At 42.3% G+C, this 72,089-nt stretch overlaps 1 protein-coding gene across 1 annotated transcript; it reads left to right on the top strand.

The window, feature by feature from the left end:
• The first annotated feature begins 42,762 nt into the window (after positions 1 to 42,762).
• LOC147885622 (uncharacterized) lies at positions 42,763 to 51,873 on the top strand. The gene is made up of 8 exons (XM_087396164.1): positions 42,763 to 42,883; positions 43,142 to 44,998; positions 45,184 to 45,298; positions 45,426 to 45,514; positions 45,683 to 45,924; positions 49,631 to 49,717; positions 51,080 to 51,179; positions 51,384 to 51,873. Exons 1-8 carry the CDS (start codon positions 42,839 to 42,841, stop codon positions 51,798 to 51,800), a joined length of 2,952 nt encoding a protein of 983 aa, XP_087252290.1. The 5' UTR covers positions 42,763 to 42,838; the 3' UTR covers positions 51,801 to 51,873.
• The last annotated feature ends 20,216 nt before the right edge of the window (positions 51,874 to 72,089 follow it).

Raw genomic sequence — 72,089 nt, 5'->3', positions numbered from 1 at the left:
GGAATTTGTTGATTTTTTAGCTAAACTATAACTAAGTTGCCAAAAATTTTGCAAAAATCAAAAAAATGTTTTATACATGTAAAAATGAAAATCCAGCAAATCCATTATATATAGCTTGCAAGTTTTCGGTGAGCACCAATGCAATCATGGGTTTTTTTTTGGATAATCTCATCTCATTTGTATTTGGCCAAGTTTGCCATGTTAGCAAGTGGACTTAGTGCTAATTAGCTTTTTTATTGTTAGTGTTGTTAATGGGCGTTAAAGGCTCCCTTTCTTTACTATTACCTCAAAAACTCTTCCTTTCATTAGGTAGGGCCATTAGCCGTATTAAGGATAATATTGAAGAATTTCTCCATCTTAGGAGAGACGCTAGGCTCTCAGGATAGCTTCATCCAATTGTTCTCCCTGTGGGGAGTTCTCTACCTAAGGTCTCATCCTTGCCTATTGCCTACAACAAACTTTTTGTAAATAATTGATTGCCACTTTCTTGCCAATTTTCTTGCCTTCCACTCTAGTCCAAACCCCCCTCTAAGGGCACCCATGGTGTTTGTGATTGAGGGGGTTGTGGCGATAGTAGGGGGTGGATGGGTTGTATCGTGCCTCCCATCTTGTTGGTGGTTGATATGGGCCAAGGGACAAGGACATGGGCACAAGGATAGAAACCTCACAAAGCAACATGGGCAGGTGGACCATATGGCTACAAGATACGAAATACCTTGGTAGGCTTGAAACCTTGACCCTCTACCTGAAGGCTCTAGCATCCAAGGTCTCTACTAATGCCTTCTCAAGGAGGTGTCCAAATAGCCCATGATCAACTACACCTTCAAGGTTCTATGATCAGAGAGTACTAAGGTTGCTAAAGTTGGGGTCTCTAGAAGAGAGACAAAATATGCCCTAATGGAGGGGGAAAGGGTTTTGTACTCCTTAGGAAGGCCTAGGAGGTAGAGCATAATGGGATACTTGGTATATGATGTAGCATTTCCATGTTATCCACCATGAAAACATGGTACCAACGGATGAAAAATACCCAATGAGGACTAAGGTAAATTAGGCCTCTACTCCATGAGTGCCTAAGTGTTGATCAAGGAGTTAACTTGGAGTAGGAAAAGCTCCTCCCATAAGATGGAGACATCATAAATGTGGCTACCTTATAGGGTTAATTTTTCAAGGCTCCAATCTGGAACTTGTCAATGCATGGGGGTAAGACCAATAATGCACCTCACTTGTCATCATGTGGGGTAAACGCCAACTATGGGTCCCACCAACGCTCTATCTTGAAGGCACTGTATAGCTTTTTGCAGTTATTATCTATCCTCTAGGGAAAGGGAAGTTCATATGTCTGAGCATGTTGATGGCAATACCACCTGTTGACTAGACCAAAGTGTCACCTTTTAAATCTCTAGCCCCTCTATCAAACAAAAACACCACTACTATTAGGAAGAAAGGGGGAGGAATAAAGAGAAAAGGGGCAAGAAGAAGGGAAATAGGAAAAAAAGGGAGAGCTTGAAGGGAGGAAGAAGCCCACAAGATACCCCTAATGGATTTGGAAAAACCACAAGGGGGTAGGGAACTATTTTTTTGGGTATCACAATGGACTTTTTGGGGTACCATAAGGGACCTTTCGTGATACCATAAGGTACTTCAAAGTTGTTTAGAAGGTGACCTAATTGAAAACAAACCTAACCATGAGATATTATCTCTTGATATCTCATATGTAATTAAACAATATCGGCCTTTCCAAAGTTTGGGAATGATTGATTATCACATGTAAATATAATTTGTGTTATATTATCATATGATGTGAGAAGGATATAAACAATGTTATATTGTGACATGGCTTTGTAAACTTAGTTTTTTATGTTTATTGTGCCTTTGGTTTCAAATTTCATTAGTATTAATAATAAAGCATTGTGTGTGTGTGCATGCGCCTATGTGTGTATTTTCACCGCACAAAAAAAATGTGTGTGTGTGTGTGTGTGTGTGTGTGCACATGCATGCGTGAGAGAGAGAGAGAGAGAGAGAGAGAGAGAGAGAGAGAGAGAGAGAGAGAGAGAGAGAGAGAGAGAGAGTATCAATGTCTAATAATCTTCTTGAAATTACATCTCTTTTGCTTTCATGGATTTACACATTGCAATGAATCATACATAAATACCATTATAATTTAGGTAACACACATTCTCCTCATGGAACATGACAAAGTATAATCAACCATAAAACATATTTCTACATCACATGACATAGATTTTACTCTATGATGGCTAGTAAATTGCATTGTAAAGTAAGGAATCTTGTCATATAGAATTTGTATAATCTTAATTTAAATTTCTTTAAATATCAAGGGGAGATGTCCTCCATTCTCACACCATCCACAAATTGAAGTATGAAATTATGATCTACAGGATTACACATACCCTATCATCATATTCCAAAAGCTCAAACTTCACCATATTGACCGCTCTATCCCCTTGAACGGGTAATGCCGAAAAAACCTTTAATTCTTGGCTCTTCTTAGGCACTATGGTAATAGACTTACAAAAGAACCTTTCATTCTCTACTCTTCTTATGCACTATGGTAACAGACTTTCAAGATCCAACATAGCTTCTATCTTCCCATTCTTTTTGCCCACTCTTAACACATGATAGCCTTTCATGGCACAAGGTGATAAAACCAAGCCTTAACATTGTCTAGAGACATGTGCTTACACCTTTATCTCTCAAACTTGGAAAACCTAGGCATTGCCTTATACGACCCTTCCTTAATTTCCCCTTAATTTTCAAAGAGCTTCCTAAACTCCCTAGGAGTTCCATCTATAAAGCTAACCATACCAGCCTCCATACAAGGAAAATCTCTAAGGAGATCCCTCTCAATTGTTCCCAAGATCTAAAATGACCAATCCTATGGCATGTGCCAATGCATAGCCCCCTATCCAAGGTAGTGGGACAAATTCCCAACTTTGGCATGAATTACTACTTCAAAACACATCAAATTCAAACTAGCATTCTCCCCTTCGCTCACTTGGAACTTATCATAAACCAACCTATGACTACAACAATAGCTTTACTATGGTACATATCTATGCAAGAAGCTTGATATAGAAACGGCAAACTGTGTCGCTCTCAGGATTTCATCAAGTCAGTGGACTTCGAGGAAGCCAATAGCAGTGGTCTCATAGTTGACGAGCATTTTGATGATTCTCATGTTTTCATGCAACCCCATCAGGTTGTATCCCTATTGTGCCTCTGTACTCTCTGCCTATTATATTTCACTAGTTACCCATTTGTGTTGATGCTCGTCGCCCAAAAAGTGCCAATGTGCACGTGATGTTGTTTGAAAGTGTGTGGTACCAATGTTCCAGTGGTGCAGCAAACGGCCATGAAAATGGCAGTGTTCCTAGCTTTGCTTCATAGAAGAGCTATGATTTGGGTTGCATAGTATGCCATCACCCCATTCCCAGACTTTGATGTGCGTCCTTTTGCGTATAAAAAAGACTACGATCAACATCCTCATGAAGCTTGGATGCATGGACCAAAGAGATCTCACATTGGACGATAATGTTGCCAAGTTTTGCACCCTCGCCAGTCGCTTGCCACAAGCACAATGCCTACCCCATAAGTATTGAATTCATACTTCGTGCATGGGCTAAACCAAAAACTAAAATAAGTGGTTTCCTCTTCAAATATGGAAACATTGAACTTCGACCCTCTTATCAACGGTGCTCGTCGTGTTGAATGCATGCTGATCTGCACAAAGCATGAACCATCAACCCTGATAGCTGACCACAGCACCGGTACATACTCTAATGATAGTAATGCAGAAGAGAGAGCCTGCAAATGTCGTGAGCACAAAAGATGATCGCTCAAGAAAATTGAGATATCATCCATAGAATGTGTTCTTGCTAACTCTTGCTTACTCGAAGATGGCATCGAAGCCTCGCTACCATTGCATCATGGTGTTTGGTGTCCCAAATGTCGTAACAATAACCACAGACAAAAAAAATGCGGCCTCAATCAGCCATGGTGTGCCATATGCCAAATGGCAACTCACACCATTGATGCCTGTAGGTAGAATGCTCGTTGCATGCCACTCCTGCCCTAGGTGATTCTTGTCCAAACCATGGTTGTAGCCCTAGTTCAACCAGCGGCGACAATGGCCGTAGAACCTGCCCCACTGATACCATAACTAATCACCCTCACCAAAGACTGCCTCGTGGTCCTCTATGTCATATCATTTCTTATTATTGTGATGTGCTTGGCCATCGAAAGAGCGAGTGCGAGCTACTCAAGAAACACCAGGTAGAAAGAGCCACGTTGCAAGCCCACATTCTTGTAGTTGTGCCTGTGACACCCTAGATTCACAATGTACAGATCATAGAGTACGATGACCCAGAAGCTCCAACTATTAGCATTGGTGCCGCCACCACTAATGTGGTGACAAGGGCGATGAAGATTCCACCAGGTCCTACGCTGTCATCTAACCAACCAGACAAGAAGATCAAGGAGCCAATAAATTGGCAATCCATTTTTTCAATCCTTTCTAGTTTGTAATAAGAAAAAATTGTGGAGTGTGTCTGCAAATGGGTCTACATAATTTTAGCACAACATTAGAGGGCCTTAAACCATACTAAATATTCTTAATCAAGTGTGTCCTTTGGTTGAGGACAAGCTCATGTAGTGCTTTAGATGACTACTTGGTTGCATGTATGTGCAAGACAATTTTTTGATGTTTTTGGATGAATTGTTATATCCTATAATATTCAAGATGCGTGCTTCACATGCCACAACACTTGTAATGATTTAAAGATCTTATTTAAAATTTTTATTCCATGTTTTTTTTGTCTCATACTCAAATTTGCAATATATACTACTACTTGAAGTTTTTTTGGGTCTCATACTCAAGTTTGCAATGTATACTAATTCTTGAAGACCAAGTTTTCCAAATTCCATTGAGAAATTCATAAGTTATGGGTCAAGCTAGATACCTACATACAAAAAATGCTCTAAACCTCACAAAATTTGGCTACACCCAATCATGCATCGACCCCCTTTCTACTACAGAGACTAACCACTAAAAATGCGCTTTTCTTCTTTTGGTCCTAGCTTGGTTCTCTTATCATATGGAATGTGCACATACACAATGCATGCAAAGACTTTTAAATGTGAAATATTAGGCTTCCTACCTGTGCACTTTTCTCCAAGTGGCATCATTCCATGCACCGCTACAATGGGACATCTGTTCATGATATAGACTATAGTCGTTACTACTTCAACCCAATAATAATTGGCGTTTTCATCTCATTCAACATAGCATGAGAAATTTCTAAAATGTGTCTATTCTTCCTTTATGGAACCCCATTTCGCTGAGGGATAGACATGCATGAGTATTTTCTCTATATACCCTACTCTAGTGGTTGAACACTTCATTTTTCTCTTTCATAAAATAAACCCACACCTTTCTTGTGTGGTCATTAATCATACTGACATAATAGTTACAACCTCCAATAGATGTTATCTTGGTAGTCCATACATCAGAATGAATAACACCCAAGAGTCTCTTACTTATATCTGCATTGTATGAGAATGCTTGCCTCACCTATTTGCCCATTTGGCAAGCTTCAAAAACTTTATGCATCTTTGAACTTTGGCAATTCATGGATTTGCATTGTTTTCAGTTGTTGTATATTGACATGGCCAATACGTTTGTGCCATATGTTAATGTCTAGTACAACACCTATACCATGTGCGAACATTGCAACACTCATTTCAAGCATTTCCGCATCCAAGGTAAACATTCTTCCATTCTATTACTTCTTCCAACCAAGCGGTGGTTTTCCTTAATATCCTCCACATAGCAACCATGAGGATTAAAGCGCACTTGCAAGCCTTGCTCAACCATATGTCCAATAGAGACCAAATCCTTGGTTATGTTAGGGGCATAAAGTACATCAATAAGGTACTTTGTCTTGGCATCCTGCATAGATAATGGCACTTTCCCAATATGTGCAATAGGATGTGCAGTATCACCTCCTATTTCTACATAACCAGGTCTCTCTAAATTATTCCTCTCTAAACCACTCACCATGGTTGGTTGTGTGGTTAGAGGCACTAGAATCAACATGCCACACATGACGAATTACCATCATCTTCTATCATTACAGAACTTAGCAAGTGTTGTATCACAAACATATGCTCATTTCTATCATTATAGAACTTAGTAAGTGTTGTATCACAAACATATGCTCATTTCTATCATCATTCTAACTATTGGATGGTTGCCTTGCTGAAGCTTCCCACTTTTTATATCATTCTGTCTTTTGTAACAATCCTTAAGCATGTGACTTTGCTTCCTACAATAATAGCATTTTATGCTACTATTTGTTCGCTGGTTCCTTTGACTTCTACCTCAACCTCTTTGGCTCCCCATGCCTCTAGGGTAGCCTCGTCCACCTCGTTCTAATTTTCTTTGACTATTGATGGCCCTGATATCCATATCTTCCTCTTGTCTACCTGCATTTAAGTAGAAGGCATTCTCTCTTAAACTTCTTGAAGATGAGCTACCAAGTACATTTCTTTGTTCTTCACTCAATAAAAGAGTGATCAACTCCTGGAATTCAAGAAAATTATCACAGATTCTAATGGATGTCTAAAACTAAGCAGAATCCTTCCTAAGACCATTCAAGGTCACGAAACCAAGTCATCATCTTCCACTAGTTCTACAATAGAGACTAGAAATCTGCAAGTTTCTTCACTTTGTTGTGGTAGTCACATTGATATTTAGATTTCCCCTTTGCACATTATGCAACTCTTTCTTGACCTTCATATTTCGCGTGTGCGTATTAGTGCTATACATCTTGTCCAACGTCAGCATATCCCATGCCTCCTTTGATGTTTTGGAATCTTCTGTATGCACAATCATAGAGTCTAATATACTACCAATACATGAATTTTTAGGCTCTCTCACGCTAGTTCTTAAAAGCGTGCTATTGCTATAGAGTGGCGGCTTCAAGAAGATCAGGTTCTTTTTCATCTCCAGAGACGAACCCCAATAGCCTTTTCCCATGAGGAAAATTGTCATCCTAAACTTCCATGCTTGGAAGTTGTCCTGTGCATATTCTCATTCACAATCTAAGAAAGAGTGTCATATGTAATTTCAAATTTGTGCAACCAATGACTGGCAATTACAAAAACACAGTTCTGCCTCATAAGGGCAAAATACGCAATTTCTACAAACTCAGACTTTTGCTACACAGAAGGGCAAAGTTTTGTAATTGATAATCGTGGCCAGCAATCACAAAGTTACATGAAGTGATGTTTATGCATAACTAGGTGACCAATATAGGTAATGCACTTTCCAATATCTTTGTGTTAAGACATAGACCACATTATCTACTACTGTGTCACACAATACAGCGAAATCTTGCATACACAATCATGAATGGCAACTTCTGCTACTAAGTTCCTCTTGCAACTTTGCAAAGCCACTTCTACACCAGTACTTTGCACCAAAAGGGTGTCTCATTCCCGAGACCATGCACCTTGTACTCAGACTATGTACTTGAAGAGATATGCTCTCTAGATTCCAAATGAAAGGAGGCAGAGATCCTCTTACTGGTGTGTCACGAACTCTACCTGCTACTTGAGCTCCTCACCATAAACCAAGCTCTGATACCATGTGAAAAAAGTAGGAGATAAGGGAGGAGTATTGCTTGCAGCTATCTTATAAAGAGGTATCAAGAGTAGCATTAGGAGAAAATGGTGAGCCTACCATTGCTCTCAACAATCGTGAGGTAGAGAGGGGTATTGGTTGGCTTTCGCAACATGAAGTGATGCATCTTTTGTCGGACATAGATCACCAATTACATTGATATCCCTCTCTCAGTACCTTCTCCTAGTGACTTGCACCAGGACACTATAAGGAGACCTTGCTGATGTGGGGTTGTTAGGAGGAGTCATTTCATCAATAGAGGTTGCACCAATGTAAAGAAGGCACTTTGCCAAAGGAGGCTGCTTGAGACATACTTTTCACGACCAAAGGAGGTCGCATTGACGTGGGACTGTAAGGAAGCATACATTTTGCAACCAAGGTTCATCATCCTTATATCATGGAGTACAAAGCTCTATCATTTCCTGAAAACTTTCAGAAATCCTTGTGGAGTGATATGATTCCATCTCAATACAGAGAACTTTGCCTAGTATATTTAGAGCATTGGGTTGTCAAAAATATCAAAGCTCTTCCTTAAGTAGAGCACGGTGATGCAATGGAGAAAGACTAGAACATAGCTCACTTGCATAATGTAGCTTTCTTGTTAGAATGTAGCTCTCTTGATAATAGAATGGGACTTTGGGAAGAGCTTTTAGCCAGACTCAAGTAGGCTGCGTCGACGTGGGGTAGATAGACTTGAACGCAGCTTTGCATATGCTTCTATTCCTTCAAAAATTCACTCCTATCAAACCAAAACGAATTTCTACATCACACTTGTTACAATCAGATGCTATTTTTTCAATGAAAATTGGGACCAAATCTTTTAAAATACTAAAGCTTTCTTCATTATCAAAACTGAGTACAACTTTCTTCATTATCAAAAGTGAGTACATATTGAGATCAATGCCAAACTGAGTACAACTTTCATTCTAAAAATTACATATTCATATTTTTCTCTAGCCTATACGTATCCCTTTGTTGCTATTTATAATCAAAATTTATTTGGGAATAGCATTTTCACTATCACTTGTCTCAAACGGTGTAGCATCCGTCATTATCTCCTTCCCAAAACGATGAGCAAAAGATACTTTCTTGGTGGAAGCTCAAACTAACGCACTTGTTGCCTTCTCTAGAGCATCGATTGGACCATTTGCCTTGGTGTTGAAAGGAGCAGCAAGGCTAAGCTCAAAGTATATTGGAGTGGGATCCAAGACTCCAGCAGTGTACTCATCCACATGTGGTCACCTGGCTTTTGTTTCCAGAGCAAAGAAATTAGAAGATATGTCCTTCAAGGTATTTGGACTGATCATGGCCTTCCACAAAGATTGAACCCATCCAGCATCCATTCCCTTGCCTTCAAATGGAATCACCCAACACGCAGAGGGGAAGTAACTTCCAGATCGTAGCAGTCAAGCAATTTGAAAAATTCATCAACAGCCCTACAATGCAACTTATATTTCTAAAACATGAACGTTTGATCAAATATATTGGTGCTAGTCAAACAAACTCGGTTCTTTGCCTTCTTAGCACCGTAGCACATGTAGAGCTCCATGCCAGTTTGAAGATCATTTGTGCAAACATTTTTGGCTTGCCCGTAGGAAAGGCTATAGTGATCGATTGGTTTTGGTGGAGATGATAAAATGTTATTTTTGGCATGCTCGTTGATATTCAAGTGCGTTGTAATTTTGTCGTCATCCAATTGGTGCTTGCTATTTTTGTCCCCATTTTTTTCTCCCCCTTTTCTCTCTCTTCTTCTTCTTCTTCTAGGGCAGCTATTTTTGTCCTCATCTAATTGGTGCTTGCTATTTTTGTCCCCATTTTTTTCTCCCCCTTTCTCTCTCTTTCTCGCTTCTTCTTCTTCTTCTTCTTGTTCTCTCTCTCAGGTTCCAGGGCAGGCCTTTTGAATGTATTCAACTTGTTTGAAATCAATTTGAAGTGAGGCTGCCCGAAATCTATGAGACAGTACCCGAGCATTCCGTGAAAAGTGTGGATATTCTTTTGTTTCAATGCTTTGCACATAATCACACGCTTTGTCACACCATCTGTAGATGCAAGTGGAACAATGCTCTACCTCTCTCAACAAAAGACAATCCCGACACACAAGCTTCCTGGAGAAAGTGATCAACCTCTTAAAGTACCGACAAGTCCACGTCCTCACCATCAACTCCTATGTGCATGCTTACCTCCAAATCCTGCATGCAACTCTCCTTTCTTTCCATGGCCTTCCTTTTCCATGCTTCACAGACCTGCAATACAAAACCCACACTATTAGCTTTTGATTGCACTATGTACGTAAACTACCTATAATAGTAGCTCAATACTATATAACTCGATGCATGCATTCCTCCACCTATAGACATGCGTATCTCCTTAGCCTCCAGCCAAGAATCCCCTCTTGCATCTCCCTCAACCTATGTGACCTATGTTGAAACGTCCCCTCCTGCTTCACCTCGAATCTCAATGCCACACTCTCCTCCTCCACAACCCGCATCTCACATCGACTCTCTTCCTTGCCAACTTCTTCCCCTTCATGACTCACATTCCCTCAAGTATTGGTCAGCAGCTTGCATGCCACTTAGCTTATGCCCACCACACACGTGGCACCCAAACAAACAAAAACGTGGGATTAACCCACAATTATGTATAGATTTACACCCACTCCCCCCCCCCCCAAAAACACACATACCTCAAACCACGATTAACCACAAATACCCCTATTTTGATCTCATAGTGCACCTATTTGCTAGAATCAAATGTAGCTCACTTGCAGGACACAATTTTCTTGCTAGAATGCTCTCTTGCTAAAACATAGCTCTTTTGCTAATAAAATGGGATGCTTGGAGAGCAAGAAGGATTTTCAAACAAAGGAATGTAGGACTGCTCATTTCCTCAGCTCTCCAAGATGTCAAATCTGGTTATGATTTCTTTGCTTGTCAAGTTTGTGACAATGAACAAAAGAATAGCAATGAGTTTAATGAAGATTTAGATCTTCTTCTAAGTACCTGCCATTTGAGATGTTGTTGCTACTCCCCATCTTGCAGTATTTGTTCACTTGCCTAAGCAGTCCACGTCGATGCGAGGGAGATAGGCATCTCTCTTGCTAGAACATATCTCTATTCCATTATAAGAATGTAGCTCTTATACTCGAGCTTTAATATTCATTCAAGAATGAGATTTGTAACGCTAATCCATATCTTTTTGTTGTGCTACATGGGGATAGCTTGTTCCTTACCATTTTGAACATGGTTATTTGTTAACATGCTAGCTAGAGATTGTGGAAGAACTGGGGAAGTAGTTTTAGAAGGATGAATTTACTGTCAGCATATTTTTTGTTAGGAGGATTACTCAAGAGGTCCTTAAGGGAATTATTAGCTGCCTTTACAGGAGGGTATATAGCTCTTTTATGGGTATGATTAGCCTTGCATATATTTAATTCAACAAGGAATGACATAAAATGACTCCCCAAGTGTATACAATGATCTTTTTAGTATGGCATAGACTTTGGACATCAGTTTGCTTTTCTTTTGGATTCCATTTATGTCACTTTGCTACTATGAGGTTGCCTTGACTCAGGCCACATGTGTGTGGTGATGGACATTGATGATGCACTCATTTCATCACATGTAGTGGCTCTTCTTTATGGGAAGAAGAGACAAGAGGAAGATGGAGTGACTAAGGCTCCAAAGAGCCAACCCTTTGTATTGCGCTCCTAAAAGTGTGCCTAGAAATACTTTTTTGTCATGTGCCTGTATGTCAGCTGGGTCTCTATTACTGATAATATCGTGAATCTAGGTCCAATAAAGACTACACCCAAATATGTGTATGATCTAACGAGCTCAACAAGGTCACCTTTATATGTAAGAGTGTGGTCTTGGGAGGCGTGCTAGGGGGGTATGAAAAGATCATGACCTTGGTCTTGCCAAGGTTGTCTTGCATCTCGAACAAGCTAGGGTGGACTTTATCAAAATTCTGTGCTTAATGGAGAATTAATTTCCTTTAATATAAGAGATCTACTTGTGTATGTAATGGATGAGGGATCCATCATGGGAACATTCCATAGTCATTGGAATTTTCTCCTAAAAAGGTTTATGCAAACCTTGAAGGGATTTGTGAAGGAAAAAGCAAGACTTAAGGGAAGCATGGAAGATGGGGGTTGGTGCAAGAATCATTGGTATGTATCATAAATTCCTTGCATGCATGGATCCTAGTGTGCCACTTCTTAGTATAGTAAGGATGATAATTGTGTAGTGGCTAAGGTCACTCAAGGAAAAGGGATTACAAGAAATATGAGTGTATTTTATGGCATGAAGGTTTAAAAAAATTGTATCCTTGATAGTAGTGACATGTAAAAGAGGATCTAGAGATGTGGAGAGATCAAAATACAGAGAGAAAGTATGAGAAGTAGATATTAACAAAGACAAGCTAAAATTCTTCTGCCCAAAGGCATGTCACATCATTGGGTACAAGAAGCTCTTTGTTAAGAAGGGTAATAAGGAGAAAGTAAGTGAGTGGGAGTCGAGTGGGAGCTCACAAGGGGTCTAGAATCACTATAATGTGGATAATAATTGCTTTTTCATTATGATACAAGAAGTGGCATTGTGGCCATATGGGTGACACTTTTGATTGGAATGCATCGATCCAAAGAGGACCACAATTGATTGTGGGAGCATGGCTAGCTTTATACAAGAAATCTAAGTGAACATTTCAGATCCCAATCTTCTTTACTCATAGTTAGATTCTTGTAGATCATAGAAGATATCGTAGAAGTTATAATTTTGTGAGACCACTAAATATATCTTGGAAGTTGGATTTAGACAATTAGAATGTGTAAAATGCCTTAATATCTTGTAATGGTCCCAATGCCATAGGGAGAAAATACATAGGTGGTCATTTTGCCAAAGACTCTTCCAAACTCCGGACAAATGAAAGCAATACCTTCGTACAATGTGAACAAGTACATGCAAATGTATCAAGCTCATGACTTCAATTTGATGCATTTCTCTAGCATTTATAATTATCTTAATTAATAATGGCATTTCTCATTCTAATCTAAGATCCAAGTTTTTGCTCAAAGTAAATCGAGTTTTGAAGACAGAGATCTAGATATGGAGGGGCATAGTTGATGCACCAGATGGTATATATGTTGGTATCTATCAAGCATATCGATAATAATATTGACATCAATATCAATAATCATATTGATTAATTTTGAAAAGGAGCATTGTTTTACACTCAATCTTTTTTCAAAATATCAAGCTTTTTCTCATGTAAAAGATTTTCGAAGTGCTAGAAGAATAGCCAAAAAACAAGTAGTGTTAGTACTAGATACCATGAATTTCAAGAGGGGTACCTTGATATAATTGTCTTATAGGAATAAAACTGAACAACACCTAATTAACTAAACAATTCTAATGAAAGAGCTCCCACTAATGATGAAGCTTTAAAATAAGCACTTTCAATGTTGGCTCCATTCACATAGCTTTTAAGAGGTATGTACTGGGATAGGATGCTTAGTATTGCGTCTCTTCCGTTCCCCCTTTTTCCTTGCCTTTAAAGCAATTGATCATCATCTCAAAATATGTGAATTAAGAAGTTAAGTGGTTAAGAATTGATCAAGCCAATTTCCCATCATGAACTACTTTTGGCCACCTCTACTCTAGGCTAGCATCCTTATCAAGAGCTAGTAAACAAGAAGAGATTTTCTTTTCTGGTTATTTTATTGGGGTGAAGATATTTTACAACGTTGACTTTTGGTAGTATAATAAGCAAAGAGCAATAGGTGACTAGGCAAAGGTGTGTGCAACTTAACAAAACCTTAAACTTTGTTGAACTATAGAGGACACATTGCAACGTTGTCCTTATATGGGCTAGGTTAAAAGAAACTTTATGCCTCCAAAGTAATAAAATGGAGTATGCCAAGAATTACATGATTTCTAGATGATACTTTAAAATATACCTTCCAAAAGAGACTTTAGGCATGGGAAGGTGAACTTGTACGTTCAAGTGGTTGTTGGTTTGCCTTTGTTGTGTCACTTGTAACATCAGAGTGATTGCGTGCTTTTATCCCAATACAATAGATCAAAAGTGTCGTGGAAATCTCTTACATTGTAATTTCTAAAATTTTGTAGGCTTCTCTTGATTTTAATGTTGATTAAACAAACTTGGGTCCCATTTTTTAATGAGCTAAGGTCCCATTTGTGCATAAAAATGTCGCCATTTAAGAGGCCACTAATTCAACTTGTAGTTGTCGAATTTTCAACAAACTCAAAGCTATTTATAGCCACGTGTTTCTACATTTTTTGAGGGATTGGACCGTGCATTGGAATGCTATTGACTAGTGCATTGTTGAGGGTGAATAGAAAGGGAAGTTGCTTTCCAAGACAACCCCTTCTTTAGAGCAGGAGGGTGGTTTGCAACCCAACCTGTCTCTATCGGCAACCAGTTGGTGCTTGAGCCCCTCCTCTTGAGTAGGAACCAACAAAAAAACCAGGTTTTCAAACCCAAGTTCAAATTTTTGGTTTGCAACCTTAAAGCTAAAAGAGAAGAATTGCTAGATTGTGCTTAAATGTTGAAGTAGATTTTCTTAGAAGGTGATTCAAGGCTCACGCTAAGAAGATATAGTGCTTTCTCTGAAAGCTCTGATATACATATGTTAAACTTGGGTAAACCTTTTTCCCTCCTTGAAAGGTACACAGTACAAGCGCACAGCTTCCAAGAAGCATGACTTTTCTGATTCCACGCAAGGTGAAAAGCATTTCGCAGCAACTGACATGTCAAAGATTCAGAGATTTGATAATTGCCTCAGGCCGCGGGCCTGGCGTGCGTGGAGATTCAAGGCTGCAGGAGCTTGCATTGGATCAATCGTGAAACGCCTCCGTAAACTCGTGGGTCGGTGAGATTTAAGGAAATCTCGCGAGGTAGGTTCTTAGGCAGAATTGCAATTGTCAAAAATGTTCAACTGGTCCCGGAGAACCTGTTCTTTTATCACCTCGCGTTTACAGTTGAAGTTGGCCGAATCACTCAAAATCTCTGCGGGGGGCAGTCGACCACACAAGCGAACTAAATAGCGAAATAGCACGAGAGAAGAACCCACAAACTGATGCCTTCCGATATTCTTCCCGTACGTGCTTTGTCATTTCGAGCAGTTTTCAGTCCCAAAGAAGTTCAACCACTTTGATGTAGTACATGGATGATGGCTTCAAGACACTAGGGGGTTATCTCCCTTATGGATTCCGTGGTCTCTAGAAGTTCCATTCTCCACCACATTGTATCAGCAACATAAAATCCAAATGGAAAACCAGAATCCAACATATGAGCAAGAATGCTTTGGCCAGATGCTAAATATATTGCAAGTAGCTAATAATAGGCCATTTGATCTAACGGCTTAGAATGTGCCACATTGCTTTGGAGGATTATAGAGTTTCATAAAACTCTCTACTATTGGCCAAGTACGACAAAATTACATAGATGAACAAATGGTGACTTTTGACACATGTCAAAATGAATGATGAGGTCTCCACCACCATGCCACGCCACGCCACGCCACGCCAATCCTTGTGTGCCAAGTGCTAGATTGCAACACAATCAATCTTGGTTAATGTGATACATTAGTTTGAGTATAAATAAATAGAATTCATGAATTTGTTTGAGTATAAATAAATCTAATTCATGAATTTGTTTGAGTATAAACGTATATGTGCATGCTTCAATAAACACAACAAAAGAAGATTTACTTAAAAATAGCATACCTAACAAAATATATGCTCTATAAAAGAGTACCACAAAATCTTACAAATTCATATATCTAGATATAGAGTGTCTATATCAACTCCCCTAAGCAAACAGCCTACGTCTATGTCCCACCCCATGCACCACCACACATGTGTGGCATCGTTGATGGACTCCACCAACACCTACACAAGGCAAAAAGATCATTTAAGAATTATAATAATAAATCAAGGAAATTTTATAAGTGCATCTTAATAATACTCAACTTATTCATTAGAATGCTTACCCTGGCGCACAGGAGTGTGTATGTGGTACTTAAATGCATATACAAAGCCTCCGTTCGCCCCTCGATAAAATACATGTGTTCCCATCAGCTCCATGTACCCAATGAAGCATGCATAGATGGTCTGGGGACCATTATTCCCAACAAGACGCTGAGAAGCCACGGCAAAACATCCAAAATTGAGGCGTTCCACCCCATCATATGTTGGACCGTAGAGATTCAATGCAAAACTTGAGTCAAGAACTGCCCTAAAGGAAAATAATATCATGTTTATTTGCTTATATTATGTAACCTAGGTAGCTTTCACCTATATGAAAAAACAAAGCAAAAAAAAAAAAAGGTTATCTACCCAACAAAGCTCTCAACTCCAAGATGTCAACCTATAGCTGGACGCACACCCCAGCTCTCCAACGATTGGGATCTCTATATACATAAGGTTGCTCACGTGAAAGGTTATGTTAAGCTAAATTAAACCATAAGCTCTAAATAAGACTAGGAGGTGTTGTATATACGTAAGGTATGCATATAGAGGAGAAAGTGCCCACAAGCATTGTGCACTCTTTTTTATTTTTGGAAAAGAGAGACAAAGCTCTCATAATGGGCAAACTACCCCAACCCATTCTCACTGTTGATATCTAAGAGTGCATCATTGTTTTCATTTAATACATGGGATTGAAGTCACATAAAAGGGAAGGGAAATATTACAAATAAGAGCCAGGGATTGTAGTAAGGGAGTTGTAGATTATATTGTTCTATTAAGCTTTATCACTACACTAAACTTGCCCTTATCTTGCAAAGCGGCATCCTTCAAAAGTAGCTTGCTATAGGATACCCCTAGGATACTAGCTCGTTGAACCAATGGGACTCGAGCTTTTTGAACACAAGCTTGTTATGAATAAGCTATACTTCTAGTAAGCCATATCCCTTCAAGATTGGACACAAGGGACCCATGTAGTCTTGATTTCATGCAATAAGCTTCGTCCAATGCCCTTTGAGTGCAAAGACCAAATGCCACCACCACCTTTCTCTAGATTGACTTGGCATATGGGGTAAGTGAAGAAGAGATGTTGCAAAACTTCATAAGCCACTTTACACAACATACATGGAGGATCCAGACTAGCCTACTTCATAATATGTTTATGAAATACCAACCAATTATGCATCGGTCTCCATAAGAAACATTATATCTTTCCAAATTGGGCACATTTCCATATGTCACCCAATCTATGCATCCATTACTTCTTGCATCTTCTCATACCCCAGATCACACTTGTGGTGACCTCTACATGCACTTTATGCAATGCCACCATCTAGTTTGGTACTAGCATATAGCATGAGTTCATGCGAGTCATAATTTTCATTTGTACCTAGAGAGAGTGGTGGTTGTACTTCTTGCTTGCTCATTCATCATCATGATTTGCAAACATTGGATCTCCTCCAATTGGGCTACATTTCAAGCTTGATCCCCCAAAGTTTCTCATGCTCTTTTTTTTCCTCATGCTCCCCCAAACACATGCTAGGGAATCTTCTAGCCAAGGTGACATCAGATGCTAAAAACATTATTGTAAGGTGGCCAAGATCGATTACCTATATCATTAATGATCTCACATTGAATGCTACATTAGGTGGTCAGTGTTCAATTTGTTCCACACCTCTTGCTGACTCTATAAGAACCTACATGACACCATATAGGCATCACTATCATCTGGTTTGTCTTGTTAGAAGCTTTCCCATCATGAGCATTTGTCTCTTGTACCATTGCATATTTTTGAAAGCCATGTATTTGATGATGTTTTTGGAGCAATAAGTAGTAAAAGAGGGAATATTCAAGGAAGATTCTTTTGTGGACAGTGATCCCCTTGTTGATCCAGGAGTCATTGATCTTGTAAAACATGTGGATATCTTCTCTAACTTGTATGTACCGAGACAACAATAATCAAATTTTCTATTATATGAAACTTTGAGCTATATTTAGTTGTTGTAAGAGCGTTTTTCATGTCCTTATATTCAATATTTTCAAAATTTGAGTATGATTTTGTACATTCAAGTATCTTATATGTCTCTTTTTTATAAATATATATGGTTTATTTCTATTAAATATTAATGTATTTTTGTATGTTTGACTTCTATTTATATATGCTTCATTTCTATCAGTGTATGTTTCACTTCTAGTAATTATGTTTCATTTCTATAAACATATGTTTCACTACTATTAATATATGTTTCATTTCTATTAATGTACATCTCATTTCTATTAATATATTTTACTTCTATTCATAAATGTTTCTCTTCTATTAATACACTCATAAAGAGAAGTCTACTTGTAGTCCCTTCACAAAATGATAGTGTGTATTTCCTTGTACAAGAAGAAATTTCCTCACAACCCTATTCACAAAAAACACACACATGAAATATTCATGAAGTACAATGGCAAACACAATGCAAGACCCAAAAACAGATGATGATAGAACTAGATGGGAGAGAACTTACATGAAAAATGACACATTACAAGATAACTCTACATTGTCATCATGAGCAATTGAGAGCATCATGCTCTGTTTGCTAGTGGCTTGATAGGGTGAAACACTACCCTTGCATACTGTGTGCATGGTAAGCCTTTGGTAGAGCCAACCAAACATTGGTTTTAAAACCATATATAGCTAGGTTAACCTAATCTACCTTGTTAAGGTCCACCTAGACCTAATTAGATCCATGAGTCAGCCAAAGACAAATCGTCTAGTGCATGTAAGGACACCCTAAAGATGAAGGTTCATTCACACATAGACTTGAACATAAGATCTATTTACAGCATGCATGAAAATTTTAAGGCCTAAAAGTGCTCAAATTTTACCCCTCCTTCAAGATACATTGGAAGATAATGATGATGGATTGTATACCTAGACTAACAATATTCATATTACCATTGCAAAAGATCAATTGGATTGGGGTATGTTTTACAGTAGTTTTTTTGTTCTTGGTATTGCTATTGATGAAAGTTGTGTTGGGTTTGAAAAAGTTGTCCACCGATCGAAAGGTTCTTCCACGCTATAGCATACCTCTTTTGTCTTCTTTTGCGTATAAAACACATTGCCATAGGCTCATCTCCCCTTGAAAGTCCTTAGCTTCTTGGCCATGTTGACCCACAACCACTCATGTAACCCTTTAGCATGGATGCACCTGCTTTTAAAGCTTGTTCATACAGTTACATGATTGGGTTGATTCTGGAGATTTCACACTATGAGTCAAATTTGGAAAATATTGGAAGAAGAGACTTACAAATCAAAAAATGGCAACCTGAGCCAAGGATTCAAGAAATCAAGAAAATACATGATTTTCCAATGACATAGAAGAAGTGATGATGCAAGTAATATTAGGCCGAGATTTATCGTGGTCGACTTGCTCTTTCTCAGTATACTCCTTGTAGATGGTTTCTGGAAGATTACTCAATAACCAAAAAGAATAGGGAGGAGCTCTAGATGTTGACCATCTAAATGACCTATGCACAAAAGGAGAAGGAAATGACCCGGTTGCTTCTAGACTACTTGTGGACGTTTTTTAAGTTTTGTCTTCACTAAAGTAAGGAATTAAAGGGCTAAAGGTGAGCAAGAGTGGCAAAACAACACATAGAGAGAGCAATTCAAATGTTGCATGGATAGCAAAAGCTACTTTTTAAAGATAGCCATATCATCCAAAGTTGTCAGGTTTGGAAAAAAGCCCACATCATATTTTAAAGCCCCCTCTCCCATTTCCAAAGTTCTAACTATCATCCCTTGCTCTCTATGTCCAAAGATCTCTTCTTTCCAAGGCCTTAAATGTGTAAGTCTTTTTAGCCTCACCACATCCAAAATAAAGGATCAGAGCATGAAATTCTTGAGATTGAGCTAGAAGGAAGCAAGTTGATTTAAAAAAAAAAAGTGGGATTGAAAGGTTCTAGTACATAGCAAACTATAGGGAGGTAGTCCTTAACTTGAAGAAAACCAATAAATTCCAAAAGATAAGGGGTTTCATGAGAGGTCTAAAAGGTACCTACAAGATGTTGCTCTTTCCTCTACAACAAGGTCGAGGTACCATTCTGAAGCCTCATCAGTTAGGGCCATCGGGAACCAGGCGGCTTTGGTTTCATTTGACTGATCACCTCCAGCACAACATGTTGCATCGAAGAGTTGAAGAAACCTGGCGGGATCCCCTAGTCCATTGTACTTTGACATTTCCAATTTATCAAAGTGTCATCTGCCATTGTTGTTGTGGTTGTGGTTGCGTTGTGCTCCAATGGGATTTACATGAGGCATATTATTGTTACCTATTTCTTCTTCAATTATTAGGTCCTCCATGCTGCTTGTCGATGGTGAGAGGTTGAATTCTTGAAGAGCATCGAGGGCTGAAGAAAGCTCGTGAAAGTATGCAGGTGCTAGTCTTCGTCCAAATCTGAGGTGCATACACAATGCTTAAATATATCCTTTAAGTGAGTGCCTTTGACTTTGAAATTCGTAATTGATTTCGACCTTCGTAGCCCGATAATGGCAAAAAATATGCAAGTGATGAGTCAAAATTAGTGTCTACATAATAACGATTACCGAGACTGAAAACGATGGTAAAAAGGCTTGAAAATTGTCGTTTAAGATTGGATATTGTGTGAGTGGATCTTGGTGAGAATGTTAGGGGAGTTAGATATGTTTTAGTGTAGTAGGGACCATCATGTTAAAAATGTGCCTAGGAGTGTCCCACGTGAGTGCGAAAATGTGCTAGTGCAAACGGATTGTCAATCGGAGGTCACGGTGGAATCTTATGGGCAAAATAATGCGAAAAAGGGGCCCACATAGGGGCACAATTTGACAAGTGTTATGGTTGCCTAAATGGTGTGGAAGTGGCTGGAAAAAGTTCTCATAGCTCAATGGTTCTGTGTGGTTCAATCTAGGTCCAATTCGGATCCCAAATAAGCAAGTTATGGACCTTCAAATTTAGGGAAATTTAGGGGCCCTTTGGTCTTTAGGACCAAGGGACTTAGACCTTTGGCCTAACTAGGGTTGTGAGCTAACTGCTAGTTAGTTGGGACTCATTTATTGTAACTACTCCTCAGCCTAACCTAGTTAATCTAACTATATCAGCAAGTGTGACTGTAGTTAGTCGAACTAACCTAACCTATGGTCAACTAACCTAACCTAAGTTCCACAAACCTAACTACAACTAGTGTTTTTAGAGTTAGTTTACCCTTTTTTTTTTTAAGTTCTAAGGGGGAGGGGGGGGGAGAGTTTCGAAAATGCAAGAGGGGGGCGGGAGGTTTGCAGTCGAAAGGGGAAGGAGGTCTAATAGAGGGCCTTAAGGCCCTGTGGAGGTTGGCTGAGCTCGGCGGGCACCATCGCTGACGCTGCTGTGGTGCATGGCTCCGCACTTGGCTGGCGCGTGGGCAGCCTTGCCCCAAGGTCTATAAGGCCTTATAGTTAGAGAGAGGGGGAGAGGGGGGGGGGGAAGGGGGGGGTGGGGGAGAGAAAGAAGAAAGAAAAAAAGGGGGGGGTGGAAGTGGAGGGGGGAAGGAGATGGGGGGTGGAGGGTTGTGGGGGTGGAGGGGGGGAGGGAATGGGGAGTGGAGGTGGAGATGGGGGGGGAGAGGAAGGGGGGTGGTGGAGATGGGGGTGGTGGAGGTGGAGGGGGGGGGAAGGGAATGGGGGGTGGAGGTGGAGGTGGAGATGGGGGGGTGGAAGAGTGTTTAGGGGGGAAAGGAAAAAAAAGGGGGGGTGGTGGTGGAGGTGGAGGGGTGGAGGAGATGGGGGGTGGAGGAAATGGGGGGGTGGAGGTGGAGGTGGAGGTGAGGGGGGGGAGGAAGGGGGGGGTGGGGCGGTGTTTTGGGGGGAAAGGGGGGGGAAAAAAGGAGGGGGGTGGAGGAGATGGGGGGTAGAGAGAGGTAGAGAGATGGTGAAGTGGAGGGTGATGGAGATGGGGGGATGGAGGAGATGGAGGGGGATGGAGGGGGGGAAGGGAAAAGGGGGCATGGTTGTGGAGGTGGAGGGGGAAAAGGGGAGATCGGGTGTAGAGAGAGGTAGAGAGATAGTGGAGTGGAGATTGATGGAGATGGGGGGTGGAGGAGATGGGAGGTGGAGAGAGGTAGAGAGATGGGGGGTGGAGGAGATGGGGGGATGGAGGAGATGGGGGATGGAGGTGGAGGGGGGAAAGGGGAGATGGGGTGTGGAGGAGATGGGGGAGGTGGAGGAGATGGGGGGTAGAGAGATAGTGGAGTGGAGGGTGATGGAGATAGGGGGATGGAGGAGATAGGGGGTGAAGGTGGAGGGGGAAAAGGGGAGATGGGGGTGTAGAGAGATGGTGGAGGGAAAAAGGATGGTTACCTTGAGTAGGGGAGATGGGGGATGGACGGAAAAAGTGGAGGTGGTGGTGAGGAAGATGATGGGAGGTGGAGATGGAGATGAAAGGGGGGGTGATGGAAAAAGTGGTGGTGGAGGGGGTGTTGATGGAAAAAGTGGTGATGGTGGTGGTGGGAATGGTGGATGGAAGTTGGATGATAGAAAATAGAGATAGATGGAAAATATGGAGGCTTAATGGAATTTGGAGAAGAAAGTGGCTAGCAAAAGTGTGGGGAAAGAAGTCATGCTTCCTTGCACTCCATGTCCAAAAGCATGTCCTAACCTTGTAACTCCTCCTCCCCTCTCCTCTAACCTTACAACCCATCCACTCCCTCTTCTCCTCCTCCTCCCTCCTCTCTCTTCTTTTCCCCATGCTCTTACACCTTCTTTCTCTCCCACTCCTATGCTCCCCCTAAATCCTTAATTTCTTAACCCTTAACCTCCATGATCTACGAGGGAGATGAGTTCTCCACCATGTACTCTACCCTGAATCTTGGATCCTCCTTCTAACCCTAGAACCTCTTCTAAACTCTGGAACCTCCTTCTAAACCTCGAAACCTCCTTCTAAATCTTGAACCTCCCTCTAACCCTTAAACTCCTCCTAAACCCTACAACCCCCAATGAAGGCAAAAGCCTTCATTACCTCAACCATGATGATGCACATTCCTTTTACACATGCATGCACTATGTTTGCTTACCACACTTAAGCCTACGTCGCTCCCCGGCAACAATGCCAAATGTTGGCTCTTTCCCATGGCTTCCGCAACAAGAGCAGGGTATTCTCAATATGTAGGGTTCTGAGGCTTTTTGTCACCTACAAATATATCGAGGTTGTTGTTGTAGTATACGTGTAGCTTAGGACCTCGAGTCGTATTCTGTTGGCTCTTTCCCATGGCTTCCACAGAAAGAGCAAGGCATTCTCAGTATGCAGGGTTCCGAGGCTTTTTATCACCTACAGATATATCGGGGTTGTTGTTGTAGTATACGTGTAGCTTAGGACCTCGAGTCATATTCCGGTGAGAGATGTAGGTAAGAGGAGAGAGGAGAGAGGAGGAGGAGGAGGGAGGAGGAGAAGGGAGGAGAAGGGAGGAGGAGGAGGGACGAGGAGAGGGAGAGGATGGGTTGCAAGGTTGGAGGAGAGGGGAGGAGGAGTTGCAAGGTTAAGACATGCTTTTAGACATGGAGTGCAAGAAAGCATGGACACTTGAGACAATTGCTTGGAATACCAAAGTAGAACTCAACACAATGCCCCAAAGAGTGTGGGCTTCATTCCATTATGGGGTATTTATACAAGTTGGAGAACTTCTCTCTCTGCATGTAGGAATTGTAAGACATTCTCTCTCTGCATGTAGAACTTGCATATAGAAGTTGCATGTAGAAGTTGCAAGTTGCATGTAGAACTCGCATGTAGGGATCGCATGTAGGAGTTGCATGTAGGATTACATGTAGAACATGCATGTAGGTCTTGCATGTAGAAGTTGCATGTAGGGATCGCATGTAGGAGTTGCATGTAGGATTACATGTAGAACATGCATGTAGGTCTTGCATGTAGAAGTTGCATGTAGAACTCGCATGTAGGAGTTGCATGTAGAACTCGCATGTAGGAGTTGCATATAGGAATCCTATGTAGAACTTGCAAGTTGGATTTTTAAGAGGAATTATTCCTAGCCTTATGCAAGTACAAGCGGAGCTTTGCCACTACTCGACACACACAGTCTGTACTACCTAAGTCCATGTCAGCATGCAGATTGGGTGAGAGTTGCAAAGGGTGTCTCTATCGCAAGTGCGGATGTTGATGTAGTTGTGTTTGGAGGATTTGAGTTGTGTTAGTGTTGTAGGGACCGTCATGTTAATAATGTGCCTAAGATTGTCCCACATGTGTAGGGAAATGTGCCAGTGCAGACAGATCATCAATCAGAGGTCACGGCGTAAAGATATGAGCGAATTAGTGCGAAATGAGACCCACACAAGGGGGCGAATGATCGAGTGCTAGGGATGCCGAAATGGTATGCAATGGGTTGGAAAAATGCCCCATAGCACGATGTTTTCGTGTGTGAAATCTTGGTTCAAACCGTGTCCATTTTGGGTCTCAAACGGATGAGTTACGAGCGGTTAAAGAAGGGGAAAATGAAACTTTTTTTGGGGGGGGTTTCCCTTGGTCTTAAGATTGGTGTGAATGGACTTTAAATCCAACTGAGGGTGAGTAACTGAGGTACTTCCAGTTAGTCTAACTAACTTGTCCACTTGTTCTAATTGTGAGTTACCCTAACTTACATTAATCTGACCTAACCTAACTGTGGGTCAAACTGACTACAATTAGATAAACTAACCAAGGTTAGTTGAGCTAACCTAGGTGTCCAGTTAGTGTAACTAACCAGCACTTAGGCTAACCTAAATGCAACTAACTAGTCTCGAGTTAAACTAACTAGTCTAGGTTAAAACTAACCTAACCTAGGTTTAAAGTAACCTAACTAGGGTTAGTCTTAGGCTAAAGTTATGTTAGGTTTTTTTAAATAAAATAAATACATATATTAATAATTAATTAATTTAAAGTTTTTAAAAATAAAATTAAAAATTTTCGCAAGGGGGGGAGCAGGGGCATTGCGCGGCGGTCGTCAAGAGGGGGGTTTGCGACAGGAGAGGGGGGGTGTGAGGATGGAGGAGAGGGGGGAGAGGAGTGTGAGGGGAGAGGGGGTTAGGAGAATGGAGGGATGGAGGAAGGAGGGTAGGAGGCGGGATGGAGGAGACGCGCGGGAGGAGGGAGGTTGAGGCACTACCAGGCATGAGTGGAGGAGGTAGGGGTGGGGCGAGGCGGGGCAGGCACCGCCTTCATGGCAAGTGTCGTCGCCTGTTTGGGCAGTTCCGCCTCGGGTGGATCGCCGATGGCATATAAAGAAAATTTCTTAAGGTAGTAACCCAAGGTTGATGCTTGGGGTTGATATGTTTGGCTATAGTTGGAAAAAATTTTACTCTCCTTGCCCTTGAGTGTTATGTTCGTGATAGTTCGAAGTAGTTTGTTTTTTACACATACTTGTATATGTTTACTCGTTACTTGAGATGCTAGTCTCCCTAGCAGTGGTGCCAAATGTTGGCTCTTTCCCATGGCTTCCGCAAGAAGAGCAGGGTATTCTCAGTATGCAGGGTTCCAAGGCTTTTTGTCACCTACAGATATATTGGGGTTGTTGTTGTAGTATACGTGTAGCTTAGGACCTCGAGTCGTATTTCGAGGAGAGACGTAAGCTTAAGTGTGGTAAGCAAACATAGTGCATGCATGTGTAAAAGGAGTGTGCATCATCATGGTAGAGGTAATGAAGGCTTTCGCCTTCATTGGGGGTTGCAGGGTTTAAGAGGAGTTTAAGGGTTAGAGGGAGGTTTAGAATTTAGAAGGATGTTTCAAGGTTTAGAAGGAGGTTCCAGAGTTTAAAAAGGCTCTAAAGTTTAGAAGAGGTTCCAAGGTTAGAAGGAGGATCCAAGGTTTAGGGTAGAGTACATGGTGGAGAACTCGTCTCCCTCATAGATCATGGAGGTTAAGGGTTGAGAAACTAAGGGTTTAGGGATAGCATAGGAGTGGGAGAGGAAGAAGGTGTAAGAGCATGGGGGAAAGAAGAGAGAGGAGAGAGGAGGAGGAGGAGGGAGGAGGAGAAGGGAGGAGGAGGGAGGAGGAGGAGGAGGAGGGAGGAGGAGGAGGGAGGAGGACGGAGGAGGAGGAGGAGAAGGGAGGAGGAGAGGGAGAGGATAGGTTGCAAGGTTGGAGGAGAGGGGAGGAGGAGTTGCAAGGCTAGGACACGCTTTTGGACGTGGAGTGCAAGGAAGCATGGACACTTGAGACAATTTCTTGAAATACCAAAGTAGAACTCAACACAATGCCCCAAAGAGTGTGGGCTTCATTCCATTATGGGGTATTTATATAAGTTGGAGAGCTTTTCTCTCTGCATGTAGGAATTGTAAGACATTTTCTCTCTGCATGTAAAACTTGCATATAGAAGTTGCATGTAGAAGTTGCGAGTTGCATGTAGAACTCACATGTTGCATGTTGCATGTAGGAGTTGCATGTAGAACTCGCATGTAGGAACCACATGTAGGAGTTGCATGTAGAACATGCATGTAGGACCTGCATGTAGAACTTGCATGTAGAACATGCATGTAGAACTCACATGTAGGAGTTGCATGTAGAACTCGCATGTAGGAGTTGCATGTAGGAATCCTATGTAGAACTTGCATGTAGAACATCCAAGTTTGATTTCTAAGAGGGATTATTCCTAGCCTTATGCAAGTACAAGCAGAGCTTTACCGCTATTCTACACACACATTTTGTACTACCTAAGTCCATGTTGGCACAAAGACAACACAGTGTTTCTCCAAAGTTGCCACGTGTATGCCTGAGCTCTCTCTACGTGCCCGAACTTCCACAGAGTCCATGAACCTACCTCCAAACCTCCAATTGCTTGCCACGTTGGCATGGGTTCCACGTGGCCACCTCTCGTGATGTTCACCCTCCTTAAGAAATAGTATAGATGTGGGGTGATTAAGGGTTAATTTTGGTTGTTTAATGTCAGATTGCGCAACAAAATGAGGGGAGCATTTTGTTTCAAAACCAGTCGATGAGGTGGGTATTCACCACCAAGATCAAGCGTGTTAAGATACTCTACTGCATAAAAAAAGAATCTCCACATGAGCTCTCTACTGAGTCTACACTTAGATACTCCTTTTCCTCGCTGGGCATTGCCTTTAGTGTAGTAGCATTGATTGCATCAACTTCAAGGTTTCGAGGTGCGAGAACACCGTGGTCTCAAAAATATGGTGCATAATCCACAACCCTTGCAAGTCCTATATACACCCACTCAATCAGACTTTCCATGGAGTTTGTCCTTAAAAGCACCTTTGATGGGATTGCAACAGTGTCTTCTTTTATACACTTGCTAGTTCCATTTCCAATATCTAACACCCACTGTATGAATTCCTACTCTATTGAATTATCACCTTCCTAAATAACCCGCATATTCTGTATCAGCTTCAATACCTTGATGCATCTCCAAATCCTCGAGTGGCATAATGTAGCGTCGACAATGTCTTCTAGTTGCCTTGGGAATAACTGGCAAGACCTGCCTAAGATCCCCCCTAACAACACCACCTTTCCACCAAACAGTTGGTCATTTGACATGATATCTTGCAGCATCTTGTCCAGTGCCTCAAATGTGAATCAATGTCATGGGTGCCTCATCTCATATTATCAACTTTGCTATCTTTAGAACATTTGCAAGATGACTGTTAAATATTGCAACTATTGGTGGCATCCAAATCCAGTGGTATCTTGAACCGCGAGTGTGTTGTGCATCCATTGCTTAGTAACAATGCTGCAATCCCAGAAGAAGCACATGCCAAAGCGACATGCCCCTCCCCACGCAATCGAGAAAGCAAACAATTGTATTATATAGGAAAGTCTTTCTAGATCCTCCTAGACCATCAATAAAAAACATCGCACCAACATATGCATAAACCGTTGCTAGAATTTGATCGAAGGCAGTCCATTGATAATGATTTAAGGTACTTTCCATCCGTTGACCAAGTCGTGCCTCACTCTCAAAATCAAACATTCTTTCTTCTTGAAATAGAGCATTTGTAGCTGCCAATATACATGATCTATCCAAGGTAGGAAATCCATCAAACTCTACCAACCTTCTCCCATGTTGTTGGAGAATGTGCCATAGAGCCTCCTTCCATGCCAATCCACGACAGTCAACCATACTTGATTCCAATGCATGGAAGAAATTATCTGATAGATCGTCCAAAAATCTTTCCCACAAAATTCATGGAGATGTTGGCTCACAAAAAATCAAAGTTGCAACAAAAACGTGCCTCAACAGTGTGCTGTTTTGATGTAAAACGGCCTCTTGCATGCAGATAAACCATTTCTCATCACTTTCCAACAACCCTCTAGCTACACATGCTGCCTTGAAAGTAGGGTAAACTTGCCCATCAAAAGTGCGCAAGTCATCAAAACACTTACAACCCTTGCAAACATTAAGAAGCATACGCATGAAATATAATTCACTAGCAGATGGAGAAATGTTATACATCTGAACAATGATATTGCCCAGCCTTCTTCTAGACCACTGTTTATTGGATTTGTTCCAAACCATCTCGTACGGAAAGTCACTATAATGCAAATTGTCTGCATCATGTTGCAATCAGTTGTAAGTGAACCATTCCATGAGGCTGGTCTTTTACGTTCCCTATCCACCACATTGTGCAAAACATCATCATCTCTAAATATCACATTATTCAACATTGGAAGATGGACCTGCAACCTTTGTACATTTGGCTTTTCATCATCCATATCATACTTATAAATGTGCGAGCATGCTTCTAATGTTGATACATAACGTGCATCTAGGTAACTGTTGATCTCATCAATGCCACAATCGATTGGGTTGTGTAGTTGTCCTTGTCCTTCCACACAGTTTATCTGCATCCTGACGGTTGCTCTGTCATGACCCTTATACACGTATTTATATAAATACTTAACTGCAATAATTGTGGAACAAGTTTCAACATTGACATGTGCCTTGTACTTCATAGAGAGGAAAGGATTGAATGGAACAATCCAACGATTATCCACTATACCCTCTTTCACCCGTATCTTTCTACCATCATCTCGACGCATGTAGATAGTGTAACCATTGTTAACCACCACAATAGACTAAGAGAAGGGATGTGGATAGTGACGATTGCATTTGCCATCAAACATGCAAGCAGCAGATACATTAAGTGCACCACATGGGCCGTGATTGCTTTGTGCAATAATCTCATGCAACTCAGGAAAAAGGGTTTTATTTGGCACTTCTGCACATACCAATTGATCATAGTGACCAACTTGAGTAGGTTTGAATGCACCTTCCAAAATCAATAGTATGTGTGAGTGCGGGAAACGTCTCTTTTGAAACTCAATCACACATACATACCTAGCAACTTTTCCAAAAAAATCATGCTTTATAATCAACTGCATCATATCCTTGTGTTTTTTATAAAACACACGTGTTGTCAAATTTGGACAATCTTGTGCTCTTTGACCTGGCAATAATCCTTCATATTATTTTGACCATTTTGGGTTGCACGTGAACGTAATAAACAAATGTGGTTTACCCTTTTTTCTCACAATTGCCATTGCATCCTGGTATAACTGGCACATATAACATGGTCATCCTATAAAAGAGGATGGCAACACAACTCTATGCCCGACAGCATTTCCCACTACATTATGTACTGCATCAGTTGCATTTACCATGTCCATCAATCCTTGATAAACTTTTGCATGTAAAGAAGATTGATTGTTGCATATCCACACTAATCTAGACTCTTCCATGCTACTATATGCAACAATATATTGTTGTAATAATCTCTCCCCTCGTAGAAGGCATGCACTTGTATCAGGCCTTACCTACAGATGGTACACATAATATTGTCTTTGTGTCACACAATTTTTCCTTTGTACATCATGTAATAATACGTGAGATGGAACATCTCTCTAAGGGATATATAAATGCCATCCATCCTCCCCTTAGGGAAATAGAAGAACATACATGAGTGTGACATGTATGATCGATGCAAATTTGATATTCTGGTTATCAATCCATTGTGTCTTAAAAACCAGATGTCTCGACTCCCAACATTAGAGTCATCCCCTTGTCTTGGCATGATAGCAGCAACCTCGCTAGTTGTTGGGACCAAAAATTGTCTTGAGGTTGACTGGCTCTCACAAATTACCATCTTCAAGTTTGCATGTGGATTTCTTATCAATACTTCCCCCACAAGAACTAGTGCACTGGCATATGGATTGCATTCATGCCTCATCCTTTGCAACAATTCCAAAATGCCAAGATTCAAACTAGGCATCCCATCCAAATGGTTTTGCAACTCATGATCTGTATCATGGACATATAATTGTGCAAATCATAGAAGCTCTTGTCTAGACTCATCAGGTAGCAAACTCCCGACACAATGGTACACCATGCCATGAATCCAAAAATTATGTATACCCCTATTTGTTGGAAAGGTCACCTCCCCATCTATAAGCCCCCAAATGAGGAGAGCATGGGGGAGGGAGACCTAGGGCAGAAGATGCCCAGAGAAGAGAAAGGGAGGGGGACTGCCACATGGGCAACACCTCATACAAAGCAAGAAGGGTACCTAGCAAGTCGTGGAGCTATTGATGTACGGGGCAGACACGTGGACATCAGGGACCTCCAGCAGCCTAATTGTGTAGGAATTTCCAACAAGGATAGATGGCACTTTAGTATGGAGAAGGTACAGGATGCATACATGGTTGTACGAGGCTGGTATAGACCTGGCAGGAGGCAAGGATGCTACAGCAAAGAGGTGCAACCATGGCACTGCAAATAGGGCAGAGGCTGGAGCCTGCAGGAAGGCCCGCAATAGGGTGCATATAGCTTGGGCCAGTGGTGCAGTGCCATGTGGCAAGGTGGGTATAGATGGGCCTACAAGTGAGCAAATCAGAGTGGCATAGCAGAGGTGGGATAGACCAGCACATGGGTCCGCCAGGAGAGAGGCTGGTTGGGCTGCTTTAAGGCAGCCAACTAGGCCTTATATAGGGATGACCTGGGGCTGGGCCCTTGCCTAGATTGGAGGGCCAAAAGCCCTAAAAGTGTGGGCCATAAAGGCCTAGTTTTGTGAGCCCTTAAAGGGCTAGACTAGTAGCAGACTGGTCAGCCAGTCTGGTCTGCCAGTATGAAGCTGACTGGTCAGTTTTCTATAGCAGGCCTTAGGGCCTATAAAAGGAGAGGCTTGATGCCTCACAAATCATCTAGCAGCCATCAATCCAGGAGGCAGAAAGGAGCAGCAGGAAGCCACCCTCTGGACCTATATCCAGGAGGTGAGAGGGTGCTTGAAGGGCTGCAGACTTAGCCAAGAAGGGGCTAGACCTTGGCTGTCTTCTAGGGCAGCAAGGTGCTGAGATCATCATCTTCTGGAGCAGCCATTCACAAGCAGGTTGGAGCAGTGGAACAGAGTTTGATTCTCCTTCTTAGAGGGAGTGCTACAATGGATAGTTAGACTCTTCTTTTGTGAATTTCCACATGTAATTATTATTATTCAATCCATAGGTACCTCCGTGGTGGGACCTCTTTTGTAGGAGACCTTTTGGACAAGAGTCCCTCCACTTTTGGGGGGGACCTTTTGGGTCCCTACACAAAGTGGGGGGACCTTTTGGGTCTCTACACAAAGTGGGGGGATCTTTTGGGTCTATACACAAAGTGGAGGGACTTTTTGGGTCTCTACACAAAGTTGGGGGACCTTTTGGGTCTCTACACAAAGTCGAGGGACCTCCGAAAGTGTAGGCTTTTAGTATTTCTCTCGCTAGATCTTGATTTTGCAAGTATGATTGGATCTTTTCTAGAGAGGATTTTGGCTATCCTCATCCTTTAAGATTTATCATACCATCTTTAAGGCTCAAGATATTACAAGCGGAGCTTTGTCACTACTCTACACACTCAATGCTCTCATAGTTGTTGTCCTAGACTACACTTCTGGCCCTTGTTGCCACATGGTTAACAGTACAACACCCAAACCTCATGGTCAAGGATCAGTATCAATCTCTTAAACCATGGGTGCTTTGAAAGAAAATCAGCTCCATCCTCCCAATGCATTGAAAGAACAAGGAGGGTCTTCATCTGCTCCATCCTCTTAATGCATCAAAAGTGTTGAGATATCAAGCTCTACCCCCGATATATCTCCTGGATGACTATCATTTATGTCACCGCCTATGTTAGTTGTACTCGTGGTGTAGTTAGACTACCACGTATGTTTTTGGTTTGGGTTCACATATGAACCACGTATTCTAGGGTTTGACATATAGGGTATTTCCCTCTTCTATTGTATTGTTGTTGTGTGCAAAAGTGAAGAAAGGCTTCACCCTCCAACCTTGTGTCCTCTCTCTTTTGTGTGTTGTGAAGAAAGCTGAACTTGAGTCTCCTATCTCTCTCTCTTATTCTTTACATGGTATCAGAGCCTTGTTCGTGGTAAGGAGCTCAAGAAAGCAAGCCAAGTTTGTGGTGTCCTGGTAAGAGGACCAGTGTTGCTTTCCTATTTCGAGTTTGGGAGCAAATCTCTGCAAGTAGCACAGCCAGAAGTGCAGGAGTGCACTGTTTCAGATTGAGAGGCCCTTCGCGGTGTGGCGAGAGCGCAGTATATGCTGCGGGTAAGGGCAAAGCCCTTAGTGACTTTATTTTTTTGATTTGAGGCCGTTTCGGGGCCTGTTTTGAAGGCGGAAGTTCTTCGCAAGCACTCAAAAAAAGGCCCTGTTTTTCGCTGTGCGACCACTGCGCGGCTAGTCGGTGGAAAGGTGCCACAGAAATTGCATCGTATGCCTGTGTGCAGAGATATTGGGAGTTGCAGATTCATGCCTGTTGCCTGTTGATGCAAAATCGTCACTAGGAAGTGACTGTGTGGTGAAATACCACTTTCGTCAGTGTTGCAGATCTGCCCCTGTGAGGCTTTTTGCAGAAGTTTTGCTATTTGCCCTTGTGAGGCATTTGCTGTGTTTACAGGTTGCTGTTGCAATTCGTGATTTGTAAAATGTCTGAGAATCTGTCTACCATTGTCAGTGAGAAGCTTGACAAGAACAACTTCCAAGCATGGAAGTTCAGGATGACAAACTTCCTTATGGGAAAGGGAGTTTGGGAGTACATCAGTGGTGAAACTGCAGAACCAGTTTTGGGTGCTGCTCCCACTCCTGCTGAATTGAAGGCCTTTAAAGAATGGCATGAAAAAGCCAAAAAATGCCTGTATTGGCTGTCTGTTAGCATTTCAGATTCTATGATTGTGCATATACAGGATGTAGAGACGCCTAAGGAGGCATGGGATACATTGGTGAAGCTGTATAGCACAAATACCAAAGCACGAAAGATGCAGCTAAAGCAGGAGTTGCACAATGTGCAAAGGAAAAATCTGAATATAAATGAGTATTCCTTGAAGGTGAAAGGCCTTGCAGATTCTCTTGCCTCCATTGGAGCACCTGTTGATGATGAGGACTTAGTGTCCGTGACCTTGAATGGTCTTGGGAAAGATTATGCACAGTTTCGGACATCCATTGGAGTCCGTGAAACATTTCCTGATTTTCAGGAACTTATTGCTCTCTTGCTGAGTGAAGAGCAAAGGAATGGTGGTTCAGCCACCTCAACTTCTCAAGAGACTGCTTTCTACTCGAATACAGGTAGAGGCAGGGGTAGAGGAAGAGGCCGTTTTGGTGGCCGTGCAGGAAATCAGAACCAACAGCAACAACAGGAAAACCAGTCCTATGGAGGAGGACGTGGTAGTTCTAGAGGCAGGGGGAGCCAAAGAGGCCGTGGTTCATGGCAAAGGAACCAGCAAGTAAATAGCAGCACAGAATGCTATTATTGTGGAAAGCCTGGACACAAGGAGAATACATGCTATAAAAAGCAGAATGACATCAAAAGTGGGAAGTTGCAGCAAAGCAACTATGCATCATCAAGTGGGCATGGTGACGACAGAAATGAGCACCTTTTTGTGATGCAGCATATGGTTAACTCCATGTCAGGAGATGCTGCAGCTTGCAATGATGTTTGGTATGTTGATTCAGGTGCCTCTAACCATATGACCAGTCATGGTGAGTGGTTTCATGATGTTAGAAATTTGGATAAGCCAGGTTATGTTGAAACAGGTGATGATACTGTGCACCCAATTATGCAGGTTGGTAAAGTGCCATTGGCTATGCAGGATGGCAAAACGAAGTACTTGGCAGATGTACTTCATGTTCCAAAAATCACTAAGAACCTGGTTTCAGTTGGCCAGATGGTTGAGCAAGGTCTGCAGGTTAGATTTAATCCTGATGGATGCTTTGTTGAGGACTTGAAAAATAAGTGCCGCTTGGTTGCAAAAGGCAACAAAAATGGCAGAATGTTCACCTTGGATGTTGATATGCCTGAGGTGAAAGCTGCTATGTTTGCGCATGGGAGAGGTGTCATTGCAAATATTGAGATATGGCACAAGCGCATTGGGCACGTGAATATACAAAGGCTGAAATCTATGCAAACGAAAAACATTGTTGCAGGTTTACCTAAATTCAGAGTTGAGGGAATACAAAAGGTATGTGAAGCATGCCAAATGGGTAAGCAGGCCAGACATGCATTTCCCAAAAATGCTAAGGTGAGTAGAAGACCTTTGGAAGTGATCCATTCATATGTTTGGACAACCAAAGCTGCTTCTATTGGTGGATGCCATTATTATGTGACGTTTATTGATGACTACACTAGGAAGGTGTGGATTTATTTTATGAAGCACAAAAGTGAAGTGTTCAGCCATTTCAAGGCTTTTAAGGCCATGGTTGAAAAAGAGAAAGGTGTGCATATTAAAGTGCTAAGATCTGATGGAGGGGGAGAGTACTTTTCAGAAGAATTTTGTGAATATCTGAAAGAACAGGGAATTCAAAGGAAGTACTCATGCAGGTCTACCCCTCAGCAGAATGGGGTTGCAGAAAGGAAGAACAGGCATATTGCAGAAGTAGGACGGGTGATCCTAAATGAGAAAAACATGCCTGATTATTTTTGGGCTGAAGCAGTAGCAACTGCTGTTTATATTATGAACAGAACCCCCACTGCAGCTATCCATGGCATGACTCCTGAAGAAATGTATACAGGCCAAAAACCAGATATTTCTCACTTGAAGGTATTTGGTTGCATAGCTTATGTTCATGTTCCTGATGAGAAGAGAACAAAGCTGGATCCAAAGGCAGAAAAATGCATCTTTATTGGATATGCTCTGCACCAAAAAGGGTATCGCTGTTATAACCCTTCCACCCGCAAAATGCAAGTGAGCAGAGATGTTGTTTTTGATGAAATGAGCAGCTGGTATGCACCAACTGTTATGGTAGGAGATGCAGATGCAGGAAATGGGAATGCTGCAATAAATGCAGAGCAGCAATCTCAAGCCTTGAGTGGACCCAGAGAGTCCTCTACTAGTGGATCTAATGCATGGACAGGGAGATTGAGATCTAGTGAATCGTCACATGGCAGCCCTGATAGTGTTGTGCAGGTATCACATAAGGGAAAAGAAAAAGTAGACCATGCTCCAGTGTTTGATGTGTCTGCTGGTAGCTCTCATGTTGATGGAGAGTCAAGCGGCTCTGAAATAAGCCTTGATGAGGAACTTGGGATTCCTTCTATTGTTACACCTGGTGCAAGGAAAAGCAGGCATGATTTAAAGACTCCTGCAACTGATCCAGTTGTATGGAGGTCCACTCATATTAAGTATCCAGTTGACAGGCTGAGATATGATGGGTATACAGCACATCACTATGCTTATATGGTCAAGGTTCTAGAGGAGCCAGAGCCCACATGTTTTGAGGATGCAGCAGGGCATAAAAATTGGGAAGCAGCTATGGATGAAGAGATGGCTGCCTTGGATGCAAACCACACTTGGGATTTGATGCCTTTGCCTCATGATAAGAAGGCTATTGGCTGCAAGTGGGTTTACAAAGTAAAGCACAATGCTGATGGGTCTGTTAACAGGTACAAGGCAAGATTGGTTGCCAAAGGTTTTGCACAGACATATGGAATTGACTATGAGGAAACTTTCAGCCCAGTTGCAAGGATGGCAACCGTGAGAGCAGTAATTGCTATGGCTGCTGCAAAGGGATGGTCTTTGCATCAGATGGATGTGAAAAATGCCTTCTTGCATGGTGATTTGCAGGAAGAGGTTTATATGATGCAGCCAGAAGGTTATGAGGATAATTCACACCCCGATTTTGTATGCAGGTTGCGCAAAGCCTTGTATGGCTTAAAACAGGCGCCGAGGGCATGGTCAGACAAGATAGGGCAATATCTTGTCACTATTGGATTTCAGATTTCCAATTCAGATTTTTCACTTTATGTGAAAAGGACAAACAGAGGGATTGTGCTTGTAGTCATCTATGTTGATGACTTGATTATTACAGGTGATAGTGATGCAGACATTAATGAAGTGAAGCTGCTGTTGAAGCAGAAATTTGAGATGAAGGATTTGGGAGAGCTGCGTTACTTCTTGGGCATTGAGGTTATTAGATCCCCGAGTGGGATATGGCTGTTGCAAAGGCAATACGGTTTGGACATGCTGTCCAAATATGGGATGACAGGCTGTAAGCCTATCTCTGTTCCATTGGAGCAGAATGTGAAGCTCAATGCAGAGACAGGTGAGCTTCTTGAAGATATTACTATGTACAGGCGCATAGTAGGTAGCTTGATTTACATGACTATAACCAGACCAGATTTGAGCTATGCTGTGGGGCTGGTGAGTCAGTTTATGCAGGCACCGAGGAAGCCACATTTGGATGCGGCTAGGCGCATACTGCGGTATGTGAAGTCCACATTGCATTATGGACTGTTTTATGAAGCTGGGTGTGCATTACAGGTACATGGATACACAGATGCTGACTGGGCTGGTAGTGTCTCAGACAGGAGATCTACTAGTGGTTTTATGTTTTCCCTTGGGAGTGGTGCCATCAGTTGGAGCAGCAAGAAGCAGCCAACAGTTGCCTTGTCGAGCACAGAGGCTGAGTACAGGGGTGCAGCAATGGCTGCATGTGAGGTAGCTTGGTTACGGAAGCTACTTGCAGATATGGGACAGTCAATTCATGCAGCAGTTGTCATTCATTGTGACAACATTAGCAGCATCATGCTTGCTAATAACCCAGTTTATCATGCTAGAACGAAGCACATTGAGGTGCATTATCACTTTGTGAGAGAGAAGGTTCTAGTTGGTGAGATTGATCTTGTCTATGTCAGCACTGAGGAGCAGGTGGCTGATATTTTTACGAAGGCATTGGGTACCGAGAAGCTTCGCAGATTTAGGAGCTTGCTTGGTGTACGTGAGATGGATTTGAGCTTGAGGGGGAGTGTTGAGATATCAAGCTCTACCCCCGATATATCTCCTGGATGACTATCATTTATGTCACCGCCTATGTTAGTTGTACTCGTGGTGTAGTTAGACTACCACGTATGTTTTTGGTTTGGGTTCACATATGAACCACGTATTCTAGGGTTTGACATATAGGGTATTTCCCTCTTCTATTGTATTGTTGTTGTGTGCAAAAGTGAAGAAAGGCTTCACCCTCCAACCTTGTGTCCTCTCTCTTTTGTGTGTTGTGAAGAAAGCTGAACTTGAGTCTCCTATCTCTCTCTCTTATTCTTTACAAAAAGCACAGTGAGGGCCTTTAAAACATACATGCTCCAATCATAGGAACATCACTTTGATCAGTCAAGAATGACATCAACAAGTGCATGCAGAGCTGTGTAGCAATGATCATCAACATAATCATGCCCACTAATGCAAAGAGCTGCACGCCCTTCCCATGTCTAATCTGCATTACATCAAAGAAATCCATGTAATGCTACATGTTTTTGGAATTACAAGTAGCTCCATACCATTGCAAGGATTTACTAGCAGCTTTAGACTAATTTGAAAAGGAAAAACATGTGCACCACTGCACATCAAAAAGAGGCATCCATGGATTTACAAGCACACCCTCCTTTTGTGTTTTGTTTATGTTTCATTTTTTGGGTTTTGCAAGCAGCTCCATACAACCTCATCGAGCATAGTCTACAACCATCTCTATAGCTTTCTTGGAGTTACAGGTTGGTGTTGGCCATTCACATCAATCTTGGAATTACAAGTGGCTACCTACCTTACAAGAATTTCATGGTAGCCCAATACCAATTTCGGGGCATCACTGCACAACTGGAAAACTTATGCATCCACACCACTTCACAACCAAGAAAACCTGTGAATCCATTGCATGGCTAGAAAATTGGTGCATCCACCAGTGCACAACCAAGAGGAAGAGAAACTTGAGAAACTACTCATTTGAAGAAGAAAGAGAACTGATGGATGGACGGATGACCAAGGACGTACTGACAACGGACAGGTGAATGACGAATGATGATAAATAAACAGACAACAAACAAATCGACTAAATTGGAAGTTTGATAACGAAAGTCTGATGACGGACGAATGACCAATGACGGATTGAAAACGAAACGGACTGACCCACTAAATAAGGGAGGAAAAAATGGAATTCATGCATTATCTGCACAATCAGGGGGAGAAGAAGTCTTGCACATCCACTGCACAAAGAGAAATTAGATGTGCATCATCACATAATTTTAATGTGAGCATCGGTCATTGGAACAAAAAAGCTGGTGCTTCATCGCACAACACAAAAAACATATATGTGCATGACTGCGCCATAGAGGGAGAGGAGAAAACTTGAGCATCGACTACTCATCATTCCCTCAATGCATAGAAGACTCCAATTCTGCACCTAGGTTGTCCAATCTTCGATCGAAATCTTGTTAAAAATTCGATGGCCGAAATCGAGAGTGCTTTAAAGCCAGGGTCGAAAATCAAAGTCCGAACACATAGCTCTCACATGAGCGAGTGAGTTTATATATCAAATCAACCCTTCCCTCCACCAAGCTTTCTAGCTTGGTGGGGTGGTTACAGTAATGGGTTGTGGGCTGGCACATCAGAAGTTTGATCTTTGGTTAGAGTGCATAGTAGATCTAAAGAAATTTATCGTTTTGTAAACTAGACAAGTCCCAGTTATTCCAACCCAGGTCGGATGGGCGAAAGGCCAGCCAAAATTGGTATTTCTCCTTGACTAGACCCTTCAATACCCACTTAGTGACAATCATCCACTTGCAACTTTTAGAATTGAACTGGCTCTTACAAACTGACAGGGTAGCACTAGTCAACTTTTAAAATCATTTTTATGAGGGGCAACTATGTAGTCTTGGTTTTGAAAATATTGGAGCAACTTGTAGGCTATGTAAGGGACATAAAGGACAGGCCTTCCATGCCTTTCCTACCTACCTTAGGCTTAGGCTACTTGTTCGTTGGTAAAGTGCTGCTTGCCACCTAGTCTCATACATGGTAGCTGAGGATACATGCCTTGGAGAGAGAAGAGAAAAGGCAAGGAGAGCAACAAAGGGCTTAATTTTTTAGTACAGGGGCGGTGAGGAAGTCATGCGAGCAAGGAATTCACGAAAGTGAGAAGCTATCAAGCATACAGTGATGCCTAAGAAGAGATAAGGGCCCACACAAGAGAATAGGAAGTACATGGGAAAAACTTGTTGAGCCACGTGGATCTTTGGGAGCTAAACCGCTCCAATCAATGCAACTTGTAGACCTAAACCGGGAGTGCCAAAGTGTTGACAAGGTGAATAGTGCTACCCTGTCAAAAGCGTATCAAAAAGGTGGGGGAAGAAGAAGAGAAAGAGACAAGCTTGCATAGTGAACATCGGGAGAGGAGCCATGCTCAACTCAATCCCCTAAAACCTTCAATGAATAATCCACAAAAGTAGGCACACAATAAATAGGAAGAGTCCAAAGTCAATCTCCAAGGTCTCTTTTCCTCCTCCAATGTTCACTTGCACAAGTGGGTGGCCCTCATAAATGCCAAGATGCTCCTCCAAAAGATACTAGTCCAATGTGGGGATACCATGCCAATTTGGCTAACTCTACCTGCAACTCTAGGCCTAATCAAATGGCGAATGCATGTTCTGATGCAGTGTTAGCGGGCACCGCAGTGTTACCAGAGACAAGTCTACCGACGTTGGGTGTGGCCGGACTAGTAACACTACATACATAAATTCAAGAGCAAGGACTAATTTAATATGAACAAATTAAGCATCTAAGATTTTACAATTTAAAGCATGCAATATAATCTAGATTGCATACATGTTTTGTTTGGGCAGTTGAATTCCAATTCGCATGCATGCAAAACCAAAACCGACATGCATTCAAATTAAAAAATGACAAAAACCATCACTCTCTTTGAGAGAACCCAAAGACCTGCACTTTAAGAGTGGTCCCATCTTGCTTTTATGCCTTGTGAGCACAGGGGCCAAGGACTACTTTGCAGGCCAGGTTTTTGCGTGGGGCTTAAGATAAGAGAGGAGAATTTAACCCTTGAATCAAAAGCATTGAAAAATGAACTGACAGCATCCTTGTATAATTGTGGCGATACGAGTAGCACCAATACTAGGTATGATACATACATTTTTTATCCTATTGCCAATGGTACTACACAGTGTCATCGGTAAATGTAAGAGTAGAGCCAATTGAATTCGTGCCTAATTTTGCAGACAATAGTATTTCTTTTACAGACGGTACTGCCATACATACTACCAATAAATGCCCTTATACCAGTGGTATAATTTGCTAGTACCACTGGTATATGCCAGAGTATTGGTGGCAAATAGCAAGTTTCTTGTTTTTTTTGACTGGCGAGGTTTTGTCATCATTGCGTTTGTGAATTTGTTAAAAGACTATTCACAAACATAAATCATGCAAAAAGTTGCATGATTACATGAATATGCAAACCCTACTCAGTTCTACTAAATGACAACTACTTATGCCCCTACAGAATAGAGCTTCACAATCATCGGCTAGCTAAGCTCCCCATGCCTAATTGATAAGCTTCCCATAACTAGTTAGAACAAGCATTCATTACCATTTTGGCACTCATTGCCTACAAGATAAGATTCTCTCCAAGTTAGGTAATGTAGCTAGGGAAAAATTAGCTAGTATGAAATGCTTAGGAGAGTAGCGATTCCCTCAGGCGCTAAGACTTCTGAATGGTTAGTAATCAGGTCTCTACTTCCCATTTCTATTCATAAAAGAGAAAGAGCAGCTATAAACACATCAAATCTAACCAAAGTAATAAATCCCTCTTCGATTTACAAACAGCTGGGAATCCCTCCATTGTTGACACTTTAAGGTTTGGAAAAACACCTCCAACACTTTCTCTCAGGTCAGCTGCATGCATGATAAGCCCCCCAATGTCGACACTTAAAGCATTGCAAAATCACCTCCAACCTTTTCTATATGACTAGCTGCATGCATCGTAGGCATAAAGCATAAACGAATAGAAGTGGTACCAGACAAGCTCAACCTCGCATGGCAATATGCATGAACATGTGACAAAGACCAACGAAAAATTCAAATTAAAAAACAAACATGGCCGAAGAAGTACACCTCCAAGTTGGACCTTAAATCGCAACATGCATGTAGATGACCCTTTTTGTAAATTTATCCTTACTTGTTTCCAGGTTGAACAAATTTCTCACCAAAATAAGCTTAGACTAGGTTAACTTGATTGGACCATGGTAGGTTTGGTTAACTTAATACAAGTTGGTTAACCTTATGTTAGACTAAAATTAGGTTAAGCTAACTAAGATTGATTTAACTTGGACCCGTCTATCCACATGGAGGTCTAAAGGACATTGGCAATTCTTGAAAGTGTGCCTGCTAGTAGCAAGCAAAATTGCATGTTTGCAATCACAAACCTACAAGGTGCTATTGCTATAGTTGGCCACCAATTGCTAGGTGCTTCAGTTTCAATGCGTACTATAGCTTGAATAGTCTGCCTCTAAATGCAAACTACGGACTCATTTGAACAATGCCACCATTGGCAAAGAAAAATTTATGAAATAAAAAAGAACATGTAGAAGTGCCTCATATATTTTAACCTCTCATTGAAGAGCTGTCTCTGAAAATGAGTTTCTCAGGTCACCATTGAGTAACATTGAATTATGCACCTCCCCTATGTAGTCTACACTCTAATGTCTTACAAATCAAGTGGAGCGAGTGACATTGCACTGGCATGCTATTGGGGTATAGAAACCCATAAAGGGAATGATGGGTTGAGAAGTCCCTTCAGTAGGAGAAGGCGACGTGCACTTGTTGAAAATGCAAGCACCAAGATCCTCAATGTAGCAGGGTAGTGACAACTCAATATAATGGGGCAACATAAACTCAGGTGGTTTTGGGGCTCGCTTCCTTTTGTGTGTGTGTGCACGTGTGCATGCGTGTGTGTATGTGTGTGTGTGTGTGTGTGTGTGTTTAAAAACCCCACCCCTTGCCGTCAAGATCGTTGGTCGGCGAAGATTCAATCTTCGCCGCATGATCAACATTGTATAAAAACAAAACTTATGGTTGAAACTAACTGGAAAAATAAGCTAATGAACTATTTACACGCAAGCACTTAATATAGACGACTATTCACAGAAGCGCGACACGTCAGCAAAACCATACACACCTTGGACTGTTGCTACGTGGATCCCACGTGCCACTTGCATTGCCACCATAGACTGCAATCGCTACCATGTGGAACATGCCACTCAGCTCACCTTAATGGTCGAGAAGGGCCAAGTGTCAGCCATATGAGTCCGGCCAAATTCCGGCTCATGGTGTGGCCTAACGGAAGGTCGCCCAATTCCCTCTAAGTAGGCCTTGGCATACTTCCCATCTGCATGGTGAATACTTCTATGCTGAGCCACTCATCTATATCCATACTCTACACACACACACACACACCATCTTCTAATTACAATGCCACCATCTAATTACAATGCCACCACCCAATAACAACGTACATAACCATCAGTTCTGTCCGGCAATTTTTACCGACTGGGAGATCGATTGCTTGGATTGGTTGTCGCCCGAATATGCAAAATCATTTTGGTACAAGAATTCCCTGACAAGAAACTGATGCAAGAATCATCCAAAACAGACCCAAAAGGTTGGCCACAGCCTACCAGGTAGACAGGTACAAAGAATTCTCTGAATCGATACAGGAGAGCGAGCGAGCGAGCGAGCGCGCGCGCGCGAGAGAGAGAGAGAGAGAGAGAGAGCTCTGCAGACTCGAAAGATGTACGAGCTGGAAGCATTTGCAGTTGCGTTGTGATTCCACATTCGTGATTAGCTATGGCGAGAGCGAAAGAAGCATTCAACCTTGGAGAACCTGTTGAGGTTTGATTCATCTTGCGCTTTCTTTCCCGACGTAAACGCTTTGGGTATGAATTTGCCTGTGGGAGAGAGTATCACATCCAAAAAACACGCAAATCCTTCTGCTTTCTTTGCATGTTGTGTGGAAACAATTCCATCTGAGTATCCTGCTTTCTCACAGAGCCTTTGGCCAATGTGTTTGTTGGGCTGATTCGACGAATGATTTCTAGAGATTGGATTTGAAGACAACGAAAGTCTGAACATGTTACTTTGTCTCTGCAGGTACTTCAACGTTCGAAAGCTCTGCGAGGCTCTTGGCAACCTGCGATCATTGCAATGGTAACAAATGGCCGAAGGGTTGTGGAATACAAAGAGTTAAGAGACGTTGGTCAAAAGCTAAGGGAGTCTTTTTCTATAAAATCAACCATTTGCGGGAATATAGGAGGATTTCTAAGGCCTCTTCCTCCTGATCGTTCCAATATCCAAACAAGAAGTTGGACGAAAGGACTTCTGGTAGATGCCTTTTCACGGGGCGCCTGGTGGGAAGGTGTTTTGTTGGACGAGGTTGCTGTCGTGGATGAGGGTGCAACTGTGAAAGTCCTATTCCCCGATCAAGGTGGTGAAGCCGTTATTTCTGTTAAGGATTTGAGGATTTCCCAGGAATGGGATGCCCAGACGGGCGATTGGGCATTGAGAGGCCAATGGAGCCTACTTTCTCCAACAAGAGAAGGGAAGCTCACCACTTTTCAAGAGATGAAAAGGCGTGGTGCTTTCGGTGGAAATGTACCACCACCACAGGACTTTAAAGGAACTAAAACACTGAAATGTTTGCAAGCGCAGGTCTCCATTGCCGTTAGCAATTTCAGGCAAGACACGGGAAACCAGCATGATGTAGAAACACCCCGCAAGCGCAGAAGCCTGACTACCAAAACCACGAAGCAAGCAGGACGAAAATGCAGAACTGCCCAAGCTAAACCCAAAACTGAAATGTGGAAAAGCGGCGAGTGTTCTTCATCACTTGAGAGCCCCTCAAAATCAAATCACCTCGTAAGGGAGTCCCGTCTTGAAGTTAAAAACTTTCTTCTACGTGAAGGATGGACCTTGGAGTTTCATCAACGTCTGGGCAGGCCAAGAGAGGCTGTCTATATCAGCCCAGAGGGTCGCAGATTTTACTCTTTGACGAAAGCTTGCAGGGCATTGAAGAAAGATCACAACGTTTCCCCAAACTCTCGAGAATGCGAAAGTAGGGAATCAAAATTACTTACTACTTACAATATTGTTCAATGCCTAAAACTCCCTTCTGTCCAAAAAGGATGGGCCTCAAGAGGCAAAATTTGCAAGAAGATTACTGGATCTAGTGAAGATAGAACGTACACAGATGAGGAAGAATCTGCAATTAGCAAGTTTTTGCTGACAGGGAATTGTTCGTTGGAGCTGTACAAAAGAAAAATATGCTCTATGAGGAAAAGAGAAAAGAACTCAGGAGACCTTGTTGAAGGTAGTTTTCAACGGTGTTTAGTAAGACAAGGCCAGCCTCAAAGGGCACCCACTTCCAGGAAGCGAAAGCAGTTTGAACAAGACATGCGCATGGCAAGGTTTAAAAAAAGAAAGTATCAAGCAGGATCTTTGGCACAGAACAAGGGTGGTAGACACCATAGAGGCCGCCAGATGCAGGCGCTTCTTCCCCCCCCAGGAGAAAGTCGGGGTTGGTCCCTGAAAGCTTCATATTTGAGAAAGCTCACTGTACTTTCGTGGCTAATAGATATGGGTGTCTTGAAAGAAAATCAATGGGTGTGCTACATGGACAAAGACAGACGTATATTGAGAGAAGGCAAGATGACTCGAGGAGGAGTCATGTGTCGTTGTTGTAAGAAGATTTTCACACTATCCAATTTTGAATTGCACACAGGAAGCAAGCTCCATAAACCTTGCCTGAACATATTTGTACGTGATGGAAGAAGCCTGTCACAATTACAAAGGGAGGCATGGGAACTTCAGAAAAAGTCAACACGACATAGCCCCCCGGCTGATGCAGTGGATGACAGTGATGATACTTGTAGTGTTTGTAGTGATGGGGGCGAGTTGCTTTTGTGTGATTCTTGCCCTTCTGCTTTTCATGCAGAATGTGTAGGATTGAAGGTGAAGTTCCCCCCTCCTGAACGCCCATGTTGGTCCTTACAACTGAGTTAATGTTCATGTGTTAATGGCATGCTTGATTTGAGATGGTTTGCTCCCAAGTTGCAACATGGCCTGTAGCTGCTATTCCCTCCAGTTCAAAGGGTGATTTGGAGCTTATCCTATCTACTCCATTCATTTTTCTTCAGACCATTCCAGAAGAAAATTGGTACTGTCCCAGCTGCTGTTGTGCATCATGTGGAGGGAGTCTCTTTGATGATAAGGAAGGCACACTGCTTATATGCATTCAATGTGAGAGAAGATGTGAGTTTCTTTCCTATCCCATGTGTGTTTAAATGCCTGAAATTTGCTTTAAGAAGATCCCATGGCAAAACAAAACATTGGGATCCAAGTCCATGAAAGCTTGACTTACGACTGGTGAACCTTTCAGACCATGCAGTTTGCTCCTTCTTTGAAGGAAAGTCTAGTACAGAGTATAGTGCAGAGAAGCTTTGGTTCTGTAGCCAGAGTTGTAAGGAGGTATGCTGTTCTACAATTTGTTTGATGTTCTTGCAAGCATCCTAATAGATCAGGAGTGGATTCTGGGATGTTGACGTCTGTTGGATGTTTCTTTTCTCATGTGAAATTTGAAAGGCTGACTTCGTAGGGACCTTTGATCTGACAATGCCCTATTTGAGGTTTGAACAGATTTTTGCAGAGCTTCAGAAGCTTATTGGGATTTCTCATTCCCTTGAGAAAGGAGGACTCTCATGGATTCTGCTCAGATGCACAGAGCAAGACAATTATTTGGCCCCCTACGATCCAGAGGTTATGGCTGAATGTAACAGCAAGCTGTCTGTAGCACGTGGAGTGATGCAGGAGTGTTTTGTACCAATGATTGATCGACGCACAGGAATAGACATACTTTCTCAAGTCCTGTATAACCAACGGTGAGCTGTTAGATTAGCTGGTTCAGCCTCAGACCAAATAACTCCTGCTTGACCAAAACCTTGGACTCAATACATTTTTAAGCCAAGAACTGCTCCAGTATTCTCCACTGCTCTAATGCTATTTTGACAAATCAAGATGACGATAATAACACACCTGGTGCTCTCCATGGGAAAGACAGATGAATACAATTGCACGGTGATGAGGAAGTGAGTACGTGAGCAGAGAAGGGAGAGAATTTCTGAGCTGCAATGGCAGAGGGCTAATTCTTGCAGGGGCCGAGGGAGAGAGGGAGAGAGAGAGAGAGAGATCTCAGAGAAGATGCTTGGGGATACAACAACTACAAGCATGATGGTGGAGTGGTGGAAATCTTTTGAACGAGGGAGAGTAGGGCTCCTTTTATAAATGCTTTCCTTCACCCAATTATAATTGTTGCCTGTAGATTGTTTTCTTCATCGATCACATGAGTCAGTATGTCACCATCCATGTCCTTTTTGGCTACCCTTGACATGTGTCCCTATCTAAGGACAAGAGCCAAGTTGGTTAGAGCCTACATGGATTCCTACTTTCCATATGGCGAGATGCTCCAACTCCACAGAGAATTATCCGATGGACATAAGGTACTTCTATATATGACTCATTCTCCCTATTTGTATAACCAGATAATATCATATTCTTAATCAATTCTCACCCCATACTGAGGTATTTATAAGTCATACACATGGTATTTATAATAATGATTCACTTCATTCATCCTCTCAACCCCTTCACCTCCGGAGTGCCGACAGAAACTCAGTATGAAGACTTTGTATAAATGAATACTCAAGTATGTGTGGGTGTGGGACCAGATTCAGGGAGACTCCCGGGCTGGTCAGGAGAAGCGGAGACGCTTCCTCCAGGCTTGGGATACACAGAGCCTCTTCTTCGAGCAGACTACGCAGGGCCTTCGGTGGCACTACTCACCACCCCGATGGCTGTTCATTCACACTCAGCATATTCCTCCGTGAGAGTATGATTTATTATGCTACCTTTTGGGCTGCGTCCGGTTTGTGAACGCAGCCCGTCAGCTATAAGCTGACCTCTTGTATCTTGTTCTCGAAGTAATATAATTAGAACTGTTTTTTCGGCAAAAGTATGTGTGGGTGTGTGGATTTGTATGTGTGAGAGCATATTTTTATACTATGGTCTACACCCACTGTTGGGCGTTGATGACGTCAATGGGGATGTCATAGTAGCTAGTCCCTGCTATGCATGATGGAGTTTATGGTTTTCAACCTTGTGAGTGACTATCATGAGATTGAAACTGCACTATGTTGTGTTTTTAGAGGATGAGTTTGGGAATGTTCCTGGATTCATCTAGGTATATACATAATCTCAACCCCTGACAACATCTTATACAATGGGAAATAAAGTGACAACCAGTAAGCTAATGGTCTTTACACACCTAGCATGTGGCCTCTCTTACAAATTTGAGCACACATGGACGATACTTCTATATATGACTCATTCCCCCTATTTTCCTCTAATCCACATAATATCATATTCCCAATCAATTTTCACCCCATACCAAGGTATTTATAAGGCATACACATGGGATTTATAATGATGATCCACGCCACTCATCCTCTCAACCCCTTACAACATCTTATACAATGGGAAATAAAATGACAACCACTAAGCTAATGCTTGATTTTTTCTACCATAATTTTATTCAATTAGCTTGATTTTTTCTACCATAATTTTATTCACATAAAGTATAGTTACAGAAACAAAAGTTATCAAAATGTTGTCTCACAGTACCGACCTAGGGCTGGAGGAAACAATGCTATGCAAAGGAAATGCAAAGCAAAGAGGTACAACATACAAGCAAACAGTCAGGTTCACTGATGGAGGAAGATCCAGCACTAGAGCAGGGTAGAGAGCAGGATCAGGAGTCATTCACGGAGAGCCCTACCGTGCCAACAGAGCCATAGACACCGGACCCCACTGAGTCAAAAGGTATTTCCTCAGACTCTAGTTGCTTTGGAGCAGCCAGCGAGTGGGCCTGCCTTGGATTGTCCAATTAGTACACATGTAGTTACAGAAGAAGGGGGGAGGGGACAGGAGGGGAGAGGGATTCTCTCCTCTGGACGTTTCCATTGTTGAAAACCCAGCCTTTTTATTGTTGCCTTCTGGTAGGTGACTGCCCAAGGTGGGTTTCACATGCCTTACTGTCTAGGCTCTGATACTGTTAAAGGCAACTAAGGTGGAGTCCTTTTAAACTTGAATTGCCCTAACATACATGCACAGGTAGGATAGATGCGCACCACGCATGCATGCGTGCAATAGAAATGGCAACACTTGCTAGGATGAAGGAAATGCAACAACTTTGCAAAATCAGCAATGAAGCCTATACATAGCGAACCCTAGCTGAGGAGGTGTGAGGGTGAAGCCCCCTAGTGGGTTCTCACAAAAGCTGGGGCATCCTCCTCCTCCTATGTGGCACACTAACACATTGTGCCCAATCGTAATGCATCAAATACATGCATAGATGCCTTACCAAATTTTGGTTGGCTGCCCTAGAGGGAGTGACATGGTGAGTGCAATAACTATGGGACATGTGGCAAAGCCACATGAGTTAGACCATTGATACAATGCAGTGACACTCATCCCCTCCATCTATGGTGGATTTGTGTGGGGCTAGCTACATCACGTGTATGAGTTAGACCATTGATACAATGCTGTGGCATTCTCCCCTCCATCCATGGTCGATTTGTGTGGGGGTAGCTACATCACGTAGCCCCGTAAATATCTTAACCACTGTTCATGACGTAACATCATGAGTAGCGTAACTATCTAGCCACCACTCTTTTTAACCTTTAATTATCCCAACCCCAATTCACCCCAAGGGTGATGTAATGAATTAATTCCTTAGTTCATCATCAATTTTTCCAAGAGATGCAATCCAACAACACGGTCAATGCAACTTGTCAACCAGTAGCCCCTAGCAAGGGAAGGAGAGCTGGGGCAGGGATGGGCTAGCTACCATGCCTAGGGTTCTGCTAGGGCCAGCCCATTGGCAGCTTGGCATAGTGGCTTGGATGTACTCAAGGGGCAATCCTGGGAGGAGGGATGGCAGGGAAGGAAAGAAGCCTGTGGGGGGTTACCACAGGCTGCAGCAGAGGCCTAGGAAGATGCAGGGGGTGAAAGAGAGGGAGGTGGGGTGTGGGGTGTTTGGGGGGGGAGTGCAGGCAAGCAGAGAGAGGCCTAGCAAGAGTGAGCTGAGCAGGTGAAGTTGATGGGAGGCAAAAAGCAGGGATGTTGAGCAGCCTTTGGAGCCAAGTCGTCTTCTTGTGCACAACTCAAGAAGTATACAGGTTGATGCATGGGCTTATCTGGACTGTTTCATGAATACTTGGTATTATTGGTTGGGATTTCATATCTTCATGGAAATTAGCTCGCAGATTGATTGTGCAAAATTGCCCTCCTCGAGAATGAGACTCCACAATGAGAAATTTCACACCTTTTTCTAGCATTGAGGAAAAGCCTCGGCTCTCTACAAATAAAGCTGACAGCATCATGGTAATATCTGAAAATAGGCACAAAAATACAAGCAGCAGATGTGTAGTAACAGCAGTGACAAACCTAGGGAAACACAAAGTATATGGAAGAAGACTAAAATAATGCAATTGCTATGTGTCTTATTCTCTTTGCTCTATCTTGAAACAGGTCGAAGGTGAATCGATTAAATTACAATGGTTTTTATACCATAATTTTGGAGAAAGCAGACGAACTGATATCTGCAGCTACAGTCAGGTGCGCATCAACCTTCCTCTGCTTATATATTTGCAGAACTAAAATAGTTTCATAAACTATGCCATGCAATACATTTAAGTATTTTTTGTGGTAGTTTAGGTTTCTCACTCCCCCCCCCTCTTTTTTCGTCAAGAAATGAACTTTGTGGTAAAGCTTGAGAAAACGAACCATACAAATCAGCAATCTGTGAGGGCTGACCGTGGGAAATGAAGAGAAAAAAACTGGCTGTCAAAACCAGCCTCTTTTCAGAGAACCCAGCTCACTGTTTAAGGAATCTCTGAAATAGGGCTAACAATGAGGGCGGGGGACTATACATGTATGTGAATACCTTGCTCTGTGTGTACATAAAAGGCACCTGCAGGCCAAGCCTTGCAGAAACACTCCGGCCTCTTGGTGGTCGCCCTAGATCTGACGTCCGTGCTCTCAAATGACGCACAGGGTGTAGATGATATCCTGCTGGATGGTGACAAGGGTGGCCGCCAGGGGGACTTGGTGGCTTCCCGTCACCAAGCTGCATTGTGATAGGCTGAGATGACTCTTGTGCCCAATCCACTACCTCCCAAAAAGTGAAGATGTTGTCCAAGGTGCCGTGCTCTTGAATGAAACTTGCTTGAGTGTCATTTATGATGTCAGCAAGATTGGGGTGGAACTGCAAGCTCTAGATCTTGGCTAAGGTCTTGTAGGCGGTATCCAAATGAATGTGTACCAGCAGAGCCAAAGAACAGGACCTGGATCTTGACAGAGAACAGCCTCTTTTTGAGGACTGCTGGCAGGCAAGGGGTGCAGAAAAACCCCTGAGTCCTGGCTGTGAATACCAGGCCGGGGGATAGGTTGGGGGTGGGCAGCTGTTGAGAGCAGCTGCGCAGAAGGAGGGCCATGAAGCAGCAGTGAAAAAGGCCTGTGACATAGAGGTTGAAGGGGGGGCATCAAGTGCATGCAGGGGTGGGGTATCAAGTGCGCACAGGGGGGGAGGCGGAGAGGGGAGGGAAGGGGCGGGGGGGGGAGGCCGAACCACAGATGGGGTGGGGGGGGGGGGGAAGGAATGCAAAGCAGCGGGGGGGACAGGAAGGACAGTGGGGAGGGGGGAAGAAGGCAGAAGAGAGGGGGGAAGGGAGAAGCGAAGCAGGGCAGGGCAGAGGGAGGGAGAGGGCTGGAGGTGGGGGCAGGGTGGGCTGAGGCAGAAGGCAAGGGGGAGGTAGCAGGGGGACGAGCAGCATGAGCCTAGGTTCCAACTAAGGACTACTATTTTTGAAAGATTTCTAATTGGATGATCATAATCTGGATCTATTTATGTGGATTTTTTAATGATTTAATGTTTGTGCATCCGTGAGCTTACTGACTTTGTCTTTTTCTCTTTCTCAGGGTTCATGGATCAAGGCTTGCAGAAATGCCACTTATTGGCACTCGATTTCGATACCGGCGCCAAGGGATGTGTCGGCACTTAATGATTGTGCTTGAAACGGTTTGGCACAACAATCCATTGGCCATGAATCCAAGTTTTCCACTAGCAATTATCTTGAATTCTGACTAAAACGCAAAAACCAATATATTTAGGATTGTTATGTTCTCCGCACTACTTGCTGACAAGGATGGGTTGATGTTACTCCTCAAATCATGCGGTAGCTTTGCATCACTAACTATGTTTAATTGTTCATTTTGTGTATAGTTGCTACAGAAAATGGGAGTGGAGAAGCTGATGCTTCCTGCTGTACCCGAGTTGATGGATGCATGGAGAGGTGCATTCAAGTTCCGATATCTCAATTCTGCTGATAGAAGGGAGATTATGAAAATAAATCTGGTTTCATTTCCCGGAACTACACTTCTTAAGAAGTATCTTGCAAAATCAGATAATCAACAAGTTGATCCCTGCCAGCATAATTATTTCACTGGGCAGAATATTTACAGGCTGGGTCAGATTGAAAAGTTACAGGTAATTCTGGTCCTTTTTTTTGCTCCCCTGAAGTTGCTTTTCAATAGAAGTGAATCGGATGCATATAAGAATGGAAACGACTATATATTTCCTCCCAGAAAAAGAACCTTCCATATTATGCTTGAAATTAGATACAAGATGAGCTCTCTATGAGGGTGCTGACAAAAAAAGAGACTGACTGCTTTGCATCCTGCTAACAGATTCCTTAAACCATGAGGAATTTAAAAATGCCTACTGAGGGTAAAATCAAAGGTATTCAATTATTGAACATTTCAACTCACTTTTGATGCCAAGCCATATATTGATGAGGAGACAGCAAATTGAATTTGTTGTTTTTCCATCTTAAGGCTGCAACATGTACCCTATATGAAGTGTCTCTGAAAAAATATCGTCCATTGGCAAACTCGATGGGCAATGCTTGAGAACTTGTGCCTCAATCTGGAAGTGTGCCATCGGTTTGTAAGCCAAGCTGCCATCTCCCAGTGAACATTCTCTGTATGCATCATCAATAGGAGATGATCTTGAGTGAATTGCCAGATCTCTTGAGCCACAGGGAATCTCAATAAGCAATATGAGATCATCTCCTGTACTCTTACTGGGCAGTAGTGATATGTCATCCCACCTCATTTGCTCACATCAAAGGACCTAGGGGGATCCCCGAAGCACCAATAGATGAAACTTAAGTACAGTCAAACAGACATATTGGGAAATCTAACTACTGAAATACTGAGGAATATTTAAGAAAAGTAGTGACGAGGGGCATGTATCCAACTCATGCCATTGAGGGTGCATAATATACTATTGTCTCACCAGAGCCACTGGGTACCTAGTCTATTAATAATGATCTTTATCCAAATCAGTGATAGGATCTCCTTGCTCTTTTATCTGTTGCTGTCAATAATGTGATTGCAACAACCACACCAAATACTCCAGAGTGAGCCAATCTCCCACGGAGTATTCTAAAAAGATGAAGTAAGAGAGTTCTATGTTTGAATGGGGTATGGAGAATATGGCTCAAGTAGTAGTGAGAAAGATTATGAGTCTCATATCTGCTAGTAATGTAGGAAAATCAATCAGCTCTCATAGTATCACCTTGTACTAGAGCTACCATGGGTGCCGAAGTGCATTCCCGAACAATCCTCTTTCAATCATGTATAAGGGTCTACAAATACCTGTTCAAATGAGGCTAAATGGCATGCAATTACAGACAATGTTCTGCACTGTGTATGCCAAACAAGCAAAGGTGACCTGACTAGATCCCCCATATACCCCAGCTAGATTACCCCTATACGTGTCAGAAAACTAGAGAAAGAAAGTAATTCTCCTTTTCCCTTACATTTTACCAATGTTGCCTAGTAGCTGGACATTACTAAGCTGCTGTGATAGCCCTTGATCAAAATAGGACACTCAAATTGCTTTGTCTGTGCTACCATGCTCTTTGTAAGATCTTGTGTCCTATCCTAGCCATGTAGTGAAACAATCATATGTACGGATCTCACTAGGCAGATCTGCCAAGGTCCCAGGATCAATAATCATCTTTGGAGGATTCAATGACATCCAACTACATTGAAACCTTGAAGACAGCATGGAGGCAAAGCTTGACTAGTGTGGGAGTAACCTCGCCTGAAAATAGGATTACAGCATAGAAGTGATGTCTGATGCTTGCTGCATGCTGATTCTCATGCCAAGCTTGGGGTTTAACTTGCTATATGACGAGCCTAAGAAATGTTATGCCAGCCTCGAATGATGTAGTCTGGAAGAGGTGATTGATGGTAGTCTGGAAGAGGATCAAGCCACCTGGCTGTCCCACCTTGCCCTATTTGATACTTGGGGGTGCCTGTGTGGCACTCTTGAGATGGCTCAATGGTCTCTTCTTATTAAAGGAGTGATGAAATGGGTAACACATAAGGTTTACACACGTATTAGGGAAGACATGCAGAGTAGGATGATTTGTGATTCACCTCATGAGACTTGATCTTTGTGGGGTGCACCCATTTCCTTAAAAGGTGCTATAGTATTATGTTTTGTAATTGCACCATCTATGTTTGATTTGTAGGGAATCCATTCATGTTGTTTTTAACCCAATCCGACTTAACTTGTTTATTCAGTATTAGATTCTCATATGTGCATGTGAAGAAGTAGAAAAGTGAGGTGGGTGAGCATGTATTCATATAAGACATATTTGCACTTGGTATCAAACAGGAATGTGAGGGCAGGAGGAGTGATGGACGATGCTGCTGATAAAAGAATCTATGCATACAAGAAGGTAAGACTTGCACTTGTAGAGGAGACACTGTGAGCAATATTGTCTCAAGTAGATGTGAAGAGCAGAATTGTTGCACATAGGAGAATGGCATCCAAGAAAGGAGAAAGTGCTGAGGATTATTGGCAAGGACCTTTCCAACGGATTAAAGATGTGCCACAGGAGCCATGGAAGGATGAGACAATCTTGGAAGGAATATTGGTGTGGAAACTCACGACTTGACAAACTACCTCAAGAAAAATCTTTTTTGTACGAAGATGCATGCATGCATGTTGACACACCTAGAAAACATTAGGGTGATGATATTTTTTTGGTATTTATGGTTAAGGCACTGATGCACTAATGTCAAGGAATTCTACTCTCAAGCTTACAAACTGAGTGATCCTGAACAATGAGAGCTATATGTGTAAGTAGCGGTTAAAAGTTCAATTCTATATTGGCATTGTTTCTTCAAAAGGCAAAATGATATTGTCATTTGAATGAAGGCATCATTTTTCGGCAAAAGGAGTGCAAGGCCTTAATGTCAGTGATAGTATGGATGCTCCTGCAAACTCTGGACTGGTCTATAACGGAAATATTATGGCACTGTAGCATATAGTAAGAAGGATTGTTAAGAAGGTGTTATATAAAGAGCTGAGAATAACGAGTTTCTACCAAATCAATGGTGTGTGGATATGGATATGTAACACATTTGCAATTGAAGTCTTGATAGAAACTTTATGCACAGAACAAAGTAGGATTGTGTATAGTAGTCCAGAATTAGCCACTTACATAGGGTCTTCTTTAATTCTCATGAGTTCGGAATTTGTAGCCTAGTTCTTTGCTTGATGTCTTAGTATTCTGGTCATATTGCATGTTCCTCATGTGTTGATTTATTTATCTCGTGCATCAAGAAACGTGTATAAAATCCCATCTGAGAAGATATCTTTGTCTTTCTGCCTCTCATCATCTCTGAAGATCATGAGTGGGCACTTGTCGGCTGCTGTGCTGTGCCCTGCAGATGGCTCGATGATCTTTGCTTATGATAAGAGTGAAAAAAAAAAACTCACATATGTTGACAAGGCAAGTTCTTCTCTTTAGAAATCATTTTCTAGCGCTGAATTTGTTGCTGGGAGCCAAAATTGGAAGAAGCTAGATTTTTGGGCAAAGAAGAGGCTCTAAATGTGATCAGTTTTCATCTACAGGCTCTCTTGCATGTCCATGTCTCAAGAGATTACTTTACTAAATTTGCTCTCGCCCAGCCTGCAGCTTGTGGAATTGCCCTTCTTATCTACTATTGCAGGTGACTTGCCCTCTTTGCTGAAATCACAATTTGAACTGGCCAATCTGTTTTTCCACACATTTGCCCAAAAATTGCCACTTGTTTCTCTCTTGGCCTGGAAAAGACTTTGAGATCTTGATATCAATTGAGTAATCCATAGAGATTCCGGTTCAGCCTAAGAGCATGACCTTGAAAAATTGTCTTCTTCACACAACACAGTTTAAAACAATGAATCCTCAGGAATTTTCTCCTACATAGGGCATTTGGTATTGGGAGTAATCTGATTGGAGGAACGACAACTCTTGTTATGTCATCTGCTGCATCATTTACACCTACAGCTACCATAATTCCTTTACATGGGAACATGCTCAGTACTTGCATTGCCTATCTATGACTGCAAGCGAAACTGCAATCACAAGCCTTGATGACACAAGCACTCCGAATCAGCTTTCTAGTTTGATGATCACCCAACTTTTCAGCCAAAGCCTATATTTTGGGGAAAAATAAGGAGCAAGAGGAGTACATTGATGTAGGGTTGCCAAAAGCACAACTAGACTCTGACATGCTTACATTTCTAGAGGATTGACACCTCTTACGTGTGCAATTTCATTTGAAGGGAAAAGCTCATACCTGGTGGTGATTTGACTGTGAAGCCCCTGACTTGGGCTGATTTCAAAAAGTTTTCGACAAAGTTTTTGCTTTGCAAATGCTGTCAAAAATTAGCCGAAGCTTGCAACATAGGGATGAGAAGTATGTGTTATTGCATGTGATGGTAGTGAATGTGTTGAATGTGAGTTTCATGGATCGATTTTGAAACCCCATGATTGGTTTGCATAGCCGAATTTATCATAGGAGCATTACTGCCTGTAAGAAATCCTAGATTTACTATATTTAGAAATGTGCTAAGGAACAAAAAGGAGACTGAAATAGCAGAGAACAAGGAATAATTGTATTGCTTGAATGTCTGTAGGGTATCTGTTGTGTGTCATCCATACAATTGGGCCTCTCTTATATAGAGAGTGAAGAGTCACACATGAAAAGGTGTGTACTCCAAAGTGTATGTGCATGAAGAGGTGTGTACCCCTTGTGAAGGGTGTGACCCTTGATGAGAGGGTACATTACAATAGGAATGTCTCTTCAATAGAATGTCTCTTGTGAAGGGTTGTGCCTCATAGGAAGTGTCCCGTTGAAAGGGCATAGGGTTGTGCCGCATAGGAAGTGTCCCGTCGAAAGGGCATACCCTTCCACAAGTGTCCATTCATCGAACCATCCATAAGTCTAGATTTAGAGAAAGGAATACGTCACAGATCGTGACATCCCCTCCCACTCAAAATAAGACCTGGTGGAGATAATGAACTGATGTAGAAAATATCACGGTAAATTCTGAAAATACTGCTGTAAAATGTCAGGGTACTGCTGTAAGTCTTCATCAGATTGCCAAGTAGCGTCGGAGTCGTCCACATCTCGCCAAAGAACAAGGAATTGTGTGATAAGTCAATGTTGAGTCTCGCGCTGTCGATGGTCCAAAATACGCTCAGGAATAAGGAGAATATAATCGTCTTCGATTTCTGGGACATAATCACCTGCAGGAGGAACTGCTTCATCGCCGAGAATGTACGTCTTTAGCCAAGAAATATGAAGTGTCGGATGGATTTTACCCCATGATGGTGGTAATTCCAATTTGTAACTTAAAGGTGAATTTTTCTTGACGATCCGGAAAGGTCTATAGTATCTTGGTCACAACTTAGGAAACACAGACTTAACCGTCTTATAGCGATGTGGGGCTACAAATAATAGCACCATGTCACCAGTGTCAAATTCCAGGTGACATCTATGTTTGTTGGCAGACTGTTGATACCGCTCTTGCGCTTTTCGCATATGATCCCTGACTTGGAGTAGAATGTCTTGCATTTCTTGAACTAGTTGATCAGCTAGGGCCACTTGATGTTGAAGTACAAAATTCGTTGGTACGATCGGAGTGTGTCCATAAGCTGCTTGGAATGGAGTCATGCTGATGGCACTATGGAAAGAGTTATTATAAGCAAACTCAAGGAGTGGTAGTTACTCTTCCCAAACTGCTAGGCGTGATTGAATATAATGTCGAAGCATTTATTCCAGAACTTGGTTGACTCTTTCAGTCTGGCCATCTGATTCTGGGTGGTAGGCTGAACTGAATAGTAGAGTTGTACCCAAAGATTCGAACAGTGAAATCCAAAAGTGACTGGTAAACTTAGGATCTCTGTCGGATATGATATTCTTGGGTAATCCATGGTGTCGGAAGATATGTTGTATGAAGAGTTTGGCGATGTCCGGAGCCTGTGCACTGCTTTTGCAAGCAACAATGTGTGCCATTTTGGACAATCGATCAACAATTACCATAACCTGAGTGTTACCTTTGGAGGATCGTGGTAGTGTTGTAATGAAATCCATAGAAATACTTTCCCACCTTTCAGTTGGAACTGGAAGAGGCTAAAGAAGTCCTGCTAGAAGTCGTCGGCTTGCTTTCGTTGATAAGATAAGCAAGATGTAACCATTTTGATGACGTCGCTTTTCATTTGAGGCCAGTAGTATGTTGCACTGAGTAACCTATAAGTCTTATTGATGCCTGGATGGACAGCATAAGGAACTACATGATGCTCTTTTAACAAAAGACGTCGAACATCCTTGTCATGTGGTACACAGACGCGATCTTGATAATACAGAAGGTCATCCGTATAAGAATAGGATGAGAAAATCTTCTGTTCGGAAGTCGAAGGTTGATCTTTTGAAAGAACTTGTACTGCTGTGCCGAAGTCTTTATCATTGAAATACTTCCCTTTGAATGAATTCGAAACATCCACAGATAATGTAGAGATTACCATAGCTGATGCTAGAGTTAACCTGCTGAGAGCATCTGCAACTACATTGCGTAGTCCTGGAATGTACTCAATGGTCATGTGAAAGTTGGCCAGAAACTCAACCCAGCGTGCTTGTCGAGCGTTCATGACTGGCTGAGTAAAGATATACTTTAGAGAGTGATGGTCTGTCTTGACCACCGAGTCGGCTCCCATGAGATAATGTTTCCAAGAGCGATAAGCATGTACAACGGCAAGAAACTCCTTATCATAAACCGGGTATCGGGTTTGGATATCAGAATGTTTATGGCTGTCAAAAGCAATAACTCTGCCTTCTTGCATCAAGACTGCTCCTGTAGCGATGTCGGAAGCGTCGGTCATGACCTCAAATGGAAGGTTTGGGTCAGCAATAGCCATAACTGGTGTGGTAGTGAGTGCTTGCTTGAGTTGTTGGAAACTATACTCGATTTCGGGAAGCCACTGAAAAACTGTTGTGCTTTTCAATAATTCGGACATAGGAGCTGCGATTTCGGAGAACTGATAGACCTTTGTATGGTAGAAGTTTGCCAATCCGAGAAAAGAGCGGACATCATGAACATTCTTAGGAGTAGGCCAGTTTTGGATTACCTCGACCTTCTTGGGATCCACAGAGATGCCTTGAGCTGAAATAACATGTCCCAAATATTCGAGTTGGGTCTTGAAGAACTCACTCTTCTCAATGTTGATGTAGAGAGAATTTGCACGGAGAACTTCAAAAACTTGGTGAAGATGTTGTTTGTGCTCATGTAGGGATCTGCTGAAAACGAGGATGTCATCGAGGTAAACGATGACGAACTTATCGAGCAAAGGTCTGAAGATGTCATTCATGAGTGTCATGAATGTGGTCGGGACATTGTTTAACCCAAAAGGCATGACCAAACATTCATAGTGTCCATACTTTGTTCGAAAAGCTATCTTGTACTCATCGCCTTCTCGTATGCGAATTTGATGATAACCTGAACGAAGATCAATCTTTGAGAATTGTGTTGTGTGTAGAAGTTGATCGAAGAGGTCATCAATACGAGGCAATGGATACTTGTTTTTGATAGTGAGCTTGTTGAGGGCTCGGTAGTCGATGCAGAGGCGCATTGACTTTTTTTTTTTTTCCACAAGTAGTACAGGAGATCCAAAAGGGCTGCGACTGGGCTGAATGTGACCTTTGTCGAGTAGTTCAGTGACCTGTCTTTGGATTTCTTCATTTTGAGTGTAAGAAACCCGATAAGGAGGTTTCGACGGTGGATTACTGCCGGGAATAAGTTCGATTGGGTGATCCACTGGTCGTCGAGGTGGTAACTGCTTTGGCAATTCCTGTGAAAAAATATCCAGGTAGGGCTGGAAAAAAGGTTGGTTGAGATATTCAGAAGGATCCTTTGTTGGTGTCTCCTCTACTGCCGTAACCAACAGAAGTGAAGTCTTTACTTGATGTTTACGAACCCACTTCTTTACTTGTAGGGCTGAGGCAACTGGGGTTGAAGGAGAGTCCCTAGAACCAGTTAGCTCAATAAGTTTTCCCTGGTGGACAAGCTGGATAGTATGGCTGCGAAAACTTATTGATGGATCATAGTCGTAGAGCCACTGTTGTCCGAGTATGACATCGTATCGAGAAAGAGGCACGATGTCGAAGTTCAACTTGTCTGTATAATGTTGGATGCGAAAAGACAAGTTTTTGATCTTGGTGTTGCACAAGAAAGTAGTTTCATTTGCGAGTTCAATCTGATAGTCCATGAGACTAGGACTGGTGGTCAACCAAAGTTTGTCGACCATAGAACTAGCTAGGAAGTTATGAGAGCAGCCAGTGTCGATGAGGATAGTGACCGTTGTTCCACGAATCGATCCTTGAACACAAAGTACTTGAGTGGCCAAGGAAGGTTCGGGATTGTTGGCAAGGCTCAAGTGGATGGTATTTGCCATTCGAACAGCTTTGCCTTTCTTGTCTTGTACAGGGGTAGCATCTTCTGTTTGGGAAGTGCTAGGTTCCATATTGGAATTTTACTTTGGTCGCTTGGGACAATCAAACCATCTATGGTCGCCTGTACAGATGGTACAAAGTCCTTTTGTGCTGGAGCTGTTCTTCTTGTCAGTGGCCGCACCTTTATGTTGGGGATGATGGTAATGACTTTGTGAAGAAGAAGAGGAGCGATCCTTGGAGGAGTGCTTCTGTTGGAATCCAGCATATGATTTCTGAGTCTTCGGGGGATCTTGAGACTGTCGCTGACCTGGATTACCGGAGTTTTTTCGAAACCTGGTGTTATCTTGAGGGCGAGCACCTTTGGCCATAGTAGAGTTCTGTGTGCAATTAGCACTCTGCTTTCCTGTGTTTTGGAAATCTGTAATGCGCTCTGCGTAAGCAATAGCGCCACCTGTGGTGGTGATGTTTGCTTTAATGACATCAATGCATAACGAGGGATTTAGGCCCGAGATGAAAGCATGAATGCGATCATCCTCAGTCAAACCATCAATCTCCAGCACCAATTTGGTGAACTGAGAGATGTAGGAAGACAGGGAGCCTGTTTGCTCCAACTGTCGGAGTTTTGATCGTGCTTGGAAGTCCGCATTGGCAGGTATGAAGAAAAGCTATATCCTTGAGGAGGGAGGCTGCCAAGGCGATCTTTTTGCCTTCAGTGAGGTCAACAGTATCAAAATACATGCGCATTTTTGCGAGCCATTGGTCAACTGTTCGGCGATTGCATTGACGAGTGTACGCTTCCGGAAGTTTGATGTCAAGTCTTTTAGTTTTGGAAGCTTGAAGTAAACGGTAGAGGGCACGTAGTTCAGTGTTTTCTACCTCTGGTGGGAATGAATCCGCATAGTCGTCTGGTTGCATCACGTCATCCTCTGTATGTGTGGTACTGCGAGAATCTTGAAGTTATTGGACTTTCTGGACCAAGTCGGAGATGCTGTCCTGAAGCTGGGAAATTTGAAGTTGCAGTAGTGTTTCACCTTGTACGTTGACTTCAGGGATCTTTTTTGGACTTGAGTCTTTGATTTCTGGAGAGGCTTCACGCGAGCGTTGCGACATATCGGAGATCCCTGTGAGAAAAACGCGAACTTGCACTCTAGTTTGTACCATTCTTGAATCGGGCTGCTCCCTGAGGTTGCTCATGTTGGAGGGGGCAGGTGAGGCAGGATGGAACCACCCGTGGAAATCTGGTAAAGGAGGTCCTGTCTGAGGTAACACTGGTGATGCCGAAAGGGGTGTTACTGCTCGTGAGAGGACAGGAGTAGGTTGCAGAGTCCATGAATCTGAGAAGGGATAAGGAGCTGCTGTCGGAAGTGAAGGATAGCCAGGAGAAGGAGTGCCTTTAGAGTGTAAATACTGTCTTGGGGAAGGTACAACCTGTATAGGAGGATATGTGGGAGCTGAAGGGGGTGGAGAGTACCCTGGAGATGCCGAAGGTGAGGGGTAAAATTCTCTCCAAAGATGGACATCAAACTCTTGAGGAATATTGTGTTCTGGGTATCTTTGTGTCTCGTGGAACACAACTTGGACTGTGCTGAGGAAGTAATGTAACTGAGGTGCCTCATACAGAAGGTATAGGATGTGGTCCAAATCACTAGGAGGGCACGTGACACAGAAGACCCAAGATGCCAAAGCTCCGAAATGGGCTGGTTGTGCAATCTGAACACGATATTGTGTAGTAGATGATGCCTGAGGTGTCCTTGAAATGCCGGGTGAATTACCAGGGGTTTCCATGCTTTAAGGGAGCGTCTTTCATTTGTTGTAATTTGAGAATGACAAGAGAATCCTTAAAAGTAGAATGGAAAGACTCCACCTGGCATTGATTTAATCTGCCAAATTGTTGCGTAGAAGAGGCCTGCAGATTTCTGTCCGGAGGTCCATGTTGCAATGGGTGGTGAGGAGCCGATCTGGGCCTGGCATTTAACAGGCTGTCTTCATCGCGATAGGAGGCTGAAACTGCTGCTGATCTGGCAGGAAAAAGGTGGCGAAACAAGGGGAGCAGGCTATCAATGGCGCAACAGGCTGCAGGTACCCAATTCTGGATCGCAATAGGGGCTGGCGCACCAGGCTGCTGATGTCAAGAAAGACTGGCGAAACAGAAAGGGGGAGGCAGGCTGTCAATGGCGAAAAACTGGTTGAAGGCTGATTTGCGGCAGAATGGCTGGCTGGTGCTGTGCTCACGCTGCAGGCTGGCAGGAAACAGGGCCGTAAACTAGCGAGACTAGGGGCTGCAGATGGCGAGGGGGCTGGCAGCGAAATGGCGAGGGTGGGGGCTGGCAGCGAAATGGCGAAAGCAAGGGCTGCGCAGCGAGACCAACCTGTTTGACGAAAATCTATAGGGCATTGAAAAGGTACGTCCCTTTTTTTTGTTTGTGCTGCCTACGTTGGGTGGTTGCCCAAAAAAATAAAAATAAAGGGTGGGTTTATTTGACCCTTGGGTAATCTAGGGTAGACCTAAGGTTTGGGGCTGGGTTTCCCTTTTTAACCCCTTTAGGTACCCTTTTATAAGTGCTTGGTGCCAAAAGGTGTGCCTATTCGAAGGGATGTGACCCTTCGAATAGGTGCACCTTTTCATGAGGCCCTATTTTGAAAAAGGGTGTCCCCACATGAATAGGTGTGACCTTTTTTCCACGATGGGATGTGTCCCTTGGGTGAGGAGTCAAAACGCTTCATCAAAAGGGGTGTCCGATGGTGGAAAAGGTGCGTCCCTTGGTTTTGGGACAGTCCAAGCACATGAAAAGACACGATTCTTGTCGTGTCCATTCACATCAACTCGTGATGTGTGGGAGATGGAGAGGCCATAGATGACTTTAGGCAGGGTTGGCGCTAAAAATTTTTACGCTCATCCTCTCCATCTCTTCCATGCACAATGTGCACGGATCTCCTTCTAGCGGAAAGAGATGTATCAAATAGGCGCTAGAAGGTGGGGGGCATTTCCTACAGGCAGGAGCGAAATTTGCTCTAATACCATTGTAAGAAATCCTAGATTTACTATATTTAGAAATGTGCTAAGGAAAAGAAAGGAGACTAAAATAGCAGAGAAAGTTGTATTGCTTGAATGTCTGTAGGGTATTTGTTGTGTGTCATCCATACAATTGGGCCTCTCTTATATAGAGAGTGAAGAGTCACACATGAAAAGGTGTGTACTCCAAAGTGTATGTGCATGAAGAGGTGTGTTCCCCTCGTGAAGGGTGTGACCCTTGATGAGAGGGTACATTACAATAGGAATGTCTCTTGTGAAGGGTTGTGCCTCATAGGAAGTGTCTCGTCGAAAGGGCATAGGGTTGTGCCTCATAGGAAGTGTCCCGTGGAAAGGGCATACCCTTCCACAAGTGTCCATTCATCAAACCATCCATAAGTCTAGATTTAGAGAAACGAATACGTCACAGATCGTGGCACTGCCTGTCTTGTTTGATAATGGATTGAGTCACAAAAAGCTCGAAATTCCAAGTACTGCAAGTAACCATGCATATGTGGTAACTGTGCGAAGTGAAGGGATTCAGAAATTTGGGAGCCTTTTTATGCCAGCCCATCTGCCCTATCATACAAGGGGCAAACTCCATGGCAGTTCCTCGTGGATAGCTTGCCCCTGATCAGTGTCTGCAACCTAATCTAAGAGGACATGTGCTATGCTACCCAAGGACAGGTGCTATGCTACTTGTGTGGGAGGAAACCAAAAAGTGAACGACCCCAAAAAAGCAAGGGAAGAAAGAGCTAGGCTTTCCTATCCATAGTTAAAAAAGGTAGCCCCATGGGTAGGTGAAATATGGCCTTTCTGACTTTTTTCCATCATATTTTAATCGATAGCCCCATCGGCAGTTAAAATGTTCTCTTTAGTTGCATGCTGAATGAGCCTGCAAACATGAGTAAAATCTTTGTCACTTGACTTAAGGGCTAGCCACTGAGACAAGGTTGGAATTTGCAGACCAAGAATATAAGACCTTGTCTAAGCTGGGGGCCTAGACAACCAATCTAGTTTGCCTATCTGTTTTGACAACTTGGTCTATACTTGATAATGAGGTGGAATTGTTGCATATAGGTGGCCCACCTGACATGCCTGAAGTTGCCAATAGACCTTTGAGTGTTGCCTCAAGTTGCCAATGGAACTTCAATATTGTAAAAGCTGATTATCAGTGTGAATAACAACTTCTATACCAAGCAGACAGTGTCTCCGATGCTTTAGTGCCTTAAGAAATGAATAGAGCTGTTTGTCATATGCAGGATAAGTCGAAGTGGCATGAGTCAGCATTGAACCAAAATAAGCCATTGGGTGGCCTTCCTGGGAAATAAATTCCCAATGACATAATTACTTAACATTAGATTCAGCATCAAAGACTTTGTTGCAGTCTCAGGAAATTTGAGACTTGGAGAAGAAGTCAAGTTGCTCTTTAGTCCAGGCCATGGCTTGGTCTTGATCAGGCCTCCAAATAACGAAGGCCTTTGCCTTTGTGAGCTTGAACAAGTGAAAGATAATCTCTTCAAAATCCTTGATCTGCTTTCTATAGCAGTGGGCCAATCCCAGATAGGCTCTCAGCTTAGAAATATTAGGAGTACACCAAGTTAGGATTGCTTGGATCTTATCATTGCTTGGATGAGCACACTGTATGATTTAGAAGAACCAAGTAGTTTTGAGGATGGTCAAGACAAAGAGCATTAGATTTCTACTCCCCAAGCCTAAGATCTTTGATTCTACATGGTCTGTGCAGTGCCATCCTCAGGGTTTGTGCAGTTATTTAGATCACTCCATGACTGAGTTTGATAGATATCTGCATAGAGGCACTCATGATGTGTTTGAAGGGTTGCTTCTATTGGCAGTTATGTATAGGCACTTCAGAGTAGCTAGAGGATCATAATATTCAACGTTCACATGTTGTTGATGCATAGCTTGGATGCTCCGGATCAGGTCTAGGATCTGCCTACCACACATAAGGATGTGAGTTGGAACAAGGGAAAGAGAATCTCTTCAAAATCTTTGATGTGCTTTCTATGGCAGTGGGCCAATCCTAGAAAGCTTCTCAGCTTCGAAATATTAGTAGGAGTAGACCAAGTCATGATTGCTTGGATCATATCACTGTTCCACTAGGACAAGGGTTGCTGCAAGAGGGATGGCTAGAACAAACTTAATTGATGAGCTTGGGTGAATTTACTGTATGATACAGAAAAACCAAGCAGTTTTGAGGATGGTCAAGACAATGAATATTATATTTCAACTACTCAAGCTTAAGATCTCTGATTCTACATGGTCTTTGCAGTGCCATCCTCATGGTTTGTGTCGTGTTGGATCAGTCCATGAATTAGTTTGATAGAGAGTTGCATACGTGCACTTAGGATGTCTTTGAAGGGTAGCCTGGATGAGTTATCTATATCATTTAGAACCAAGCAGTTTTGAGGATGCTCAAGACAATGAACATTAGATTCCTACTACGCAACTTGCAAGCCTAAGATCTCTGACCTCTACAGGGTCTATGCAGTGCCATCCTCTTGGTTTGTGCAGTGTCAAATCAGTCCACGACTGAGTTTAATAGATACTTGCATACAAGCACTCAGGATGTGTTCGAAGGATTGCTTTAGTTGACAGTTACAGGCACTTCAGAGTAGCCATAAGCATGCACATGTTGATGCCTAGCAGCCTTTGGATGCTCCAGATCATGTCCAAGATCAGCCTACACACGAGGATGTGAGTTGGAACTGGAAAATATAATCTCTTCAAAATCCTTGATGTGCTTTCTATAGCAGTGGGCCAATCCAAAGAAAGCTTCTCATCTTGGAAATACTAGTGGGAGTAGACCAAGCCATGGTTGCTTCGATTTTATCACTATTCCAGTAGGTCAATGGCTACTTCAAGAGGGTCAGGAGGAGGAAACGTGTTGATTATCTTGGATGAATTCAATATATGATACAGAAGAACCTAGAGGTTTGAGGATGATCAAGACAATGAGCATTAGATTTCTACTATTCAAGCCTAAGATCTACATGGTCTATGAAGTGCCATCCTCATGGTCTGTGCAGTGTCAGGTTAGTCCATGACTGAGTTTGATAGACATCCACATACATGTGTTTGAAGGTTTGCTTCCATGGCAGTTGTAGGCACTTTGGAGTAGTTAGAAAATCAGAATATTTAGCTTGCAAATGCTGATGCACAGCAGCCTTTGTATGCCTCAGATCAGGTCTAGGACGAGCCTACTATACATGAGGATGTGAGTTGAAACAAGGGAAAGAGAATCTCTTCAAATCCTTGATGTGCTTTCTATAGCAGTGGCCCAATCCCAGAAAATATCTCAGCTTGGAAATATTAGTGGGAGTAGACCGAGTCATGATTGCTTGGATCGTATCACTGTTCCACTACGACAAGGGTTGCTTTGTTGATGCAGCTTGGATGAGGTTGCTACCTGATACAGGAGAACCAAGCAGTTTTGAGGACGCTCAAGACAATGAGCATTAGATCTCTACTATGCGAGCCTAAGATCTTTGACCTCTATGGAGTCTGTGCAGTGCCATCCTCATAGTCTTTGCAATGTTAGATCAGTCCATGACTGAGTTTGATAGACAACTGCATATAGGCACTCAACATGTGTTCAAAGGGTTGCTTCCACTGGCAATTGCAGGCAGCCAAAAGATGATCAAACTATTCAGCCTGCACATGCTGCATAGCAGCATTTGGATGCCCTAGATCAAGTTTACGATCAGCATACTGCATATGAGGATGTGAGCTGAAATAAGGGAAAGAGAATCTCTTCAAAATCCTTGCAACCATAGCTGACAAGGCAAAAGCTGTGACTAAGAAAGGGACACTGACAAAAATGGTGAGTAGGAGCATGTTGGAAGTGCAAGAGCAGAAATAAAGATGAGGTCATAGGGGAGCTAAAAAGTGAAATGCAATGGGGACTAAGCTCTCCTTGCTTCCTGCATGGCCAAGCGGCTCGTCAGGTATAGCCTATCACCAACATTAATGGGGCATGTAATGCTTTGGGACAAGTGAACTGCATGTCATTTCCATGATCACTCTCACCCCTCAGTCTGAACTGGAAACTACTCATGCAAGACCAAATAGGCCACTGCTTGGTAAGGCTTGACTTGGCTCCCATTGAAGAGCATGGGTATCACTTTGCCTTGTAGATCAGCCAGTTTTACTATCCTATTGTTGAAGACTTGAATGGGCTGATAGGGTCAATTCCTCCGAGTTTGAGATTGGGTTTGAGAGGACCCAACTTGGTCTGATACAATAGACTGAACATTCCCTTCTTCAAGTTGTTCAGAACAGTGTGCTTGTCATGTTAAGATTTTTTACGCCGTTAAATGACTTGTTGGAGGCACTTCTTGATTACTTCCGGCTCTCCGATTTGATGCTCAACGGCTACTTGGAGAGTCAAAATAAGGAACTCCAAAGTAACTACAGCCTGGAAACCACATGCCATTCAGAATGGAGTCAAGTTTGTAGTCACCTTCTATGCCACACAATATGCCCATAACGTAGCATGCAACTTGGTATGCCAATCTAGGCGATGGGTGCTAACCATTTTTGTAAGAATTGACTTGAGTTGTTGGTTGACTCGGCTTTAGTTGTTACACCGGTGCATGACTAGGAACTCTATTGTCAAAGAATTAAAGATTTCATTCATAAAATGTGTTCCCTGGTCACGACAAACTCAATTGGACGACCATATGTGCAAATAATAACTTCTAGATGAACTTGGTGATACCCCAAGCCTAGTTGTCACTTGGTGCCTTAGCTTCTGTCCACCACAATAATGTACTGATTTTGTGTGTACTGAGCGACATTCTTGAATGGACGAGTATAATCCGAACCCCAACATAGAAATGCTTCCCAAGGATGATTTGGTGGAAGAGGCATATGATGCTATGGCAGCAAGCATCTGTTCTTTGGTAAACATCACATTCTAAGCAACTGGCATGAGCATCTTGGAATAGGTTACTCCAAAATTCCAACTGCAAATCATTTTTAGTTGTGAGTTATCCAGTGAAAATGTTTTTCAGTGAGCCTAGTTTGTGCCTCATTCAGCATTGTTCCTCGTTCGTTAGGAAGGATCCAATGACGCAAGACCCCATCTGCTCCTTGATAATAAAGTTTTTCTCCAATTAAGCTATACTCAAAGCTTTCAAAGCTAATTGTCTACGCTTGTCTTGGGGCATATGCTTCAAAATGTGGCCTGTGAAGATATTGGAGCATCTCATCATACTAAGTTTTAGACAAATCCACAGCACATAATTGAGCATTTGGTACCTAGGTCATAACTCCTGGCATCTGGACCAAGGCACGTAAGCTCATCGAGTTCATTAGCATGCTTGAGCCTATTATTCTTTTTCTTTGCAAATTTGAAGTCCTTAAAACCACCAAAGCTTAGCTTACATGAAACATTGCCTATTTTTTCAAATCTTTTGTAATCTTAGGTGGTTCAACCAATTTCCAATAAGGACGTTTTCCAAACCATGTTGAGTGACTTTAAGCAGAGGAAAAATGAGTCTATCCAAGATTTTGTGCTATGGATATTGGCCCTCGTTGATCAATTGAGCACACCACCAAATGATAAATCCATGCATCCTTGGTTGATTACAAGATGCAAGTCAATTGATCTAAGATTGTGAATCCTACCAAGACATATGAAGAAATCTTGAACCAAGCTATTTCTTTGGAGAAGAGTGGATGATAAATCCATGCATCCTTGGTTGATTACAAGATGCAAGTCAATTGATCTAAGATTGTGAATCCTACCAAGACATATGAAGAACTCCTGAACCAAGCTATTTCTTTGGAGAAGAGTGGTGTAGCCAAGCATAAGAAAAAGAAGAAAGGTGATTAAAGTGAGGACAATGATACCTCGTCAAAGAGAGAAGCTTAAACAAACTTGAAGAATTTGGTTCCAAGGAAGATTGTGCAACAAATGCTCCCAATATGGGCACATAGAATATGAATGCAGAACCAAGTACAGTGATGCATATTCAAAGTTTGGGCATGATCAGAAAGAGTGTTAGTATGCTAAGAAATGCACTGCAGATGTCAACTAGGTAGCACAGGAAACCGAACCAAGGGCCTGCGCAAGCTCGAGGAAGAGGCAAAGTTAAAGGTGACACAGGACAACACTAAGGTCCACCAAGCATCAAAGGTGACACTAAGGTCCACCTAGTAACCATTCATTGATACAACTGTGGTGGATGAAGCAGTTTCAATTATTATAGCCGAAATCAAGAAGAAAAAAATACCAAGTGTCATTATGGATGGTGGCTCATGAGTGAATATAATCTCAAAAACTATATGTGTTATGGATAAAGCTCAAAAATTTGAAGCCTTCTCCAGTCTGAGTTTGTATGGTAGATCACTAACTAATGGAACCCAAGCACATGCTCTTTGATGTGGTTGTGAAGATCGGAGTGCACTATACTATAAGTCTGTTTAGGGTACATTCAGCCCTGAGCGTTTTAGAACTTCACCTTTCCAACCATTAACATGAAGAAATCACAAGCATACATAGTCGGATCATGGTCGGATCATAGTCGAAAGACAAAGAGCAATCCAAATATAGTTTCTCATCAAAGAACGGCATTCAACATTGGAATAGAGGCAAAAGCTACATCCTTTCCATTCAGGAACATGGATAAATGTCCTCTAGATCAGCATAGGATCAGCCTTGAGCTTGCCAAAAGGAAATATGCAAGCTGAATGTAGTCTAACTGTTACATATCAAGAACTGTTACAAATACCCACTATGGTTCTTTGTAACTGCCACTCATGTATATGACTTGTGACCTTCCAACCTCCACACGACTTTGACTTAGCCTAGGTACCTAAATACCCCTCAACCCCTCGCACATCCGGGGGTAAAACTTTTTGTAAAAAAGTGAAAGACTTGAACCCTTCCTAACCTCCATGGTGTATGTTTCACTAATTACTATTATACCATTTCATGGCTACATGCCAGAACCCATGAAATATAATGCCATCCATGCTAGTTCATATTAAATGAATAAGTAGAACCATGCATGAATCAGCGTGTTCAGATTCCACCCACACTCTTTCATGTTAAAAAGAGGCGCTATATTATCATACACTTGAATATCTTTAGTAGGACTTAGAGCACCTGGTGATATATTGAATCAATTAGGTATAACTATTGAGCATAGTAGTTAATAATTTTGTTGTTGATAGTACATGATCAATGATACTACAAGAGTGTCAATAAACTTATAAGATGCATATGATTCAACATTTTAGGTGCCCTCCGAGAAAATCACAAAAATAGATTTATCATCCATGTAAGTCTAGTATTGCTGAACACTATATTGTCTACTATAATTTCTTCACACTCTACTTGTGTCCACATTCAAGGGGACAAGCATAATAAAGGGTAGTAAATATAAAGTTACAAGACTTAGTACATCATCTAGTTGTTGCTCTAGGAATGAGAAATTATAGCACATAGCATTGAACCTTCATATGATTGTTCAAAATCCCTTATTAAGCCTAGAGTTCTTAGATATTGCTAAGGATCACACTGTAATAATTTGTATGAACCAATGTAGATAATATTGTCAGGTTGCTATTATTGATGAAGGCTAATAGGTCAATTTTTCACTATACTAATTCAAATTGGAGCTTAATATTATTTCTTTTTTATTAGTTGGCTTTTAGAGTCCACATTGGGGACAACTTGAGCATCACAAATTAGGTACTATAAAGTTATTGAAGTGGCAACAAGTAGATTGAGTCGTAGGACTAGAAACAAGAAACTAATGTAGCACGAGGAAAATCTTTTGGCGAGCTTTTTAATGTGAGCTTTTTTATCATTTCCTTTATTTTTGCGAGCTTTTTTTAGAAATGCATATATGTTTTTGTTATAAGAAAGATGGGGAGGTTAGAAAGAGGGGGAGAGGATATAGGATATGTTCATTTTCATAGCATGTGGGAGGGGTGAAAGAGTGTATACTATGCACAAGGGGGGGAGATATGCGTGGCAGTAGGAGACAAAAAATTATAGAAGATATGTCCATATTCAAAGTAGAAGGGAGGAACTATGGGAGAGATGTTCATTTTAAAAGTGTATAATTTGAAAGGTTTGACCTCATATTTGGATTCCTCGTCGAATCCGGTCATTTTGAGTACTAACATGACCATATTCCGATAAAAATTGTAAAAAATGGTGTTTTTGTCATGAATTTAGTTTTGGCTTGTTTTGGGCCTAAATATTCCTCTTTGAATTCTAGTCATTTTGAGTACCAACATGACCATATTCCGATAAAAATTGAAAAAATGGTATTTTTGTCATGAACAACAGGCAATTGAAAAAATGGTGTTTTTGTCATGAACAGGCTTCATGACAAGCCTGTTCATGACAAAAACACCAATTTTTCAATTTTTATCAAAATATGGTCATGTTGGTACTCAAAATGATCGGAATTCGACGAGGAATCCAAATATGAGGTCAAACCTTTCAAATTATACACTCTGAAAATGAACAAATTTCCCACATGCTCTCCCTTCCCCTTTGCATTTAGTAGATGAACATAACTTTTACATTCCTCATCCTCTCTCTCCTCCTTGCACTCCTCTTTGTATACCTTATAAGTTTTCCCTCTACGTTCTCCACTATAATAATGAATATATGTTCTAACTCCCCTCCCCTCCCTTCTCCATGCCACCTTACCCATGCGCCCGTCCCTCCCCCTGTCCTTTATCTCCCCTCGCCCCCCTCTCTCCTCTTAACCGCAACCACAACCAAAACTTTCAACCCACCCCACTCCATGTCCCCCCCCAATCTCTCTCTCTCTCTCTCTCTCTCAGGTGAATGAAAAGCTCACAATATTCATGAAAATTGAAAAAAAGCTCGTGACAAAAAGCTCACCAAAAAATCACACCTAGCTAGCACGTAGCATTAAACCTTCATGTGCACTAAAAGTGGGAAAGCTGAGGGAATAAGCCATTAGTATAAGCGAAATTTTAATTGGAACCAAAGGCTACTACATCAAATCCACAATCTTTCATGTTGAAAAGAGGATCTATATCATCATACACTTGAATACCTTTAGTAGTCTTGACCTACTGAAGGTTTTATTAACTATTGAGAATAGTTAG

Source organism: Dipteris shenzhenensis, chromosome 25, assembly GCF_047967505.1.
Source record: "Dipteris shenzhenensis isolate YYH24624 ecotype China chromosome 25, Dip_SZ_1.0, whole genome shotgun sequence".
Taxonomy (NCBI): domain Eukaryota; kingdom Viridiplantae; phylum Streptophyta; class Polypodiopsida; order Gleicheniales; family Dipteridaceae; genus Dipteris; species Dipteris shenzhenensis.
Note: the sequence above shows the minus strand (reverse complement) of the source record. Positions and strands in the feature narration are given on the sequence as shown.

What these genes read in the sequence shown, in the direction of transcription:
- LOC147885622 (XM_087396164.1), top strand. Translation starts at nt 42,839, where the DNA reads ATGGCGAGAGCGAAAGAAGCATTCAACCTTGGAGAACCTGTTGAG. An exon ending in ATATCTGCAGCTACAGTCAG is followed by an intron (nt 49,718 to 51,079) that starts GTGCGCATCAAC and finishes TCTCTTTCTCAG; the next exon opens with GGTTCATGGATCAAGGCTTG. An exon ending in TAATGATTGTGCTTGAAACG is followed by an intron (nt 51,180 to 51,383) that starts GTTTGGCACAAC and finishes TTTTGTGTATAG; the next exon opens with TTGCTACAGAAAATGGGAGT.